A 72089-nucleotide genomic window follows, 5' to 3' on the forward strand; every position below is an offset into this window, starting at 1 on the left:
ACTCTCAGGTATTTCTTTATAGTAGTGCCAGAAAGGACTAATACAGCAAGGGCACGAGGTCAAGGCCTGGTAAAAGGAGGGAAAATTGCTGCCACTACTGTGAAGACAAGATGAAGGAAAGATAGTCATGTTAAGTTTAATGGTTACAATAAAAGTTACATGACTTTTTAAGTTACAGAGGCATGTGTAAGACAATGTTATTATGTTGGTAGCCCTTTAAAATAGCTATTTAAAATTTTTTTTTTCTTAATTTGTTTTCAAAAACGTGAGACAACATATTATAATGTGTCTCAGTATAGACCTCTTTATGTCCAAGCTAACTGGGAACCTTTGGGCTTCTTAAATTTGGATGTCTGTTTTCTTCCCAAGGTTTAGGAGGTTTTCTGTCATTATTTCTTTATTTTTGCATTTTTTTCCTTTTTTATTTCAATAGGCTTTTTAAGAACAGGTGGTGTTTGTTACATGAATAAGTTATTTAGTGGTGATTTCTGAGATATCAGTGTATCTATCACCCAAGCAGTGTACACTATACTCAATATGCCATCTTTAAATAAGCATTCTTTACCTTTCACTCTCTTTCTCCTTCTTCTGTAAGTCCTCCAATGTGTAGATCAGTTTGATTAATGGTGTCCTATAAACCTCGTGGGTATTCTTTCCTTTTTTATTTATTTTTTATTTTTTATCCTCTAGATAATTTCAAATAATTTGTCTTCAGGTTCACTGATTTCATCTTGATCAGGTATGATGTAACTCTACTGCATTTTTTATTTTAGTCATTGTATTCTTTAGGTTCAGAAATTTTTATGATGTCTATTTCTTTGTTGAACTTCTCTTGTTCATTTATTATTTTCCTGATTTCATTGATTTGTCTATTTGTGTTTTGTTGTATCTTATGAACATTTAAAAAATAATTCTATTGAGTTATTTATTAGACAATTTATATATTCTATTTATTTGAGGTCAGTTACTGGAAGTTTATTTTGGCCATTTGATTGCACCATGTTTTCCTGTTGTTTTGTGTTTCTTGTAACCTTGTATTACTCTCTACACATTTGAAGAAGCGATCACCTTTCCAAACTTTAGTCTGGCTTTGGTAGGAAAAGACCCTTATTGATGGGCATGTGTGAGGGCAAAGACTGTCTGGTGTGTATAGTGGAACTGAGTCTGCTAACGTGCAGGGATGCTGGTTCCAGGATGCATGATGGTGCCTGATCCAGATGGCCTAAGTGTGAAAAATTGCTTGTCCAAGGAGGTATGTTCATATTGAATCTGGTGGATGCATGGTAGCTCTGGCTCCAAGGAGGTGCTGCAGCATGGGCTCTGAGCAACTCCAGCAGCTGGAGTTTGTTTTGGCAAAGACTGGAGACATCCTTGGTGGCAAAGCTTGTGTGGGTTTGTGGTGGCAGCAAAGGCTGATGTAGTTCCTGGTAGCAAATGCTGCTGCTGTCTTCCTACTCTCCTTTTGCCCCCACAGGATATTTGTGGCTTAAGGGATTCTTTCTGGCACTGAGGTTTGCCAGCTTGGGGAATGCAGCCATGCAGATAAAATGCTTCTCACCCTTTTCCACACAGCCATTTTTGTTTTATTGTGCTTCACTGAGCTGCTACACCATCTTAATTGTAGTTTGGAGCTCCCTCAGAGGTATATTTTATCCATGGATAATTGCTAAATATTTTTGTCTGTGTGCATGGGAGGAATTTGGGACCTGCTATTTTGCCATGTTGCTGATATCACTCCCTAAACTCTCGAACTTAATGTTTTTCTTCCCACTTGATCCCGCAATCTCAAGATACAATCTCAAAACTACTTCCCCTGCCACTGCCAATACTTATTAGAGATGTCCTGAAGCTTCTGCATAATATAGGCCCCTTCGTCTTTGGCAAACCTAGAACATCCATTCCATGGTCTGACTTCACACTAGTCATTATTCTGCATGTTGGATGGAAATGTATAGACCTCAGGGGCTTGTGAGTTGTAACAAGGCAGAGTCCATCTACTTCTAAGTCAAGGAAACTGCACTAGCCATTGACAGGGAGGAGCAGATGGATCCCTCAAGCCCAGAGAGTTCAGCAAAATCTGAAGATTCAGTATTTCTCAAGTGTGTCATTCCAGATATTCTATCACAAGTCTCAGTGTTCCACTGCCTCCCAGTCATGGTCCTGACAGTAGTATAGCAGACCATCTGGTTTTGAGAATGCTGATTTCTCTAGAGCATCACAAACATTAAATTACCTCCTGGATTTCTTCTTTATTTTCTTCTGAATGTTGCAGAAAGTTTTTTATATCCTCTTAAAAACTCACTGGCTTTCACATTTATTTTTTAGTTCATGATTAATCAGCCTCAACTTTTCACAGTTGTTTTTTCCTGTATTTCCATAGCCCCAAAGAAATACCAATTTAATAGTCCTTATAATCACTACAACCCAGAACCTTTGAAATGCATGAGTTATGAGTGCATTTCCCTCCATCTTCATTCCATGTGAATTCACCACAGTGAACTTCTGCAACATGCCAAGGGCTATCTGCTCCCACCAGTAATGGGGTTGTCACTGTGAATTATCTGGTTTGTGATACAGCTCCAAAATTCCATGTAAGTATTTGTTTCCTAAAACCACTTTTACTATAAAGTCGAATTGCCACAAACAGACACCAATAGAGAGATTTGAGTGCAGATGTTTGTTGAGAATTTTGAAAAACATGTCCAAAAGTAAGTAAAGAGAACTGACTTTGTTAGAAGTGGAAGTTGGGCTTTGATGTAGTTGCAACAGAAGCCTCAGTCAACTGCATGTAGGATTTTAAGAGTGTGATAACCCTTATTATTTGTCCTCTTGAGACAAGGGAACTGGAACCTTTTATTCCCACAGATATCAGTTATTAGAGTTCAGCTGCTTCCAGCAAGGGTGTCACAACTTTGGCTGAGGCAGCTATCTTTGACCAGATAAATTTTGGGGAAGGAACTCAGCTACAAGCCATTGGTAGCCAATACTCCCAGAAGAAATAAATATTTCAGTCCTGTTCTGATAATACAGCACAGTATCTGTTAATTAACTACCTGCACCCTAACAAATTCAAAGTGCATTCCTACTCCATGCTTTTCTTAAAATCATTATAAATCCATGCTACATGAAAGTTTGTATTTGTTTTGCCACCACAAAAAAAAATTTTACCTTTAACTCGTGACTGAATTTACAGAAACATTCAGTAAAATGTCAGATATTTTGTATTTTATAGAGTGAACTTCTATTCTACGAATTTGGTGAAAAATGGAACCCATTACTATTGGAATTCACTTTACCGATTTTCTATTTGAAACATCAATTGGAACTAGTGTAAAACAGGTAGCATTGATTGTTTTTGGAGTTTTTATTTGCGAATAGTGCCTTTGCATTAAAATACTCACCTGTATTTTAGTTAAACATTAAAATGAGTAAAATTATTTTGGGAAAATATTTGATCTCAAGAAAATGTCATTCTTCATAGTGCTGTGTAAAACCCCTCTCTGCGAATGCTGAGCTTCATTCATTATCATTACATCCAAAATAATTTCTGATATTCAGTAGATGCTAATGATTCTTATACAGATTTCTTTTTTAACTGATTGTATGTATCAACAATCTTTGTGCAAATACTACTTTTATTGGAAAATTTCTGTAGAAAATTAAAATGTGGAACTCAACTTTTAATTAAATGTTAACTTTCTTTTTATTTGATTTATTGTCACTGAAATAGTTGATTGCAAAATAAAAGAACATTATCAAATAAGAAAATGAAAAGTTACAAATTTATACAATACAATAAATGGCAAAATCCCTGTAGCAAGAGCTTCCAGTCTACTCTATAGGTGTGATAGCCTCTATATCAAATATTTATACACACCTAACCTGTAATTCCCATAGATCCCCTGGTAGTTTCAGGCATCTTGCGAGCCTTGATAGGTCACATTGAAGCTGACTGGTGTTCCAAGTTTCCCCTAGGATAACAGCATCTTATACTACTGCCATGGCCACCCCTAACCATAAGAGTGAGCTATCCTCTCCCCTCACTGCTCATGCTGGGCCCACTTTTATTCATCATGTGTCTTGCTTGCTAATCATTAGTTATATAGCATTGGTAAAGATTGGCAAAGAAGTACAGGATATCACTGATTTCCTTTACAATTTGGACAGGTATCAATTGTGAGAACCCTGTTCAATACACTTGAGTCACACATGCCATTAGATGACACCGTGTTATAAGCTAAAAGTTCAAAATAGAGATCCAAAATCTAATCCAGTTATTTCAATGTAAATAACATTTCATTAAAAATTAAAATATCTGGAACACATCCCAAACGAGGTGGAAAGCTGGGAAACTAGGCATTTATTAGGATTGTTTTAAGAGTTGAATAAGTTTAAGAAGAATCAGGAAAAGCCCATATCTGCCATTCATTTGTGGAGAAACAGATAAGTAGACTAGTTGGACTTTCCTAACCAGATGTGGCCATCAAACAGATTATACGGAAAAAGCAGAGAATGAAAACAACCCAAGACTGACAAGGGTATGATGAGAACAGTGGAGAACTCCAGGGTCAAGAAAAGCAAAATTGGTAGAGACTCCATTGCTGACATAGCTCTTTCTGAAGTGCTCACAGAATGGGAATTTAAATGAAGTAGCCAAAAACCACTGGACTGAAAGAATTAGAATATCCTCCAAATATGTGCAAGAGCTGTCCTCCTCTGAAATAATTACAGAGGGTTTAAATGTTAAGTGAGACAAGGATCCATTTTTTTCTGAGACACCAGTCTGACTCAGTGAGATTCACACATATTGTGACCCAGGTCCTTACTGAATATTCCACGCGTGTATCTCACATAATCCTTAAAAAGCTTAGCCTATGATAATGCCTTTTCACTGATGTTGTATTTTGCTTCCTTGGTAACTTCGAAATGCTGCCACATTCCTGCTATTTTACCTTCTGCACACTATGGGTGATTTGATGAGAGCGCATAACCAATTGCATTGAAACTGGTAAAAGGGAAAGCCTGGAGTTGGAAGCTGTGACTTCCTCCTTGTCCATATTGAGCACATGAAGGCTCTGTCTGCAGTGAATCCTGTAGTCCAGTCGTGTCTAAAGAGCTTTCACTTTCCACACACAGGGCCACAGATATTTCGGGTCCTTCTCACTTTGGTAAGCCCTGCATTGTCATTCTAAATTTCAGAATGTCAGAAACGTGTGTCCAACCTGCACTCAGGTAGAGCCATTACAGACCAAATAGTTGAACCTCGTCTGTCTATACAGGTGATCTGGTCAGCATAACACGTCTAGATGCTGCTCCACAGTGAGCAAAAGTTAACTATAAAAGCAGAGGGTCTCTGGGTGTTTTGGATACCCCACTGTCTTTCACATTGAGAGAAAAAAATACTTTCACCATGTTTTCAAGTTATAAGTTAAGTTAGGGTCTTATTTTCAGTAGTACTTTACTGTGGGCTACAGGGTAAATCCAGAGAGTTAAACATATTTTCCCAGTGTTGTAAACCATCTGTTCTGATTCTTATCCTTCCAATCTGCAAAGATATGTATTAAGTCTAAATATTTGGGACAGAGAGTTAGAGCTGGGAAAATTTGTAACTAATGACTTATTTCTGCTCTGTTTATGATACCATTTGCTGCCTTTGACTATTGGTTAAATAGTTTTAGTTCTCTTTGTATTTTACTGTGTAGAATTATATATCATTATTTGTTTACATTCATGATACCTTCTTGTTCAAAGGCAACTCCTATGTTGGTAAATTTGGAATAAACTGGCAACTTTAGTTTGTAATAGGGCCTGATACTTAGGTAACATAAGTAAAGTAGATAAACGTTTAGATGATTTTGTTGAGGCAAGTAATGTCTCTAGCAATGAAAGAAGTGAGTATATTTACAGCTGTATCTATCTGTCTATCTATCTATGTAATTTGTAATCATCTATCAATTAGGAAGAAGGAGAAGCAAGAAGAGGAGGATGAAGAGAATGAGGAAGAAAAGGAGAAGGAGGAGGAGAAAAGGTTAAACAAGCAAATGCAAGAAATCCTCATAATATTTGAAGTAACAGAAAGTTGAGTATCAAAACAGTATGTTACAGAAACAACGGGACATGAAACAGTAATATTCTGAGTTAGGTGAAGAAGAATTAAATTAAAAAAAAAATAGGCCAGGCACAGTGGCTCACACCTGTAATCCCAGCACTTTGGGAGGCCAAGGCGGGTGGATTACCTGAGATCAGGAGTTCGAGACCAGCCTGGCTAACATGGTGAAATCCCGTCTCTACTAAAAATATAAAAAAATGAACTGGGTGTGGTGATACATGCCTGTAATCCCAGCTACTCAGGAGGCTGTTGTGGGAAGTCAGGAACCCCAAACAGAGGGACCAGCTGAAGTTGCGGCAGAAGAAAATAAATTGTGAAGATTTCATGGACATTTATTAGTTCCTCAAACTAATACTTTCATAATTTCTTACACTGGTCTTTATTGCAATCTCTAAACATAAATTGTGACGATTTCATGGACACTTATCACTTCCCCAATCGATACCCTTGTGATTTCCTATGGCTGTCTTTAATCTCTTAATCCCATCATCTTCATAAGCTGAGGAGGATGTATGTTGCCTCAGGACCCTATGATGATTGTGTTAACTGCACAAATTGTTTTGTAGAGCATGTGTGTTTGAACAATATGAAATGTGGGCACCTTGAAAAAAGAACAGGATAACAGCAATGTTCAGGGAACAAGGGAAATAGCCTTGAATTCTGACTGCTGGTGAGCCGGTGGAACAGAGCCATATTTTTCTTCTTTCATAAGCAAATAGGAGAAATATCGCTGAATTATTTTTTTCAGCCATGAACATCCCTGAGAAAGAGAATGCACCCCTGAGGGTAGGCCTATGAACAGCCCCCTTGGAGGCGGCCGTCTTTTATGGTCGAAGCTGAAGGGATGAAATAAGCCCCGGTCTCCTGTAGCTCTCCCAGGCTTTTAGGATGAGGAAATTCCCACCTAACAAATTTTGGTCAAACAGGTTGTCTGCTCTCAAACCCTGTCTCCTGATAAGATGTTATCAATGACAATGCATGCCTGAAGCTTCATTAGCAATTTTAATTTCACCCCATCCTGCAGTCCTGTGATCTTGCCCTGCCTCCATTTGCTTTGTGATATTTTATTACTTTATGAAGGATGTGATCTCTGTGACCCACACCCTATTCTTACACTCCCTCCCCTTTTGAAAACCACTAATATAATCTTGCTGATTTTACGGCTCAGGGAGCATCATGGAAACCGCCAACATGTGATGTGTCCCCTGAACACCTAGCTTTAAAATTTCTCTCTCGTACTCTTTCCCTTTTTTCATCAGACCAGCCAATGCTTCAGGAAATAGAAAGGAACCCATGTTAAATATCGGGGGTGAGGTTTCCCCTGATAGGAGGCTGAGGCGAGAGAATTGTTTGAGCCCGGGAGGTGGAGTTTGCAGTGAACTGAGATCCTGCCATTGCACTCCAGCCTGGCCAACAGAGCAAGACTCTGCCTCAAAAATAAATAAAATAAAATAAATAAATAAATACATAGAGTTTTGCCAGGAGTCAAGAGTTGATTTTCATCTTCACATATTAAATATAGTCACATGTTAAATATTGCAAGTACAAGGTATGCAATTTATGAAAGTAGCACTTGGCATGTAAAATTCACTAAAACCTAACATTAGTTTATTCATTTTTTCCTGTGTCTAATGGTCATCATTCATATTTCACTTATGGAATGACAGCATTAAAAATTTGCGGATTTTAATTTTCCAGTTTTTCCCCAACACTCCCTGTTAGTAGCCCTGACTACTATACTTCCTCAGAACTGTTATTAACATGCTTTCCACCAATGGTTCTCAAATGTCTTTTTCCACATGGATCAGTAAATTTATAACAAAAGAGGGTTTCTAATTTCTTATTGTATCAAGTAATAGTATTACAATAAAACATCACCATAATTTTCAAAAAGAATGTACTATTTTACCAAATTTAAAAAAGACATAAGCCTAGAATAACATTCTGAATAAATATAAAGAACAAATTTACAATATATATTAAAAGCAAGAAGGGAATATGTAAACTTGTTTGAAGTAGAAAAAGCAACATGTGCAATCTTAGTGTATATAAAACTTTTATGTCATATCTTAATTATACAGAGTATATTTAGTAAATGTTAACTTTCTTCCATAACTTTTATTTTTATAAAGTAATGTTAAAATGTTATAAAATGTTGCAATAGCATTGCTGTTAGTGAATCCTTTGTACCCTCACCAAACCCATTCCTCATTTTTGTAATCATTTTACTGAAATTGGGTAAAAATTCTCCCCTTTCATTTACACACACACATACACACACACATGCGTACACACAGAGCACATATTCATAAAAAATATTTAGTGATTTTCTTGAGTGCTAAAAATCTTCATATAAATGTAATATCTGGAAATCTGTCTGGGGGAAGGTTGCCCAATGTATTATTTTCTTCAGATTTATCATTATTGATAGATGGAAATCAGGTTCACATAATTTTCTTATAGCTTTACATTATGTACCTTTTGACAGTTTACACCTATATCCTCTTTTTAATAAGTATCTGGGGCTTTTACAATGTGCTTACAATGTGCTGTGTTTATACTGCACTGAAATCTTAGGTATATGTCCTCATCACAAGTATGAATGTTTGTATATAGAGGGGAAATTCCTGGACGGTTGACTATGTGCATTTTCAACCTCCTCGATAATGCAAAGTTTTCACCACAAGTAGATATGTCTTACATTCCCTAATACAGTGTATGGGAGTTTTCACTTGCCACTATCTTCATAAACTTCTATCATTGCCAGATTTTATATTATTTTTTGTTCATATGATTTTTTGGTTTAATTTACAATAATTAATTATGTTACTAAATTGATTATATTATGAAATTTAATAGTGATTATGAAATTTAATTAAGATATTAAAATTAATATTAAACTCTAAAAGGTCATTTAAAAGTAGAATTTGGAAATTTGTAAAGAATTATAAATATTTCTCAATGTCAAATTTGGCTGTAGTGCTATAATCCCTTTAATTATTGCTGGAAAATGATAGAAAAATACATGAGTTGCCAAGTTTCACAAAAGCAAAGTTTTAGTTTTTTCTCCAGAATTAGATTGCTTTTATAGAATGTTTTGTAGGAATCACCATTTTAATGTTCCCATAAATGAGTAAGGTATTTCAATTTGCTTTTTAAAAAATTCAATCCTGTATTTTTTAATATAATTCTAGATTTTAAAAATATTTTAACATTTTAATATTAAAATAAAATTTAAATATTCTATTATTAAATTTTAATATGAAAATAAAATTTTAATTTCTGAAATGTTTTTAATATTTTTAATATTTAATATTAATCTTATATTTTTTAACTCAATCTTTTAAAGTCTTATAACTGTTTTTCTATCTTCATGTACCTTTAAGTTTTATTCCCAGGCATCTTATATACCTTATTGATACATTAATGTAATTTATTTAAAAAGTATTTTAATTAATTGTTGCTAATCAGTTGAGCCAATTTTTTTTTTTTTTTTTTTTGTGGAACAAGTAGTCCTAAATTTATTTTATTAGTTTCAATTGTTATTTGTAGATCTTAAGGAAAGGGATATTTATAAAGCCTTCAAATGACAATTTGTTTCTTCCTTTCTGGTCTCATGCACAGTTTTGTGGTAGAACGGGGAAAATTTTGTGAATATTCTAACTTATTTACTTGGCATTGCTTCTGACAGCCTCCTTTTTCTTTCTTTAAGGAGATTTCTTCCTTTTAGATTATATATTTCACAGTTTTTTCAGGAACAGTTACTTGTCTATTGGAAGAAAAATGTCTGAGTAGTTGTTTACCTGAATATTATCTTTTATTTGTCCTACCTCATGAAAGAGAATTAGTGAGCAGATGATGGAGAATCCTCAGTAGTTAGTCACTCTTTCTAAAGGACTTGGTAGTATTCCTCTGGCATTTATTTGACTGTTTGCTGGTGAAATGTATGCTTAATCTGCTTTTAATGCTGCTGTTTGTTTAACTTTTGAAGCCCATCCACCTTGTCTTTTTGTTCACGTATAAGATTTTTTTTCTTCGTTTTCCTGTTCTTGAATCTTTTCTCTGAGAATTCCTTTTATTTATCCAGTTTAGGCATTTGGTGTATTTCCTCAACTTGATGATCATGCCATTCATCAAGTCTGAAAAAATGTACCCTGTTTTTATCTTTGAATTTCGTCTCTCTCTACTTAATTTCCAGACTTCCCATTAAACATATGTCAGAGCTTCTTATTCTGTTCCCCATTTCTCTTGTATTTCCTTCATTTTTTTCATATCTTTATTTCTTTGTGCTACCTTCTAACTTTTTTATTCTCATATTTATTGTTCACTTTACAGCCTCATTAACATTAACAGAATTATAACTTAACCTTATTGGTTTAGTTTATTTCCTTGTATTTCCATCTTGTATTAATAGCTTCAGGGACACAACATGGGAATAGTAAAAATTCCTTTTGCATACCACACTCTTGTTATTGAAATATGGTTGGTTTGCTTTTTTTTTTTTTTTTAATTTAAATTTTGATGTAGTGAACTCATACAAACCTAAAATCTAAACATGAAGTAGGTCCATGAAAATATTCTCTTTGAACGAACCACAGCATGCATACCAGCAACGTGATCTCTTGCTTATCACTCCTCTGGTGTCACCTTACTCTTATTTTCTCCTCATACCTCTTAATTCCTTTGTTTCACTGTCTCTGAGGTTCTTTCTTTTCTTTCTTTTTTTTTTTAATTTTAACCAACTTTGTGATTTTTATTGATGGGCGACAACTTTATACTCCTAGATATCACTAAACTGTGTGCAATTAGGGATACAGCATTAGAGAAGAGCAGACAGCAGAATTAAACAGAGCAGATTGAAGGAGAGATCTTCATTATTTGCCCATTTTTCGTTATGTATACACAGAAGCATGAGTGCGATTTGAAATCTTTTAATGACAATAAAGTTACAATCAACCATCTATGTAGACTAACATTTTAACTCCAAATATTTGATCTGCAATGTGTATGTAAGCAGTTTCCACACAATTATTAAAATTTTTCCTGTTAGGAACCAGCAACTTATTTTTTATGTTTATTTTTCTTTTGAAGTAAGAACTAGTTCTTCTTTGATAACTGGCTCATTTTTATCATTTAACAAAAACTAAAGGGTAGGGAAGAAAAGTGTGATGGATTAAAAAATTTCTTTTTTAAGGAAAGAGAAAATTCATTTTCACGAATTTGCAAGTGTTGTTGCTGGTGCAGGATTTATTCTACTAAGCAATGAGACTGGGGATCAAATCCACTTTCTTATCTAAGGAATCAGCATTATTTCAGAAATACGGGTTTTTATGGATTTTCTAAAATCAAGCGACAGTCTGTTTCAACCAAAAGATTTTGATTTGGAAGTTAGAGTCAACAGAAACTATGTTGTGCACGAACCTCAAGGCATCTCCTTTTCATTCTAGCCCATTCTTGCAAAGGGAGGAAGAGTTTCTCTCTAAAGAGCCACTGAAGAGAGGCGGGAAGTGAGTGTGAGGTGGTGTCCTACGAAGCGGGCACTGGGCGCACACACAGCGCACAGAGGGTTTACACCAGGTCCACTCGGCAGTAATACAGCAGGTAGGCTGTGCGTTCAGCAGTTGGTTTCACCACCTGGTACTGGTTGATCACCTTGACTGTCTGGTCATCAATGCGCAGCCAGCCATTCAGACCGATCTGGAAGGGGTCTGTAGTGGATTGGCCGCCCGTCGCACTGTTGCCATGATGGTAGACCACTGCAACGAGCCAATAGGTTCTGCGGCATTTAAAATTCTTATTTTTAACCCGTGGAGAAAGCAGTTCTTTACTAATTTCCAAGTCCACAGGATATTAAATGTTTTTGATAAGCTTCTGGCACCCACCAGTCTTCTCATAAACGAATCGTTTCAGGTGTAGCACAAGGAGAGGAGGGAGTTTTTCCAGAGTCACTCTTCGACTTATCTCAACCTCTTGTTTGGTTTTTGTGGTATAATCTTGGACAGATTCTCTTGCCACCAAGCTCTCCAGTGCATCCTGGGGTGTGCGTATCTTGTTACACTGGATATCCTACTGCAATGTGAAAAATGGCTGCAAAGTGGCAGATTCTTTTGAACTCTGCTGGTAAACCACAGACCAAAAATGCCGGTGATTGGAGTCTGAACAAACTCCGCCTGGCGGGTGACGGAAGTCTTGTTCCGGGGGTCCGCTTGCTCCCATTCATCCTCGCTTTCTTCACCTTGTTCTTCCTGCTCTTCTTCATTAATAGAGTGGTTTTGGGGGCCATTGGAAATCGTAAGTTTTTCATTATTTGGTAGGAGAAGCTTCTTTAGGTTCAACATTTCCTCATGAAGTCCATTTAGGATGAAGCCTAAGTATTCCTCAGCATCGTCTTGTCGACCCTTTTCAGGCAGGCTTGACTTGTTAACTGTCAGGAGTCTGTAAATATATGTGGGCTCAAAGGCAGCTCCAGGGTGAATGCCCCTTACGATTTTATCTCCAAGAGCTTGTCGGGGTTTTGGAGGTATGGCATATTAGTAAACTCATTCATTAGCCGAACAAAGCTGTCTATCATGGGTGTTGACGTACAAGGCCTTTGCACTTTGGAATACAGAGGAATGAACTTCACCAGGTGGTACATCGGTGGGCAAGCAACCAGTGCCTGCAGTGTAGCATTAATGTAGCACCAGTTCCCTTTACTGATCAGCTCGCGGGGTTGCAACGACACTGGTTTATGGATTAGGGTTGCATTCTCCAGTCACTTTGCAATCTTTATGGCTACAGGATCCTCTGAAACTGGAACAAGCCCTTCTTTGACTTCAACCTGCTTTACAGAAACCAGGAGAGATACGGCGGGAGGGGAATACTTAGTTTCCACATAGGCCACCGGCGAGGAGGAAGAGGGCTTAGAATCATGAAAGAGACTGGCCCAGGACTTGGGCTGGGTGACAGGAAGGGTGCCTGATGCAGAGCCCGTGCCGTCAGCCGGAGGTGATGCACTCTCGGGTTTGGTTGGGTCCAAGTCTATGCTTTCCGTGGTGTGCAACTCCACCCCGTTGGTAGCTGTGCCCTCACCCGAGGATTCAAGTATTTGCCCATTAGCAACTCCGAGGTTTTCAGTAGTATCGGTACCAACGCAGGGCTGAGCCCAAACTGTCCTTGACAGGGGGTCTCTGCCAGCCTCTGCAGAGAAGCAGGACTGGCCAAAATTAGCCCTGGGGACCCCCTCCGGCTACCCTGCAGTCCTGGTGTCACTGCCGAGTGCTCCGGGGAAAGGATTGTCAGGCACAGTGTCACTGACAGAATCCGTGGAGTTCTGGGGGCTGTTACAAGTCCTGGGAGTAACGGACGGGGGCATGTCACCCATAAATTCTGCATCCTCTGCACTGACACTGTTGGGGACTGCCAAACTGGCATGGCCATTGACCAGAGCTTTTGTGGAAATACTATCATCACCACCATCTTTCAAATAGCTGTAATATCCAAGTGGCCACCTTTTCTTCTTTTTACGCTCCCTTTGTCCGAGACCACCTGAGACACCATCATTTTCCAAAACTTCCGCCTCCACATTAGAACTTCCGTCCAAAGCGAGGGCAGAGCCTGGGTACTGGCAGTCGATGAAGTCATAGTTTGCTTCTTTAGTGATACCATCAGGGGTTGTTTTGGAAGTTGTACAATCGAGAATAAATTCAGGGGCCTGAGGGTTCAGTGTGCTGGAAATACTGTAGCTAGGGGTTCTCGGCAACGTGTCACTGGATTCAATGACTTCATTGACACCAAACTCAATTCTCTGATATTCTTGGCCATCAAGTAATTTATCCACAGCCTGTGTGCCACACAGAACTGTTCCACTGTACGGAGGAAGCTCAACTGAAGATCGAGGAGTCACAAAGAACTGACTGAATTCCTCGGGGCTAAAATCTCCACAAATATACTGCGGGCTGTGGAGGGCCGTGGCTGCGCGTTTCAATGGGACTCGTCGCTCCTCCGCCTGGTCCCGCTGCTTCCCCCGCCGCCGCCATCTTCTCGCCCGCACATGCACCGCCTCTGAGGTTTCTCCAGTGAACAAAGCTGTTTTTAATTGTGAGATAGCAAAATATATTGAGCTTTATTTTGGTTGCAAATAATTTTTGTATCACAGTTGTGAATTGTTTTTAATTTATTTGTTTTTCTGATTAAACTCTCATGCCCTGGGAGTTTAGGAGAGATTCAATGTAATATTTCTGTTTTTATTTTTGTTACTGTTTGAGACGAAGTCTGGCTCTGTCACCCAGGTTGGAGTACAGTGGCACGATCTCGGCTCACCGCAGCCTCCTCTTTTCGGGTTCAAGCAATTCTTCTGCTTCAGCCTCCGGAGTAGCTGGGATTACAGGTGCCCTCCACCACGCCGGAATAATTTTTTGTATTTTTTACTGGAGACAAGGTTTCACCATTTTGGCCAGGCTGGTCTCAAGCTCATGATCTCAGGTGTTCTGCCATCCTTGGCCTCCCAAAGTGCTGAGATTACAGGCATAAGCCACCGTGCCTGGCCTCAATGTAATATTTCTTTCCCCTTCTTACAATTAAATAGTTTATCCCTTTCCCAAAGCCAGATACACAGATACGCAAATACACATTCCCCATTTAAAAATGTACTTCTATGGGATTCACTTTCCTAAATTCTACTTTCCTTTTGCTACTCATCATTTAGACTTGTGAAAAGTCAACTACTTTTCTCTCTCGTTTTACCTTCACTGTGCCTTTAGGAAAAATATGAAAATATCCCATGAGGGGAACTAAAATCCTTACCTCAAGTTTCCTCATTTAACTTCAGGTTAAAATCTTTGCTCCTAGCAAGAGACATTGCAGTTTATACCAGGATTGAATACTTGCCAACTCAATCAAGTATCTATATTGTTCTACAATGTGGAGTTATACCCAAATAGATATAATGCTAAAATTTTTCTAAATCTTGAGTTTCTAAGGGCAGGTTTTATATAATTCATATTGAATATCCTTATGTCATAGATAAAGGTAAGTAGGTAGTGTCCTCTGTCAGATATCACAACATTTTTAATAAAATGAGATTTATAACAATGAGTATAAATATATATATATATATTTTTAAAGGTTTTAGAAGCATAAGAACTTTTATCTCTCAGAGAAACTCTAAAAATGAAATCGTGGTATTCCAAGAAAATAACCAACTGTACATTATCAGATTTTTTATTGTTAAACATAATTGGTTGTCTCATATTCTGATTTTAGAAAACATATATTTTTACTGACATTAAATATACTCTGGGGAAGGGTTAGAGTGCAAATCATCAAGATCTAGGACATTCAAAATTATAGAAATTTCTATTCTTATCTGGAAGCATGCCTTTAACTGAGTTGAATTTAAACGCACATACACACGCACACAATCTTAAATATATCAGTCTTATTTTTAGTCTGTGGGATAGATATGCAAGGAGGTCGTGTTTGGATTAGAATCCCAGAATTTGCATTGAAAAACAACATGTTTTGCACCTGCATGCTCCCCTAGAGTAATTTAATGTTACAATTTCTGACAAGATAATTCCATCTTCACTGTAGTTGACTTTGCAGTAAGCTGTAGAGAGAAAATAAACGTGAACATACATTGGGGTAGGAAAAAATATATTTAACAAAAAGGAACTTAGCACATAAGCTACAAGACTCAAAATCGGAGAAGAATGACAAAAGGAGATACAGAATCCAAATCATAATTTTGTCTTTCTCTCCCTTCGAAAGACCTGTGCTGTGTGTATGCAGCTGTGTGTGCACAGTATGTCTGCATCGTGCACCCATCACTTAGCACTCTGCACAAAAAGTAACTTTGTTGTTGGAGGAATATTCTGCCGCAGCACATCAGCATTTTAGGACAAAAACAAAGGATGCCACAATCTTTTCTGGGAGCATTTGGGAACAGTGAAAAAAAATATAACATTTCTTGCTTCAAGCAAGCTGAAAGATAAAGGTTAAACTTTAGCTGTTGAAGTCCTGGAAGTAGATTCACAGGGAGGCACGTGGACTCACACTTCTACCCATATTCCTGTTCACCATTTGGGATCCATTTTATTTTTCTCTTATTTTTTTTACGACAATTTCAATGGAATCCCTAGTCCATGTAGGAAAGTGTCCATCTGAAATCCTTCTCAAAATTGAACTCACATTTGGTTTCCCAACAGGAGATGAGGTTAGGTAACCTAGATGAGCAGTAGAATGATTTCTTTGTGGCTCTGGACTAACTCTTATTTTCCACTTTTAGAGAGAAAAGTATGACTTGTCACATCTTGCTACTCTGCTTTGTGATTTTTCTTTAATTAACCAATTTCTGAAGCAATGGTCATAAGTGGACAATTTGCAAGTAATTTTGAAATATTCTTTAAGTATGTTATACTATACTAAGCCTTACAGTTCTGAAAAGGAGACAAGTCAATTAAATAAGATTAGCTAGGTGAGAAAAATACTATGCTCAAATACTCAAACAATATTCCATCCTCAATATTATTTTTTCAAAGGTGTGCCAAAAAGCTGTGATTAAACTGGGTCAAATTCAGTGTCATTTGAAGACTCATGAGTGTACAGAATAGAAATTAATCTAATAACCTATGTTCAACCCCAGAGGAGAAAAGTTATCAAAGACTGAACAGTCTGAATACATTTTAGTCTCTCCCAAATTCAAAATTATATGACCCACCCTCCACCCTTCAAAGGACAATTTGTTGAGAAGTGGAAACATGCTATGGGTTTATATTTCAGTATATAACTCTTCTTAGAATCACGGAATCACAAGCTTTGATAAAATTCTTGTAATTATTTTATCCAACTCAATCAAAGTTTGAGTTTGAGTTACTTTTGCATCCGTATTCCTACAGTTCTAATTACAGGGCATTTCTAATTATTAGAATACTTATATTTTGAGAGCCAAGAGTCATGAGAAACAATAAATGGGTTTGACAGACTAAATTCTAACAACAAATAAAGAAAAAAAAATCAGAAATTTTTGCAAAAACAAAGGTGTGGTCAGTAGAATAATGCCCCCCTCCTCTGACAACCCCTGCCATGCCCTCAGATTTCTGTCCAGATCCCCATAACCTGTGAATACTTTATGCTACATAGCAAATGAGACTTGAGATTGCTAATCAGCTAACCTTACCAAGAAGAGTATCCTAGCTTAGATTTTCTGGGTGGACCCAATGTGAAACAAGGGCTTTAAAAGTGGGAGAGGAAGGCAAGCAAAACAGAATGGGAGATATGAGGACAGGAGCAATGCCAGAGAGATGAGGTGTGGGAGATACTGAACCAGTATTGCTGATTTTGTGGGTGGAAAAATGGGCCACCAGCCAGCCAGTGTGGCAGCTTGTGGAAGTTGGTAGATGCAAGAAAAAAAAAATTGTCCCTGAGAGCCTCCAGGAAGAAGCACAGCTCTACCAACACCTTGGTTTCAGCCCAGTGAGACCAATGTCTGCCATCTGACCCCCCAGAACTGTAAAATATTAAATTTGTCCTGCATTTTTATCAGTTTTGTAAGTTTATATGCAAATATAGCCTATTTTTTCAAGATGATGTACATCACTAGGTAAATTAAATTTGCTTGATGTATCCATATCTGTATCTATTATGTTAAACTGATGTCAAACTGAAGCAGCCTTCAGATTACAGGTCAAAGGGCCTGTGACTAGCAGGGCAAATGGTAAAAGGACACTAACTTACATGGGCTTCACATGGAGTTCATGTGTTTTTTCCTTTGAAGTACTTCATACTATGTTAGGGATAAGAGTAATGTTCTTCATTTTTCCTCCTGCATGAAACATCAATGCCTTTCAAGAACTGCTTTATTTTGATGGGATTAGAAAGGAACTATGCTGTGACTTTAATTTTCTCTAATTATTGACTACCTTAGTAGCTTTTAGCCAGGAAATTGTTATAGCAGCAAGAAACTAATACAAAAGAATTATAAAACACATCATGGTACAATATGATGCCTTGAACAATGATTAATAGAAATAAAGAGAGAAAATTTTATTTGTCTCCTGTGGCAGGATCCTTCCTCTCAGGATGGGTCAAGATCCATGATTCGGACTCATAGATATTAAAAGTAATCCCAGTACCCCACACGGTCCAGAATTGGACCTGGCCAACATGGTCTCTAAAATGTACATGAGTCCAGGCTTGGTTATAGTGCAAGGAAAAAAGGTATCGTCACAGCCTGGCAAGGGAAGTTAACGTGGGAGATGGAAGACATGGTGGGTACACCAGTAGCCCTCTGAAAGATGGGAATTCAGACACACATTGTGGAAAATGATGGCCTAGAAATAGAGGATCACATGCACTGCTTAAAGAAATCTCACAAAAGATGAAGTAACATAAATATTACTTCTTGTGGAAAGGGTTTGAATGAAGTAAATAGAGAGCTGTGGAAGCAACTATCAGAAGAATCAAAAAGGAGCTGAGGGACTTGCCGCTGTGTGATGGAACACAGAGGGAAGGAGACAGCTGACTGCTGCTTTTATGCACATGCTTTCCCATAGGATTTGATATAGAAAAAAGTTTATACATTCATTTTATTAAAAGTCAATTTTTTTATAAATAAAATTCTGATTTATGCTTTTTGACAGAATTTTTTCGAGCCCAAAAGTGAATAAGGATGAATTTGAGTCTCTCTGATAGCACTTACTATTAGTTTTAGCTTACATAAAGTATTATTTATTTTCCAAAAATAGGGACAAATAATAGGACTGACATAAATCACAGATATGTATATATCAAGCTATTATTTCCATATTGTGGCCAAACAATTGATGAAGGCAAAAGTCAAATCACAACACTTTTCTAATTCCATCAAAATAAAGCTGCATTTGAAAGGTATAGATATTTCATGTAATAGGAAAAATGAAGAACTTTACTGTGATCCATGATCTAGTATGAAGTACTCCAAAGGAAAGACCACATGAATGCCATGTGAAGCCCACGTACGTTAATGCCTTGTTACCATTTGCCTTGCTAGTGACAGGCCCTTTGGCGTATGATCAGTAATATGGAGGCTGCTCCAAGGGGTTTGTCATCCGTTTAACATGATACATATAGATACAGTTATAGATATATCATGCAAGTCTGATTTTCCTAGTAATGTAGATAATCCTGAAGAATAGGTTAAATTTGTACATAAACTTAGAGAACAGAAAAGAATAATATAACTTCAACTTTCCTTAGAGAGTAACAGGCCCTTGTAAATATTGATGACAAAGTATTGATGCTAATGAAGTCAACATACTATTCTATACTGTGGCAACATAAAAGTGAATTTTGAACAATCTTTCATTAGGATATGCAATCCATGTCCCATCTCCTTGACTCTGGGTAGGTGTGCGACTGCTTTGATTAATTGAGAGTGACAGAAGTGGTGCTCTGTGATTATGAGGATAACTGATAAAATATCCTATATCTTCTTCCTGCAACTCTGGGAATGTTTTCTCTGGAAGGATCCGGTTCACATGAAGCAAGTCCAGCAACTCTGACATTGCTGCTGTGGTTGCGAGTCCATAAGAAACCTCTTCTGTTTCACGCACACTCCTGGCTGAGCTCCAGCCTGCCAGGCAGCATCGTTTGGATACCAGATCAACAAGCCATTGTGGTTCAGCCCAGTTGAGCTTTCAGATTACTGTAGCCCCAGTCAATATCTGACTACAATTATGTGAGAGATCCTAAGCAAGAATTTTCCAGCTGAGCCTTTCATCACTGACAAAAATTTATCACTGAAAAAATTATGGACCAAGAAAAATGGCTATGTTGAGCTTGCTTTGTATAATTGGTGAAACAGTATTAATACCTAGAATATGAGTGTGCTTAGGAGTTTATTTATTTATACGTGTTGACATGGGTGAGAGAAGCAGAAGAACTCCAGGCAACCACACAACTTCACATTTTATTTCTTATTTATAGTATCACTTTTAAAAAAGTACCCTAGGTCTTCATTTTCCTCATTTCCCTATCTTCAAACAGGAGTTCATAATAATAAGCAACTCTCCAGATTTTTACAGTAATGAAATAGGATAGAACAAAATAAATCTCTTGGCCTTAGTGAAAGTCTAACACAGCCAGCCTCTATGGGAAGTTAATCAGGGCTCCTGAAACTTGCAGTTCTGGACCATGTGCTCACCAGATGCACAGAAGCTTCAGTGCTCTGCATTCAGAGAGGTGGAGAGAGGGAAGGCATTTTCCTTGGTATACCTTCTCATTCTGAGGGCTTGTGATTATACATTTTATTATGGTTATATGTCTTTGATTCTGCACTTGAAATCCTTGAAATAAGAAAGATATGAAAAATTTAAGGTTACCTATTATTATTTTTTCCTTTCATTAATACAGTAATTGAAAACGATTATACATTAAGAACAACTTTCTTCTTTACCAAGTAAGACAAAGTATCTCATTTAATAGATATGGGCAGTGCTTTATATAAACATTTACTGTGAGATTTTCCAACATAGATGAACAGTTAATGGTACTCTCTCCTGTGCAATCAAGAGTAATTATTCATTGCAACATGGCCTTCTGACATTTTCATTCAGAAAAAAATAGATAGGAAATTAGAATAGAAAAACTAAACTATAGTTATGAAATTACCCAGTAACAAAAACAAAGGGAAAATTCCAAGGAAAAGATAATCGTCATTTATTGAAAGAAATATTTTAATTTTAATGACTTTTTTTCATTGATACTTAAGAAAGCATCCATCTCAATTTGTTCTAAGATAGCTTTCGTGTGTGTGTGCTTTTTAGTTACTAGAAAATAGGTCAACTGTCAGTTCTTCTACGACTGTGTTTATAACGACACACAGGAACAGATTTTTTCTTTGCTTCCTCTATGATAAGATATAAAGTAAACCATGCATAGAAAGCACAGAAGTTACCCTCTAAAGAGCTTAAAGTATTAGCAAAACAGATTGTTTTTCCCAATGGCATGTTTCAACAAGCCAGGTACTTGCAAAATGTTGGTGTAAAGAACAGAAATTCACGTATATGTGCATTTGTGATGCTAAATACAAGCTTTTAAAATGTCTTGTAGATGACTCTTTATTAGCCAGAAGCACTCACTGGGACAGTAACGCAATGCACCCTCTCTCAGAGCCAGATGGTTTAAGCTCCTCTTGGAAAATGAAAGGGAGTGAAGGGAAAGTCACAGTGGGCAGAGCTTGATAAAACATAAACAACCTCATAAAGAAGCATAAACTTCTTCACAAAAGGTAATTGGGGCAATGCAGCGAAGGAAATGTCAACGTGGTGTGATTTTTATGATGCCAAAAATAGGATATTATAACATGCAATCAACTGACAATGACCTGATATTTTGGAAGGTTAAGCATCCATTTGGACAACAATTCACTCATCTGGTTTAAAATTTGATGATCTGTTTTGTTAAGAATTACATAAATTGCTAAATTGATATAGGCCTAGTCAGAAACTTATCTAAATTAGGTTAGCACCTGGTGTATTCAAAGTGGTTAAACCATCGGACCAAGTCCCTAGAGAAAGCGGACTCATCTTTCCAAATCCAATTCAGATGCCAGCTCCTCTGGGAAGCTTTCCTCCCCTCTACAAACAAAACACTTTTAGCAATTCCTTTGTGGCAATTAAATGCATGATACCTCTTATTTAATAATTATAACTTGTTTCCTCTATCTCAGAAGTACTTTCTTGTATAATCTCACTAACCATGCAGAATTCTATTTCTCAGAGTTTTTATTTTCTAATAGATTTCCCAGTCTCTCTGTAGCATGACCTCTATCACACAGCTTATTTTTTCTACTTTGAATATTCTCCAGCTAATATTATGTTGAACTTATTTTGCCAGTAGTTCATAACATGAAAGATTCAATGTATTTAAATGACTGATAAAAGTACATACACTCTTTCTTCCTTACATATTGTGACTGCAGCAAGAGAGAGCAGGGGAGAGCAGCTGAAGGAGTCAGATGGGTAGACAGCACACACAGCATGGTGGCTGCAGTGTGGAGGGACTGGGCAACCAGAGGACCACAGGAAAAGGGAGGTAGAGGACAGGCAGGTAGGTAGATCAACAGATAGACAGAAAATAGATAATTCACAATTCATTCATAATTCATAACTAAATCATGGATCAGCTTACACATAGTCTGGAAGAAATATTCTTAATACAGACCATGGCCAAAGAGAGTAAATTATGTTTTCTAAAAGATAATTGTTAACTTTGCTAACTATAACTCCCAGATCATTAATGTAAAAATGAAAACATGAGGAAATTTTCAAACAATGAAATAAAAACTGCATAATATAAGATCGGAAAAGTAACACCAAACATATTGCTCATGACAACAAGTGTCAGAGGGCTAATCTGAGAATAGGTCAAATTAGTTACTTACTCTTAAAGCAGATTCAAATAGTAAAAACAAAATAACAGTGTCAGGTAAAAAATGAAACATTGATGAAAGATATAACAGACGATTACAAAGAATATTACCATAGATATGAACATATTTTAAGCACAAATATACAGAGGCTTTAACCAGATAAAACAAGAAATGAGACAAAATAGTTATGAAAATATATAAACAGAGTGATCTATTTAAATGGATGGAGAGAAAGAGACAGAGGACAGTGAGGAAATTTAACATTTTTTTATATGGTTTCTTGCTTTGTTCAAATTCCAGTTCTTTAATCCCTGTATGACTGAGACAAGTTATTAAAATTCCTTTTGTCTTTTTTTTGCTTCTATCAAGTAGAGTTGAAAATAACTTCTACTTTATAATTATAAATATTTTAAGGAATAAATGTGATAACTCATAAATTCTGGGTTAATATAAATCATAGCTCATATTGTTTAATAAATAATAGCTAGTCATGACTATATTTATACATATATAGAGAGAGAGAAAGAGAGAGCCATAAATGTGTTTGTGTGTGTGTGTATATAGGCACTGTTAATGCCCAAGTCATTCACAGTGTTTCTCTCTTGATACTGGGATTTGGATAATGTTTTTAAAATTATTTGTGTAAATCTTGAGAAAAAGTTTAAAAAACAAAGACGTATTCATTTATTTCCAATTTTTGCCATACAGGGATTATGGGGGAAACAATTAAAAATGACATACGTATAGAAAATTATTGAGAAAGTCAATTAATTTTGTTCCATGGTTAAAAAAAAAATGATAAGATTAGGTGGACTTCTATAGAACTTTGTACCTATATGAATTGCTATACTTTAAGCCCCAGTAAAATTTTCCACAGAACAGAAATCTTTTTTTTTTTTTTTTTTTTGGCTCACACTTGATAGGAGTTCATAACAGATGTGTCTGGGACTTCACTACTGTTCCCTGTTACATTTCAGAACTAATCATCCTTTGCATATATCTTAAGTTGAAAAGTCTGTAAAGGAAGTACACATTTTTTTCCATTAAGTTTTTCCTTAGAGTTTCTGAAGCTCTATATGTGTTCAGCCTACTTGCCTCTGCTTTCAGTATTTCAGGCCAGCTGCCACTAGGACAAATGAAGTGCATTCTTTGGAAGCAGTAGAGACCAAATGTACCTTTCACTGCCAGTACAGTAGAGCATTTTATATGGCGCTTGGAGTGAAAATGCTCTTGTAACTGCATACATTGTAATTCTATCAATCAGCTGAAGTAGATATGTGGTGTTTTAAGTATGATTTCAAGAGAAAATTGCAGCAATAATTAATGATGCTACTTTTAGCTCTAAATTTTGCATACAAAACAGTCATCATGAATTTGTATGTAGGTTAAAATACAGAAATAGGTTGTTTTATACATAGGGTGGTATGTATAAGGAATTGTCAAAAATATTTGTGAAGATTTAAGTAATAATATAAGCAATAATAATAGATATTATACTGTTAAAAGAGCCAGATGGTAGATTTATACACAACTACATTACTAATTTCATTAAACACAAATAAATCTGGGAGTTAAAGACCAAGATTGTCATACTAGAATTTTACAAATTTATAACTGTCAATTTGCATATAAAACCCACTCCAAATACAAGGAATCAGTCATATATGTTGAAAAGGAAGAGAAGGTAAAGACATATGCCATAAACATTCTCTCCCAAAGTAGACTTTAGGGCGACTCATTACCATAATTGAAGAGAGATATTTCACAATGATTAATTGTCAATTTAATAAGAGAAAGATGTGCTAATCCTAAACTTTCGTATGTCTAAAACCATAACATAATTTGAACATACAAATCAAATATCACATACTCAAAGAAGAAATAAACACATTTGCTACCATAACAACTGACAAAATGAGAAGAAAAAAAATTGTAAGAATGTAGCACATTTGAATGATTTTGAGCAACATGCCTTAACGTGCTTTAACAACTTGACTTTATTGCTAAAAAAATAAATAGGAAAAATAGTACTTCCAGAATAAATACACACTTTTTTCAGAGCACATGAAAAATTTAATGATGTTATGTTCTGGGCAGGAAAGCAAGCTTTAGTTAATTTAAAACCTTGAAAATCATGAAGTGTATATTTCTGACCTCTTTGGAAATTAATGTCCAAAAATAGAAATCAAAATTTTCTAACCCTATGCAAAATTATATATATACTCCTTGGCTGGATGCAGTGGCTCATGCCTGTAATCTCAGAACTTTGGGAGGCCAAAACAAGATGATTTCTTGCATCCAGGAGTTCAAGACCAGCTTGTGCAACATAGTGAGATCTTATCTCTACAAATAATTAAAAATTAACCAGGCTTGTTGGTGGATGCCTGTAGTCCCAGCTACCCAGGAGACTGAGGCAGGAGGATTGTGTGAACCTGGGAGGTTGAGACTGCAGTGAGCTGTGATCACACCACTACACTCCAGCCTGTGTAACAGAGTGGGACGTTGTCTCAGAAAACACAAAATGATAATAATACCTACACTTCTCAATAACCCTTATGTCAGTTAGAGTGTCACAGTTGATAGATGATATCTCAGCTGAATAAAAATGAAAATAAGACATATCAAAATTCATGAAATTCATTTAGGCAGCCTTAAAGAAATAAATAATTGTTTTAAGGGCATGTGTTAAATGAAAGAAGATAAAAGTCAATAATTTAGATTCCATCTAAAGAAGTTAATAAAGGAACAGCAAATTGAACTCTAAGAACATAGAAACAAATAAAAATAGGAACTCGAGTAATAAATCAAAAACAACAAAATAAAATAAATAGAAAAGAGATAATGGACAATAGTTTAACAATAAAATAGGTTTTTTCTTTGAAAGCTGAATCAAATTGAAAATCCCCTAGCAACTCCAAAGGGAATAAGAGAAAACATTCAAATTAGCAGTATCAGTAAGGATTAGGAAATCACTGCAAATACTAAAGATGTTAAAAAGACAATAAGATACAACTGTATGCAAATTTCAGATAAACCTAAAAAATTTCTTGAAAAACACAATTTTCTAAAATTGATATGTGATGAATTAGAAAATTTTAAAGAAATTGAATCAGTAATAGAAAAATATTCTCAGAAAAAAAAATCCAGTCCTAGTGGCTTCTTTGGTGAATTTTCACAAACATATAAGAAAAAAATAAGGAAAATCTTATGTAAATTCTGCCATAGAATAGAAATACTAAAGCAAGCCCAGAAATATGCACAAATATTATGTGTCAATTAAAAATAAAAGTAATAATAATAAAGAAATGATTTAAAAAATTCCCAGTTCATTTATAAGGACATATTAATTATAAAACCTGACAAGAACATCATAATACAGGAAAGTTATGGACTAGTATCTCTTATAATTTAGATGGAAAAAAATCTAAAAAGCTATATATTGAATCAAGAAATATACAAAAAGTAAAATGTATTATGATAGTTTAGGGTTTTACCCCAGAAATGCAAGATTACAAAATTGTTGCAATATATATAAAAACTATGACCAAAAGAAAAACAGGCCGGGCAAGGTGGCTCACATCTGTAATTCCAGCACTTTGGGAGGGAGAGGCAGGCGGATCACAAGGTTAGGAGATCGAGTACATCCTGGCTAAGACGGTGAAACCCTGTCTCTATTAAAAATACAAAAAATTAACCAGGCGTGATGGCAGGCACTCGTAGTCCCAGCTTCTCGGGTGGCTGAGGCAGGAGAATCACTTGAACCTGGGAGGCAGAGGTTGCAGTGAACCAAGATCGTGCTATTGCACTCCAGCCTGGGCCACAGAGCGAGACTCTATCTCAAAAAAAAAAAGGAAAAAGAAAAACAAATATATTTGACTCAATATGTGCAGAACAATATGATACAATAACATTTCTCAAGTAAACAGTTTTAAAACTCTCCACAAGCTATGAATACAAGAACACTTTCTAAATATGATAAATGTCATTTACACAAAAGTTTCTAGAGATAAAATTATACCAAATAGCAAAGTAGTGGATATGTTCCCCCTGAATAAGAAAAGATGTCCACTATCATCTATGTCTATACATTGTCTTGGAGGTTCTAGCCGATTCAGTAAGGAGAGAAAACAGTATAAAATTGGAGTGTAAATAATGCAGATATTTTTCACAGATGATAATACTGTGTATGTAGAAAATCAAAAACAATGCACCAAACTACAAACTAGTACCCATAGTAAGCAATTTTGCAAGTTTGCTGAATTCAGATTCAATGTACTAAAATAAATTGTATTCCTATATGTTAGCAGCAAACAACTGAAAATATTATATTTTAAAACACTATTTACTGTAGTATAAAAATGCAGCTACTTAGGAATAAATCTAATTGAGAATTTATAATACCTCTACACTGAAAACTATAAAACTATAAAAATCTCAGTTAGAGAAATAAAAAACCTAAATAAATGAAGGAATGCATGTATGTTCACAGAACAAAAACTCAGTACTAAACTGCAATTTATACTCAAACTGATCTATTGATTCAGTACAACTCCCAGAAAATCTCAGCAGGTATATTTTTGTAAACTGATGACCTGATTCTCAAATATATATGAAAATGCAATGACCTACAGTAGGTAAAGCAATACCAAAGAAGAAAAAAAGCCTAAATACCTTATCTCCCATATATCACCACTTACTGTAAAGCTTAAGTAGTTTTTTGATATTGATGCAAAAAAAAAAGAAAGAAAGAAAAAAAAAAAAAGAAGAGGTCAAAGGAATAGAATAAGTAATTCAGAAATAAACTTACAAATGTTTGATGACCTGATTTAAGACAACGACCTTGCTGCATTTCAGTGAGAGAAGGATAGCCTTTTCAATAAATAGTGCTGGGTCAATTGAATACCTATATGAGAGGAAAACAACTACCTTAATTTTAAGCATGCAAATAAATAATTTGATATCAATCACATACCCGAAACAATCAAGCTTGAAAAAAAAATAGGAAAATGCTTCCAAGAATTCGGAGAGGCTATGATTTTTAACAGAATACAAAATTGTAAAAGCTATGAATTGCACTGAATTAAAAATCAGACTTTTGTTCATGAAATGAGAAAGAACACAAGCAAATCTATAAGCCATAGACTGAAAGAAGATATTCATAATGCATACCTGACAAAATAACTCACAGCTAGGCTACACAAAGAAATCTTACAAGTGGTTTTTTAGATACACATAACCAAATTAAAAAAAAAACAAAAACAGGAAACAACTTCAAATAGACACTTCACAAAGTGAATTTCAAAATGTTAAATAAACGCAAATAGGCTCACTGTCACTAGTTCTTAGAGAAATGCAAATTAAACACCATTAAATACCACGACCCACCAACTAGAATAACTAAAAGTAAAAACACTTACCATAGCAAGTGCCGGTGTGGATATAGAGCTACTTGTACTCTCTTACACTGTTGATGGAAGATTACTGTTGGAAACTATCTTGCAGTACCCAGTATAGCTAAACATAAGTATACCCTATCACCTTGCAACTCAACTTCTTGGTATGTAATGAGGTTTCTGTCCACCAAAAGACATGTTCATAGAATCTTTATTTTTTATAGCCCTGAACTGGAAACAGTTCAAACATCCATCAATTGTCGAATGGGTATATAAATTATAGTATGTTCATTCAGTGAAATTCAATAAACAAATTTTAAAAAGTTGAAACCTGTATCAGCTCTCTGCTTAAGTGCTACAGATTGGGTATCCTTTATCTGAAATGCTTAGCACCAGAGTGTTTCAAAATTTTTATTTTTATTTTTCAGATTTTGGAATATTTACATTATACTTACTGGTTGAGCATCCCAAATCTGAACATCTAAAACCTGAAATGCAACAAAGAGCATTTCCTTGAACAAGTATGAGGAAATCCTCATGACAGCATTTCAGAATTTTGATTTTTAGGTTTGTGATGCTCAACCTGTATATCAATATACCTGTATCTCGATCTATCCATTTATCTCTCTACTATATTTACGTATATGTGTATACCGATGTTCCTCAACTTATAACAAATTTATGTCCTGATCAACTCCATTGTAAGTTGAAAATATCCTAAGTCAAAAATGCATATAATACTCCTAACCTACCAAGCATCATAGCTTAGCCTAGCCTACCTTAAAGTTGCTCAGAACACTTACATTAGCCTATAGTTGACAAAACCATCTAACAGAATGCCTATTTTATAATCAAGTGTTGAATTGATTGTGTAAATTCACTGGCCAAGGAAAAGATCAAAATTTAGAATTTGAAGTACAGCAAAATCACAATGGTTGCACCATCATAAAGAGGAAAAGGTATAAGATGAACCATTATAAATAAGGCCCCTTCTGTATATATGTGTACAGATGTGTGTGTATATAAATGTCTGCTTATCTATATGTATTTATTTATTTGAGATTATTATTTTTTAAATTAGCTTCTAAAGCTATTAAGGAGAGAATCTCCCTTTAGGTAATATACTAGTCTTATGACATGAAAGAGTACTTGGATTCAGAATTTTGAACTATTACAAACTATTTGTGGTTAATTTGGAAATTCACTACCCAATCACCAACAGTTACTTCGAAAAAAATTAACTGACATTTGACAGAAACCTGATGCTGAGAACAAGAAAATGAAGACTTGTAGAATTATGCATTTGTTTTCTTCACCCTATCTTCATTATTGATATTAATGAATCAAACTCTTGTCAGAAAATAAAATTAATTATTAGCTCTAAATAATATCTTTTCCTACCAAGAGTAACAGTTTTAGAGAAGAGATTTAGTACAAATACAAACTTTTTACAGTAGTTCTCCCAGTGAAAATGTTCCAAAGCTACTAGTATTAAAGCATATGCCATAGGAAAAGTGAAGGTGAAAATCTAATTAAAATATTTGTGCCAAACATAACTATCTCTGGTAGAGCATTTCTGTACAATGCAGATATTTCCTTGACATGCTTTCTTTATGATGAAGAGGATGTGCAATTAAAGTGAAAAATCACTGTGGTTTTCCTCACTAATTTTAATGATTGTTCCCAAGTGAGCAGGCTAAATGAGTGATACTATTTGTAGACAGGCTAAATAGATTATGGATATGCAATCATATAACTGGCAGTCTATTTGGGAGGTGTAGCCAAATCTTCATTTATTTGTAATAAGTCAGAGAATACTAAGATTATTTGATAAAATTATCTTAATTCTTGTCTCCTAACCTCTCATTTGAAAAACAAGGAAATGAATCCAGAAATGTGAAACGTATTTTATAAGGTATTTCATCCCGTATGGTGGATTATAGAGACCCAAAATTGTGTTTTGAAATAGTAATGGTAGATAACACAAGACCCACCTCTCTCTCTCTCACAAGCACACACCAGAACCAGTCAGCTATCCCTTCTGAAGGAATTCTAAAAAGCCATTAGCTAAAAATACAAAGAGTTTTAGTAAGGGGAAAAAGATATGTAAAAATTTTATTACACTATTGGTCTTGCGGGCTATGTTGCTAATCCAGGTAGCTATATGTCTTCAGGTTGAAATTTTAAACAAGTTTGTAGAGCAACTGTTTTCTGAATTGCAACTCACGGGCAATTTCTCCATTCTACAAATGTAGCAATTGTGCCACTGCCTTGGTTAGAATAGGATGCACAAAGAGAAGAGCCCTGTGAAAACAAGAACTCTATGAGCAACTTTGCAGCAATAGAGATGCAGAATTACCTAATCCATGCTTGTGTCTAACCACGGGTACTTACCTATGGGGCCTGTCTTACATGAAAAGACCATGGGAATTTCTACCCACCAATTAAGTAAATGATAAAGTTAGAGGTGCGATACTGTTATGAAAATACACTTTGTTATACTTACATTTATTTTTATCATCTATTGAATGATTGATTATATAACATCATGAATATGTATATTTGTTTTGCCTTAAACATTGAAATCATTTGTAGAGGTCACAAAAAATCATAAAAGGAGATGATCAATGTGTTCACTTTGCAGATTTCACTGGAATCAACTTTAAAAGTTCTTTCACATTATTTATGAAATGAAAATACTTGAGTTTTCTTGCAGTTCAGTAATTTTCATTAAGGAATGTAAATATCTGTATGCCATCACATTATCTTTCTGCAGGCGAATGCATACAAGAAGCCTAATTAAACTTTAAAAACTTGCTTGGTACCTTTTTGTTGTGTGAGAAAGTGACACCCACTTATGAAACTCTTTTTCTGTATATCCTGGAATTAGCTAGGCCTTAAGTAAGTTCTCTCCTTAAATATTAAAAACAACCCCATGAGGACACTATTACTACAGTTATTATCCCAAGTTATAACTTATGAGGACTCTATGACTTCTGTTATTATCCCCAGTCTGCAAATGAGGAATAGGTATGCTAAGTACTCAAGGGCCAGGCAACTAGTGGGAGTCTGAACTGAAATTCCCATCCACCATATCTCATTGCAAGGCCCAAGGTGTTCATCACTATTTGACACTGTGACACCACAGAAAACTTAAAAGCAAAACAAATGCAGATTTTACCAAATACTGCTGTGTTATGCATCAGCTGAGCTAGGATTGCAATGCTTGAGCTCCACCATTCAATATTATGTTGTCCCTACCAGAACATGAATTCCAATGACCACATTCATCTCAGTGACTGCACTTGCTGTTCCCTTAGGATGCACCAAGTCCCTTCTGATGAATATATCTTCCTTCCTATTTATTAATACAGTCATTCTTGTGTTGCTAAGCTGTAGGGCTAGCCTGTCTGTTTAAGTTAATCACGAATCTCTCTCTCCTTTAATCCATGTGGTTTGTTTTTTGTTTTAGATATCCAAGTTCAAGCTTTTTTCTAAATTCTCACTGGCTCTTTGATGTAGCTACTGCATACCTGCTAGAAGATTTACTGTGCTTCAGAGAACATGATAGCAGAGGTAGAAACCCCATGCAGGGGAATCCAATGCTCTCCATCATTTTATTGTACTGGGCTTCCTTCCAATTCATTGACTAATTGATAACGCTGCTAAGTTTTATTTTCAGATTTATCTTGAACATTATGAGTTTATGAACATGGTCTATATTATGTAAAAGTTAATATTTGTACCGTCCTACTTCTATCATAAGGCACCCTCACATGTACGTTCTCATTTATTCTCTCAACAATTTTTTGCGAGAGGTACCACCATTTCAGTTTTACAGGTGACGAATGCAGCCTCAGACAATATCTGAGAGATGATGTGCTGCCTTCTTTAAGACCTGTCTCTTCCCCAGCCTTCCCAACTTCATTCCCCTCTTCTACGCAGTGGGAATAACATTGTCAGGTGGAGTTGTTGGCAGCCCTTAGTAAAATATGTCTATAGCGTGCCCAACACATTGCATTCAAACAGAACCTGGCACATAGTATAGGCAAATAGATATTAACTGTTATCATTGTGATCAAATTAATATATTATCGTAATAAACAGCAAGGAAAGATTAAAACTCAGGTTTTTCGGCTCCAAACCTAAAATACACTGTGCTAAGCTCGTGAAGCCCTTTAAAAATGAAACGTTCTGCTATTTCAAACATATAAATTTTAGAGACAATATGCAATGGTAATTTGAAAGTTACATATTTTTAGTTTCTGATATAATTAACAAGTCTTGTGATGCATCGTTCGATCTGAATTATTCCACAGTGAGAACATCCGGAGTCCCTGTGACTGTTTTCATTAACTTTGTTAATGACCCTGCCCCTAAATTTCTACAGAGAATGTGGTCTTGATGAGCAGTGATTTCATCATGGCCTAATAAAAATAATAGTAGAGGAAGTTGACAGATGTTAAAGTTACACAATGATTCTCTATATTATCTACCTTTTGTTTTCTTAACTACAACTATTTTTGGGAATATATCATTCTCAGCAACATGATCTATTAGTATCTGTCTGGGCTTCCTTGAAATTACAAAGAGTCCAATGTGATGGATCCTTTGTATAATGTGATTTTAAGCTGGTTGATGTAAATTCATGTATAGCTGCTATCTTTATGAATATCTAGTGAAAAATATTTACTTTCCATAATGTCTACACGTGGAATGGTATTTACTGTTCTTTCCTTTGATGTTTCCCTGAGCATTATTTGGAAAATACTAAGATTTCATTAGCTTGAAAAATGATCTTTGCTTACAGCGATTTGTAGAGAAAAAAGTTTCTTCTTTTCTGCAAATGCTTTGGATAATATATTTGATACTGTTTAAGAACAAAGCGTTCAAAATACGGCATACGAAATAAGGGCTGGTAAGCAGTTGAAAGATATTTTTAAAAACTCATTTGAAGTCTACAGCATTCAAAATCAGACTTAATTAGATTGGATTTATCATTCAGAAAATGGAAGTAATTCCAGCATATTGCATTATCCAATACATTATACCCAGTACTGTTATTATTGAACATATCAACTGCCATGAAATTCACTCTTTCTCTCTCTCTCTCTCTCTCTCTCTCTCTATATATATATATATATATATATGTGAACATTTTTAAAATAACCATTTATCAACGATTTTAACCAGGCTAGGAATATAATACATTTGGGAATATTTCTCCTATAGCTCACAAGATTTTCATTTTCATTGTAGAGATTTTTTTAGGAGGAACTATTGAAAATTTAATGTAGCAAGTATGACTAATCAAACAGATAGCGTTTTTCCTTGGAAGAAATGTGTTATTCATATTTCAGAAATGGGAAGCTAGCTATTGCATTTCCAAGGATGCTCTTTTCCTAAATCCAGGGTCTGAAGGTGTCCCTGAAGCTGAACTGACAAGAAATTCCCCACAGTCAATTCATCTGTGAAATAAAATTCAGGAAGGCAGGGATGAGCAGACAGGGAAGGCTGTGGGAGCAGCAGTGGGCTAGGACAATGCTGTTGTCCCAGGGACAGAGACACAGGCACTGTTGGCCCCACAAGAGCAGGGTCAATCACGGGATGCCCATGGGGCTGCCTGGGGAAAATGGCATTACACTGCCCTCCCCAGCTCTTCCCAACCTAATCTCCACAATCCCAAGGCTGAGCAAGAGAATTCCATCTTGCCTTCACAGCATAAAAGAGGTAAAGAGTTCCAAAACTGGCAGCAACACCATTCAACATCAAGGGAAAGGCTGAGAAACATCCACACAATGAGGCGAGGTCATTTCTTTTAGAACTTTGGAGCAGGAGGGCTCGCCACCTGACCCTCATCGTCACCATCTTCACGCCCTCTGAAAGAAGACAAATGAGGCTTTTCACTTAAAGCCACGCTTACTTTGATTTCAAAAAAAAAGGACATTTCTTATAAACGGCATTGAGCAATGTATGTGGCTTACATATCATAAGGAATTCTGAGAATGGAAAAGGGAACCCTGGAGATCCCCTTGGCCCTCATGTCCTCATATGCACTTCATGTTTTCACTGGGGCCTGAGCACACGGACACATCCACTGAAAAAAAGAAAAGAGGAAACGACTAAAAAACAGAAACAATTTTCAGTTGACAGTGCTGTATTTTCAAGGAATTGCGAAGTACTCTAAGTTACTGAAAGAGCAGTGTTACTATCTAATGTCCCTAAAAGATTTTAAAATAAAGGTCAATATAACTTTCATTTACAGAATTCACCTTTATTTGTTGTTTGTTGTTGTTTCATAGTTTCATGTTTTCTATGAGGTGTTTAGGCAAAGGTGTATGAAAATATCTTTCAGATTGTTCCGATCGTAATGCTCCACCATTTACTGGTACTGAGAACTTTCTTGGTCTTTGTTTAAATGTGCAGCTGGCTCCCGGAGGTAGCTCTGATTATTTGTCTCTGATCCCTCCTTGCAGGTTCTCCTGGGAAGCCCCACTCGGGCCCCAGGCTTTGAGGTTTCCCTGTGCTTTCTCACAGCTGCAGGCTGACCAGTTCCTACTGATGCTGAGGTTGCTCTGGTATAAAAACCTTCTGTTTAGTGCACGCACCTACAGATAGTACTGGATTCTGATTCTCTCCTGCTAGGAATTCTGCTTTCATCTCGGACTATGGACAACAGCTCACTTCTTGCCACAAGATCAGTGAGCTGAATTTTTCTGATTCCTTTTCATCCAAGATAAAACACCAGCTTCCTTATTCCAAGATCTAGGGCAGGATCACAATTTCTAGTGCCCAGGAAGGGACCTATATCCCCATCTGTCCTACTAATTACATAATGTGTGTGTGTCTGTGTAGATGTATGTACACACGTAGCATGCGTGTGTGTGTGCATGTGTAGAGGATCTTCAACCAATTAGAGCAATTTGGCTTCAGCTACACAACTGCTATGCATACCCCATATTTTTCAATCATGTGGAAATTCCCCTTCTTGCTTTCAACTTTAGTTATGACCTATTTGTCTAAATGTTAAGGAATAGGATGTATATGCTCTGATGGGTTACATGCCTCTGTCTTTTCAGCATAAATGACCAGAACCCTATTGAGCATGTTTACATCTATTTAATGTGAGAATAATTCAGAATTGTCTACTTAGGACCTGTCCTCTGCTTTTCAGTTAGGGCCATGGTAGCTACACACATGAATTACGAAGCCTAAGGTGCTATCTTTTTCTTGTTGTTCATTTTATGACAAACTATAGCTAAAAATGATTTATTTCTTGAAAATGTGCTTGGAAAATTACGAGCTTGACACAATTTTCTAGGAAAAATATATTTGGCTAACGTCTCTATTTTTCTCTAATTAATAGTCTATTCAAATTGTCTCTTTGGAGTCAAGTTATACAATGATTCATTTTGCTCAGATTTCTAAAACTTTTGGCAGAATAGTGTACATATTTCATTGCTATTTTTCAAATATCCCCTGTAATTGCTGTTATTTTCTCATTTCTAATTTTTCCATAAATAATTTATTTTTCTCTCTGTGCAACAACTCATTTTTACTTTAAAGTATATATATTTTTCTTTTGATTATGCTTTTCTTTAAAATTTGATATGCAATTTTAATGTAAGTATTAAAAGTAAAAACTAAATAACTTCAAATGGAAGTATGTGCATAATAAGGTAAATGCCTTACCTGTAATACAACAAGCCTATACTTTTATGGTATTACATGCATACTTTTAATTAAAACGTATAAAAAATAAAAAGCTTTTCATATAAATGTACCAAATATAAAGAAACATAAAAGCCAAATACTCTAGGAGTATATATATATACATACACACACACACACCACACACACACACATATATATAGCTTAATGTGTCTATTCTTGAAAATATGCAATAAAGCTACTCTTATGGCCAAATTATCAATTTCTCAATTCATTTCTTGTTGTTTCCATGTATGACTTGAAGCTCTGATTTGAAGTCATTAAAGATCCTGAATATTATGTCATCTTGAGAAATCAAATAGTTTTTCAATATGAATATATTACTTGTTGGCTTTTCACTTTAAGCTTGGATTGTGTTTTCTCTACATTAATTTAGCTACATTTACTCCTGCTGTTAGCAATTGATGTGTTATATATCTCTTCCATTCCTCTACTTTCAAACTATATGTGTGGTTTATAGTATGTCTCTAAAACACAGAAAACAGCTAGATATTTATTTTTTTTCAAAATCAGTGATTATCTTGGCTGGGCACGGTGGCTCACGCCTGTAATCCCAGCACTTTGGGAGCCTGAGGTGGATGGATCACGAGGTCAGGAGATTGAGACCATCCTGGCCAACATGGTGAAATCCTATCTCTACTAAAAATACAAAAATCAGCTGGGTGTGGTGGCAGGAACCTATAGTCCCAGCTACTCAGGAGGCTGAGACAGGAGAATTGCTTGAACCTGGGAGGCAGAGGTTACAGGGAGCCAAGATCATGCCACTGCACTCTAGCCTGGGAAAGAAGAGTGAGACTCCGTCTCAAAACAACAACAACAACAACAACAAAAAACAATGACAAAGAAATCAGTGATTTTCTTTTAAAAGGAAGGGTAAATCTATCACATATTTGTGTTAGCTTATCTTTCTTGATATTTTACTTTACGTGTTATGTTTTGTATGTTTTATTTAATATCCATTTCCTCCTTTTTTCCTGCCTTATTGAGTGTCTTGACTATTAACCTTTCTCCCCCAATTTTTTCTAAAAGTATGCAGATTTTTCAGGTTAGTGTTTATTCTTAAATATTAACACATATCTTTACATATACTTCATATTTCTAGATGGAATTAGTGTTTGCATTTTTTAAATAGATAGCCCTATGAGGTTGTATTCCCTGTCACCATTCTCCACCATACTTGCGCACCAGCTCCATCACACATATTTGTATTCCAAATTCCTATCTGCCATTCATATATTAGCATGTACCAGTCAAACACAAGTTCTACACAGCAGCAGAGATACATGTGTATATTTAGTGCACATTTTTACTCTAAATTTCACATCTTCAAGTTTTAAATGTTCCTCCCTTCCTTTGTGTCTTTTGCCCATTTTCTGCGTTTCTTCCTTCTGTATTCCTAACAAATGTTGTACTTTCTGATATACTACCTGTGTCATATATATTCTAAGACACACTACACCTTTGCTCTGTATTAAATAATCAGCTTAATCACCACAATTCCTTGTTGTCTTTGCTCCTGCATCTATTAAGCTAATCAGCTCATCTACTGAGGTTTTTAAAATCAAATGATTAAATTTACGTGCAAATTTTGTTTTTGATTTATGCTCAATTTATTTAAATATATAACATGAATTTCTTAAAAGCGTAAATTTTAATATCAGTCTTCTGATTCCTTCATTAAATCTGTTTCTTCAGGTGTTAGTTCTCTTTACTGACTTGTTTTCATTTCTCATGGTATACACTTTCCTCAAATATTGAGTGATCTATATGGTTGTCTGCTCAACTTTGTATTTAAAGATCACCATTCCACTTCCTGCTATGTTTGTGTATCCTCTTTCCAGTATTTGCAATTAGGAAGTGAAGAGAGTTAAGCTGACTTCTTCTCTGGCATGACAGGTTTTCTGCTCCCTGTAAGGTGTGAGTCCCTCCCAGCCTTTGTTGTCCCTGTACATGTTGTTCTATTTGCACACAAAAGCCACTCTTTAGCATCAGTGGCTGATGAGGCTAATAGGCCTCTGTACTGGAAATTGATTTTCTTTCCTCAAAAAATATCTCAAAGCTCCCTTCAGTATCTTTTAACTCTGAGCTTGTGGCTCCCTGGCATCACTCCTGTAGTTGGGGTGGGATTATTTTTTCTACATCTATTTTTGTTTATAAATACGTTTTTGTTGTTGCCGTTTTCTCCTTAAGTCTGATACCCTCTCCTTTCTGCCTTAGGATACTGAGGCAGGAGAATAAGGTCTGGAGGCAGGGAACCTAAGGCTGATTCACGCTGAGTTTCTAGAGCTAAATCAAAAGGAAAACTCCAACTTTCCACATCTAAGTAACAAAAGGACCAGAGACTACTCCCTTTGCAGACACCTTCCCCATCTGGAAAACTGAAAGTACCTCTGATTAGTTTCAGAAAGCAGAACGTACCTCTGATTGGTTGCTTTTTGCATAAAAGTGTAACTTTGTAACTTCTCTTCAGCCTCTGATTGGTTGCTTTCCACAACCAGACTAATTGCGAGACCACAACTTCATTTGCATGGGGTGTACACCAAGTGGCCAATGGGAAACCCCTAGAGGGTATTTAAGCCCCAGAAAATTCTGTAACTGAGGCTTTGAGCCTTGCTCAGCTGGTTCCCACCCTGTGGAGTGTACTTTCATTTTCAATAAATCTCTGCTTTTGTTGCTTCTTGTCTCCTTGCTTTGGTTGTGCATTTTGTCCAGTTATTTGTTCAAAATGCCAAGAACCTGGACATCCTTCACTGGTAACAATACCACCCAACTTTTAAAGTATTTCAAAGTATTTGAGTTTTTTATTGATCCATAAGAATAAGACCTAATGTCAAATTTAAAAAGTCACAATATAATACTAAGAAATAAACTCTTCTTCATACTTGGCTTAAAGGTATGTACTAGTATATTGTTCTCTGTAAATACTATGATCAGGTGTACTTATTTTGGAAATAACAGTTAGTACCTTTAAAAATGAGCTCAAATACTTCCATTGAGCAGAGTAAATATAATGTTACCTGCCTTTTTGAGAATTATAAGAGATGAAATAATGAAGGATTCCTTTTAAATAAACATATTTGAGGTCATTAAAAAATATTGATGAAATCATGGCAGAGCCTTTCTTAAGAGGCCAACGTTATCTTAACAATGATTACTTCATGTCACAAAATTGTGATTGCTGGGTCTTGAGTGTTTTTGCAACTTACTGTTAGGAGCAATTAGCCTGTCAGAAAAAATGGAATTATTTTTGGATTAACAGTAATGATGCTCGGCCATCTAGGTGGACCTTGGTTGATGGCAGATATACCTGCAGTATTGGTCTCCACAATGATTGTCAGGGCTGATTTAACTGATGATAGGTTCTGATAGACCAGTGTTACTTTCCTCACTCAGAATTTTGACTATGAAAAAAGAGGTGAACTCTTTTAAAAGAAAACCTATTTTAAAAGAAGGTGGATTTCAGATATAAGAGGGAGCCTGAGAGTATGGGGTAGTCATTGTGCTCCATATATATCACCTGACAGGGCATGGCTGACTCCTCATTAATTCAGCCATTCAGTCACAGAGGCAGTCAGCAAATATGTATTGTGAACTTAACAACGATATAGACACTTACTATATTGGGCTCTGGAGATTTTCTTTTAAGTTGAATAAGCCACAGATTTCTGACCGTTAGAGTGGACAAAGGACATATCATTAAATGTATGTGATAAATGTTAGTGGGACTACAAAACAATGGCCTTTTGGGAGATAATGGATTGAGGCAAAGAACAGTCTCTTGAAAAACTCCTGATCTGGACACTTAATAAAGTGTCCCAAGCCCAGGTCACAGAAGTAATTTTTTATAAATATTTTTGAAATACAAAGTACTTTCTATGTGAATTAATTACCAGTGCTCTCTTACTGAGTCTCCAACACGTAAAAGCAACCATTATAAAACAATGCATTTCCAAGATATGCAGAAATAACTGCCATCAAGAGTTTGAGAAAAATAAACTTCAGTGTTTCTTCTGTGGGTCTCTCTCTTCTGGACACCAGGCCTGAGACTTCAGCAAAGAAAAATCCCTGTTTAAATTAGGAACTCAGGAACATTTTGACTATGATATGCTTTATTTAGTCTTACTTAGTTCCATATGTTTTCCAGTAGAGAGTAAATAAAAGGGACATCATGATTACATAAATCAAGGATAACAACATGAGGAATATAAAAATATTTACCTCCAGCCATTTAACTATACCTCAGTTATCCACACAACAATAACATCAGCAAAATACTACTAACCTATGGTTTTACTGAAGTAATAACCAAGTACTTATTATAAAATTTCCTAATAGGAATTCATCAATGTATATATTTCAGAGAAGAGAGCGCAATACATGCATATCTATAAAGATGCCATCCATATATACAAAATACACATTGCCTGTGGCAATGAAAGAAAATCTTTAGTGTTAATTAATGAGGAAAAGCCAAAATGAATCAACATTTTTAAAACTACACAAAAAACCAAAGCTCTCCAAAAATTCTCAACCTAGAATTCCAGATATAGCTAAAGTATCTCCTAAAATACTAATTTAAATGTTATGCAAGTAATTTTAAAAATGGATTAAAGAACAGTTTTTTTCTGAAAAGGTAAACAAAACAGAAAAAGTAATAGTGAGCAAAGCAATTGTTACTGAAGTGGTAAATCTAAGAAAATATTGATTATATCTGGCAATTATAAATAATTTAGAAGTTTAAAAACATATAGTACATGAATATTACTCAAAAGTAATATGAGAGATGAGAAAGAATATATTAAAACTTTCTAAGAGGCTCATCTTGTTCAGAAATAGAAATATTGATTAACTTTAGACTGTGTTAAATAAGATGAATTTTATATGGCAAATCTAAGAAGAACCAATTAATAGAACATTATTTGTTGAAGAGCCAGGCATAAGATAACTAGTACAAAATATAAACATATAAAATAAAAAACAATAGTATCTAGAATATTTTTAAATTTTTACAAAGCAATAAAATAAGCAACCAAACTGATAGGAAGATAGGCAAAACATATTAAAAGGATATTAACAGAAAAATAAAGTAAAATGTGACTAAATCTGCAAAGAAATCTTCTCATTAATAATCATTAAAACGGGATTAAATGAAATACTATTTGTGCCTGTTATAACGGAAAAATTATTACAGCTAAACAAGTGTGGCATATATGTGAAAGAACAGGAATGTTTGCATAAGACTAGCAAGGGTTTAAATTGGATTAATCCCTTTTGGAAGCAAACAATTTATATTCCTATTTATTGAAGACGATGGGCTGCCCATTCTTAGAGTGAGCAGCAGCCACACGGAAGCATTGCAATAGAGGCTCTCTTACCAAGATGCAAATTGAGATAGAAGTATATGTATTGTATTTGCTATTCTGACAAATCAAAGATGAACTAATCAGTATGAAAAGGAAGTAAATAAAATAAGTTATTCTTGGCAAATTCTTACAATTAAACTCTACCCATACTAACAATAATAGTGTATATTTTCTTGATACACCAGTTAGCACAGTAAGTATTTATATCTACAAAAATATGAAGCAAACGTGTGAGCAACAATTGATCATCTGTGTGACTGCAGGCTTTTTGTGTTAATCATTGAAGTTTTCTACATTTCCAAGTATTTCCAAATTTATTTCAATAAAAAGACTTTTCTACTATCTTATTGACTCTTCACACTTTCCCTCTTTCTGTGTAATTACTCTAAGTATCTTAAACTCATACTACATACAGAAATATAAATTTAGAATAAGAACTATTGTCTTGGGTATATATAAAACAAAAACAAGTTACTTTGTACTTTTTAATTTTTTCACCATAAACACAATAAAACCCCTACTTTCGAAAAAAAAAAGATACACGTTTACTATTTTTTTTTTTTGTATTTTTAAGGAAAAAAAGGTATTCAAAGGAAATATTTCTGAATCTTAAGTTATATATTGATTACTGCAAAAAATTATTAAATACATTTTTCTCTCAGTTAGGCATAACTTACAGTGTCATAAAATATATTCAAATGTAACATTTTTTTTCTCTCCTATAGTATAAAATCAGAACTTGGTTTAGAGAAGTATTTGCTGTGCTCTGATTTACTTTGAGAGCCTATTTTGGTTCTTCCATACTTTACTGACCATAAAAGCTCCAGAGCTGGTGGTACCTTTTCTAACCACTTCTTTTCTTGCTCTTGGTTGCTCAACAGCAGGTGATGGATTGTGTTAGTTGCTAGGGTCAAGCTGTTGTCTATAGGAAAAATAAATCATAACATTTGCAGCAATTATCCCAAGTACAATATCACCATTTAAATTACTGTTTAACACCCCCAGCTCAGATTTGTATACATGAGTGGCACCTCTGGATATAGGACTCACAGTGAAATAAATGCCCAGAGCACCAGCAAATGAAGAAATAGAAAGACAGAAAGACTGTAGTAAAAGGGATCAGGGGAAGATGCAAATTCTGAAATTAAAAGAAAACCCTCACTTTATAGATGTTAGATTTCCTACAATACAGCATATATTACCTATGCCACAATATTTTTTAATGAATTTTTTTTTCCATTAGCCATAGTGATACAGGAGTTAAAAAGAAATTAGTTAGGCAGATAGTGAGGGTAAGAAAGTCCTTGGTAAGATTTTCCTTTTAATGAAAAACAGTCCCCAAATCATTTTCTTTTCTAACAAAGAGCAGCCTGTAAAATTGAGCTGCAGACATAGACAAGCAAGCTGGAAGCTTGCAAAGGTGAATGCCGGTAGTTGTGCCAATAGAAAAAGGCTACTTGGGATTAGGCATGTTCAAAATGACAGCTCCATGTTCCCGTCTCTTTGACAGCCACGTGTACAGTAAGGAGCAGGCAATGTGGCACCAATCAGGCAACAACCTCATTTGCATAATGATTCGGGTGGGGCAGCCAGCTTCCCCCAGCATTATGTAAACATCACAGTTGGTCCAACCAATCTTTGGGCCCTATGTAAATCAGACACTGCCTTCTCAAACCTGTCTATAAAATCTATTGCCTTCCAACACAGGCCGGAAGTCCCATTCAGGCATCCCTCTCCCAGGAGAGAGGTATTCTCCTTTCTCTTTCTTTTGCCTATTAAACCTCCAGTCTTAAACTCACTCTTTGTGTGTGCTGGAGTCCTTAAGTTTTTTGCCATGAGGTAATGAACCTCAGCTATCACCCCAGACAGCAATGTAGCTCAATAACAGATTTGTAGTTAGCTCTGATGATGGTGGTAAGTGGCAGAATAAAAGCAATGACAGAACTGGAGAGCATTACCTGAATGTAGATCACAGCTCCCCTGACCATCACGTGTGTGACCTTGGACAAACATTAGCATCTCAGGTCTCGCTTCCCCCCATCAACTTGAAATTGTGGATGTTAGATTCATAATTGCTATTGTTCTCCTCAGATATATTTGCATATGATTCTCTCACACTAATTTTTTATGTAAGGAATGTAAATAAGAAGTAGATAGTAATAATCTACTGATAAACATTTAATCTCTCTAAGTTGTTAGTTTTTAAACTTTTGCTCATATGAACAATAAGAAGTACATCTGACAAAGGGCTAATATCCAGAATCTACAAAGAACTCAAACAAATTTACAAGAAAAAAAAAAACAACCCCATCAAAAAGTGGGCAAAGGATATGAACAGACACTTCTTAAAAGAAGACATTTATGCAGCCAACAGACACATGAAAAAATGCTCATCATAACTAGCCATCAGAGAAATGCAAATCAAAACCACAATGAGCTACCATCTCACACCAGTTAGTATGGTGATCATTAAAAAGTCAGGAAACAACAGGTGCTGGAGAGGATGTGGAGAAATAGGAACACCTTTACACCATTGGTGGGACTGTAAACTAGTTCAACCATTGTGGAAGACAATGTGATGATTCTTCAAGGATCTAGAACCAGAAACACCATTTGACCCAGCCATCCCATTACTGGGTCTATACCCAAAGGATTACAAATCATGCTGCTATAAAGACACATGCACATGTATGTTTATTGCAGCACTATTCACAATAGCAAAGACTTGGAACCAACCCAAATGTCCATCAATGATAGACTGGATTAAGAAAATGTGACACATATACACCATGGAATACTATGCAGCAATAAAAAAGGATGAGTTAATGTGCTTTGTAGGGACATGGATGAAGCTGGAAACCATCATTCTCAGAAAACTATCACAAGGCCAGAAAGCCAAACACTGCATGTTCTCACTCATAGGTGGGAATTGAACAATGAGAACACCTGGACTCAGGAAGGGAAACATCACACACCGGGGCCTGTTGTGGGGTTGGGGGAGCGGGGAGGGATAGCATTAGGAGATATACCTAATGTAAATGACAAGTTAATGGGTCCAGCACATCAACATGGCACATGTATACATATGTAACAAACCTGCACGTTGTGCACATGTACCCTAGAACTTAAAGTATAATAAAAAATAAAAATAAAAAAGAAGTACATTTTATGCTTAGTATAAACACACATAATCTATCTAATCTGTCATCTATTATAAAACAAAGGTTTCACAAACCAACTTCCATTCTTAACTGTTTGTGACAAACCCTGATTGTTCTATTACAATTTATTTAAAGCCCATTTGCATGGATATAAGTTCTTTCATATAATGACTCTTCCTAACTTTTCATTCTTATCTGCAGAATCTCTTTCATACTATCTCAGTCTCCAGCGCTGTTCAACAAACATACATGCTTGTGCAAACATGCAGAAATACACATGTATGCACATACACAATGCTATTTCTCTGATTTTTCATATAGATGAGATTTCTTATCTTCTGCAACAAATTTTGATAACTGCACATTTCTTAAAGTTTTATTGTTCAGTACATAAAAGTAAAGAAGTTGGGATTAAGCAAAGAGAGCTGGGTTATAAGCTGTTGAGGGAAATTTAAGATTTTTTTTATCCTTTGGGGGAAAAATGGTATTAAGGTACTGCTAAGGTAGTGAATATATCTGGCTCAAAATTATTAACCCTAATAAGATGTTGTCAATTGGACTTTTTCGTAAGAGTATTTCCATTCATTAAATTATCTAACTAGGTAAGGTAATGTCTTGAACCATCCTCCTTAAAAAAAAAAAAAGAAAAAAAAAAAAACTTAGAGAAAAATGAGCCACTGAATAATCTTCACCCCCACCCCCTGTGAGACACTACAGGTCTGAGGGGATGAGAATATGAAAACACAGTTCTGTTTCGGTGAACAGAAAATGAAGAGCACTTATGAATATCTAGGGTATGGGAGATAGACTGACAGCTGCCATTAGCATTACAACTATCTCCATGTAAGGATATCCAAAGAGCCACCTCTAATCCATGCTCCAGTAGAAGTGTCCATTGTAAACTCATAGGCGTCTCAAGCATGGAAGAAGGCAGCTTTTAGGCATGGAGAATTGTAAGATTAGGTGACCATTGCCACTGATACCAGTTCTGTTTGTCCTTTGCTTAATGTAGATGCTATTAAAGAGTATTTAATTCAGTCAATGAAAGAATTGAAATAGACTAAATGTTTAAAGTCAGCCAATAAAGTTAATTACATAAGACTTATTTAAAGTGCCTAATTCAGATAACACCATCTCTGAAAAATGTTCTATCTTGAAATGTCCTATAGAGTTTCCTGTTTTAGTGAAATTCCTATAGATAAAAGTATTCAGTGCTTTTCCTCAGCTATTTCTGATCCTTACACACATGTTCCCAATGCTACGTTCATATTGAATTGTAATTTACAGAGTAATTTGCATGTGGCAATCAGGATTACTAACTCCTATTAGACTCCCTTGTATTACCCAAAATATATTGTAATAATAATAGTACTTACTTGTGCATGCAATTTTACAATTGAATGGCATATGAGAAGGAGTTTACCTATCACTTCTCATATTTCTATCCTGTAAAAGACTAAGGACATGGAATTTGCGCTTGTGGTCTTTCATTGGGAACTTTTAGAAGGAATGTTTTGTTTTGTTTTTGCCATAGAGATGAAGAGCAGATCAGAGCTTCCATGGGGCTCAGGACTTTGTGCCTCAATAACAAAAGTTGAGCACATCCACCCTCCTTCATGCCTCATGTCCAGAACAGCAGTGCACCACTGGCATTATCACCTAAGTGTACAACAAGGCAAGATCACCTTTGACAAGCTCTCCCTTTCTTCTGCCTCCCTTTGAGATTGTGGGAGAGGCCTGTCTTCACTCTGTTCTTTGTGTCTACAATAAGAGTGGCTGATCTACTATCTTTCTCTTCTTATGTAGCTGTTTTATATTTTCGTTGCACTTACTACTCTGCTTCTCTTTGTCGGCACACCTGTTTATGTGACCCAAGACCTCTGCTTTAGCCCCAGGCCTGGATAAATTTGCTATTTAAGTTGCTTACTGCAGTTATCATGTGCTTGCACAGACAACCCAAATTGTCATCTGTTTTCTATTAGGCTACCAAATACTTAGCCATGCTCATCAGTCAGACCTTTGACGAGGAAGTGGAAGAAGTGAAAAGCCAGAACCCTATCAATTGCCAGCATTTATTTATGTATCTCTGTTCCTTACAGCAGTGAGCCCTGTTCTAGCCTATCATAGGCACTGCACATAGAATTCTATTAATATCTGTTGTACTGAGTTAAACAGAATGCACAGAGAAAATGATACATAACATCTCATCCATAATGCAAATGCTACACTACCAGTGTTTTTCAATTGCTGCTTATCTCTAATGACCTTCTTAGCTCTGCTACACACTGAGAAGACACAAATCACAAGAAAGGAGGACAAAATCTTACCATGTAGAGGTAGATTAGGGCAGATTCTCCATTATGTCTGTCCTTGAGAAAACTGTTAGGATCACCATAAAAAGTACATTGTAGAGACTCCAATACACTGTGAATAAAGGAGTTAGAGGAGGTGAATGAGCAGAATCATTGGTGGAGAAATAATTATTTGGCTGATGCAGTGAAATATCTGAGTCCCTCTTTACTGACCAACAATCGACCTCAGAAAAGTATAGCGTCCCTTCACCTAAGTGTGTGTAGGATGGATTAGAGTGAGGTGGTCCTCAGCTTAAATTTAGCTTACATGTTAATGGTTAGTGATGCCAAAATAAAAATTTAAGTGGGAAAAAATGAAGCTCATGGGGTTATGCTTGGTGCAATTGTTGTAAAGAATGTTTCTAGGGATAATTTTTGCTGACGAAATAAATCACTCTCAGTAATTCATTGTCAATTAAGGATGTGACTGAGAACAACATAGTTTATTGTAATTTTCAATAATAAATAACGACTTTGATTACTGGAATAATTTTAACTATCTACATTCATAAATGTTACTGATGAATTTCTTTTAAAAATATCCCTATGTTGGCCAGGTGTGGTGGCTCACGCCTGTAATGCCAGTGCTTTGGGAGGCCCAGGTGGGTGGATCACAAGGTCAGGAGATCGAGACCATCCTGGCTAACATGGTGAAGCCCCGTCTCTACTAAAAATACAAAAAATTAGCCGGACGTGGTGGTGGGTGCCTGTAGTCCCAGCTACTCAAGAGGCTGAGGCAGGAGAATGGGGTGAACCCGGGAGGTGGAGCCTGAAGTGAGCCGAGATCGTGCCACTGCACTCCAGCCTGGGCGACAGAGCCAGACTCTGTCTAAAAAAACAGACAAAAAATCCCTATGTTACTTCAGTAGGTCCAGATTAAACTAACAACATACCGTTTTAAGGTTCTGTGCCTGATGTATTTGTATGTGTGAATGTTGGCTGGTGTTGTTGAAAATGTGTTCCATGGACCAGTAGTGCCTCCAAATATATTAGTATGTATCTGCCGTACTGAAAAAAGTGAAACCATTTTGTTTACTTTAGGATGTTTTATTTCTCCAAATGTGAATCTCACTGAGGGCAATAGAGCATGGAGTGAATCCAAAATTCATTTGTCCAGAGCACATTTTAACACAGTACATCCAGTAGCATATGGAATGGGATAAATGGTATCCCCTACCCGCAAAACATATGCCTGTGTCCTAATCCTTGGAACCGGTGAATGTTACCTTATCTGGAATAAAGGTTTTCATAGCCATACTTAAGGTTCTGGAAAATGGGAGTTGATCCTAGGTTAACCAATAGCTAACCAATGGTTAACTAATCCCATGACAAATATCTTTATAAGACAGATACTGGCCGGGCGCGGTGGCTCACGCCTGTAATCCCAGCACTTTGGGAGGCCGAGGCAGGCGGATCACAAGGTCAGGAGATCGAGACCACGGTGAAACCCCGTCTCTACTAAAAATACAAAAAATTAGCCGGGCGCGGTGGCGGGCGCCTGTAGTCCCAGCTACTCAGGAGGCTGAGGAAGGAGAATGGCGTGAACCCGGGAGGTAGAGCTTGCAGTGAGCCGAGATCACGCCACTGCACTCCAGCCTGGGCGACAGAGGGAGACTCCGTCTCAAAAAAAAAAAAAAAAAAAAAAAAAAGACAGATACATAGTGGAGACACACCCAGGAAAGTCCATGAAGCAGAGAGATGCACAAGTCAAAGAACGTGAATAGCTGCAAGGAGGGAGAGGAGGGATTGGTCCCCAGTACAGCCGCAGGACATGCGTCTCCATCCTTAATTAGACTCTGTACTGCTAATGGCAACAACTGGGAGAGAATATACTTCTTTGTTTTAAGCCACACAGTTTGAGGCAATTTGTTACAACAGTCCTAGAAACTACTATAGCATCTTTGGCAAATATTGCCATAGGCATCTTTAAACATAGATACCTATTATAAAATATGTTCAATATTTAATTTATCTTTAAATAGTTAAATATATTATTTTTCTTTATATATATCAATATATAGATACATATATAATTGATATAAATATATTATTATTATTGAAAATAATTCTGCCAGAAATCTTTTCCAGAATGTATTCCATATTTCCTATGGAATATGCTGATTCCTATGTCGATTTCTATACTAATAAAGGTAATTACAGAACTACATAAAATTTCTATCCTTAACTCTTCTAATAAATGTTTATCTGCATAATATGCCATTCCATAATAATTATTTATTCTATTTTCTAGAAAAATACAGCAGATACAAAGGACCTTAAAGTTCTGGTAATCAGAATATATTTCAGAATGTAATAGTAGGTTAAGGAGAATTGTAATTATCTTTAGCAGAAGGACAACAGTTTAAAAAATATCTGCAAACCTTTAAAAAGCTGTCTTTCATAAGTCATGGGGATCGTTTTTACTCTTTTGCCTGTTTGGAAAGGGAGCATCCTTGCGTAAAGCACAAATGGAAGTTTTTCATCCTGTGATAAAAACAGTAGCAGCAATGAAAACAATTGCTATCATTTATTGAGTGTCTGTCGTGTGACTGGTACTATGTTAGTATTTTACATGTATAAAACACAAAAACATCTGCAAAATGTTACTATCTTCATTTTCTGATCAGAAGTCAGAACTTCCAAGAAATTAAATCATTTTCCTAAGTTTAAACATCTAGTATATACCCAAGCAGAGACCCAAGATTTTATATAGAATGTTTCCAAATCTGAATTTTTATTCCCTTTCTTATTTGGAAAAGACCTGTATTCTCACACTGAAATTACAGATAGGTTTTAATGATGACTATTTGCACACAAAATAACAGAAGAAACCAACATACATGGTTTACTCACAGAAAAGAGGATGTTCATAAAATCAAATGTAGGCAGTTGGTAGGCAGTGTGTCACTTCCATGCCTGGGATGTTCTCTGGGAGGACAGAATCTTTATAGGTAGCTGCTCCCACACGCTCTGACTATATTTGTTCATTGTTGCTTGGACTTGATATGGGCTTTCTCTATACTAGGGGTGTAATGCACAATAGATGCATTTAACAAAAAGTGATATGCTTCCATCTTTTCTTTAAAAACAAGCAATACATAGATTATCAACTTTTTCTGTTTAGCATAATATTTAAATAGGAGTCAAAAAGAGCTTATCTTTCTCATTTGCAAGCAACTTTTTAGGTAATAAGTGATTTCCTGTGGAGACATAAAGGGCAATGATCCACTTCTGCCATCAGTTTCCTCTGCTGATTTGAGGCTCCCTCTCATTTGGAATTATCCCATTTTAATAGCTAGTGAGGATAAGTTCGAATTCCCCAGCACCCATTTTTCCAATAAACTGAAAGAAGGAAATAGTCTCATTTTCTTTCCACTTAGACAGAGTTTTCATGGCATTCATGAGACTTTGACCAGGCTGTGCAATAAGTCAGTGTTGGCTTCTTAGGTGTTGTTTCCAATGGGCAAAACAGAACAGATAATCCCCAGATCATATGACTGTTTTGAGGGGTAAATAAAGATAACACATGATGAATGTACTAATACAATAACACATGATGAATGTACTAATACCACATTGATAGCTCATAGTGGTGCAATTACTCTTATAGTCTTTCCAGAATCTGCAGAATCTTGGGTACCCCCTATATTATGACAACACTACCCACTTCATTCTGCAAGAATGACTGAATATTTTTTCTTCACTGGCTTTTTTTCACATTGACCTATTCCATATTATCTGAAATACTCTTATGACTTGAACTCTGTGACACCACACTACTATGTTTCATTTGCTTCTCTACTTATTATTTCTTATTCTGTTTTACAGATCTATCCTCCTTCATCCAGCGTTGTAATGGTGAAGTGCCCAAGCACACTCGCCTACATTCTCTCCTTAGGTTATTGTAGCCACATGCCAATGGCCGTCTGTTCAGTGTTGCCTATCATAATGATCTAGCCTGACATCTTCATCAGAGAAGATGAAGCAATGGTTATTGTACGTGTACTGTTGCCATTTTCACAGTCACTTCAAAGTTAACACTTGAACCGCGTTGATTACCATCCACCACCGTATCATTCTTCCTCACTAACCAACACCTCCTCCAACAGTTCTGTCTTAGTAAATAACACCAATACCTGTCATACTTAAAGAAATTGGGTGCCAGTGGTAACTCTTTCTCCATCACCCTGTCTCCCTTCTAACTGTTTAAAAGTATGGTATCACTTCCATTCACCCTCAAAATATCTTGCTAATCTCTTCAGGTCTCTCTATATTCATTGCTGTCACCTAGGGCAAACCATCACATTTTCTTACAATCTTTCTGAACAAGCTTTTTAAAAGAAGTCTGTCTGTCCCTTCATTCACCATTTTTTTCTCCATAATGCATTAGGAGTGAACTTTAAAAAAATGTAAATTTGATTGAGCATTTTTACATTTTATTTAAATTCTTCAATATATGCCCCAAAGTCTTTATGTTGCCTTGTAACCAGCATGGTTTGGCCCCTCTTGACATCCAGTCTACATACATTTCCCTTTCACTTACAATGTAGTCTTTGCTTGTGGTGTTACAAATGCCATTCCTTTCACGAATATAACGCTTCTCATAATCACATCTGAACTCAATCTCACCGTATAAAAGATGCCTTGCTAGAGTTTCAGGGTAAGTCAGTTTCCCTGTCACTAATCTTATGGTAGCCTGTGCTTCAACTCTATGGTTCTTAAAATTGTTAGTCATTGTATTTTCATGCTTACTTAAGTATTTATCACACAGTCTATCCAAGTTCCATGAATACAGGTAAAATACTTATTTTTGATCAGCATTGTTTTCCCACTGTCTGGGGCAATTTAAATACATATTCAATAACTGTTGAATGAATGAATGAATAAATGAATTCCATCAACAAAAACGGCACTTCTTCCAAGTGAGCTGTTACTCTGGGCACACCCTTCATTGCTCAACTCCAACACCAGCCTCTTCAAATGCTGCAGGAGTATCGTGACAGTGAATAAGTCTCATGAGATTTGATGGTTTTATAAAAGGGAGTTCCCCTACACAAGCTCTCTTGCCTGCCACCATGTAAGACATAACTTTGCTCCTCCTTTGTCTTCCACCACGTGAAACTGTTAAATCTCTTTCTTTTGTAAATTACCCAGGCTCAGATATATCTTTATTAACTGTGAGAACAGTCTCTCTCCTTTGTTCATTACTGGCAGAATTAATTGCTCTCTCCTACAAGTTCCTAATAGGGTTTACTGATGCCACTCAAGCTTTTTGTAGAAGATAACCGGGCTATTTATTGGTTTTGTCAAGAGGCTGGTGAAGAAGAGAGAGACAGTGTTTACTTTCTCAAAGCCAAAATTAAGGAAATGCCTTTACTGCCGATGTCATGGTGTTTATATTGTTAACTTCCTCCTCACTTTCTCTATCACTATCTCTCCCCATCTCTGTCTCTGTTACTCCATCTCTATCCCCCTGCCTCTCTCTCTCTCCCCCTCTGAAGACTCCACATTTAGACAGACAAGTGTCAAGTGGAAGAGAGGGGACATTGAGGACAGATATCCTGAGGAGGCAGAGGTATAAGCCTCAACGGGTAACAAAATCATTTATTTGAAATGGAAGCAGAGCAAAGCAAATAGAAGGAAGCAGAAGGCGTTTTTCAACACACTGCTTCACCATATTGTTCTTTATATCACTCAGGTATCAGCTTCCATACTCACTGATTCTGGGCTATTTCTCAGGTATATGATTCTTTTCTATATTTTGACGTTTGTTCTTGTCACTGGTGGAAAAAGATAGAGTCTTTGGAAAAACCCGAACATCCCTGTAAATTTTAGTTGGCATGAATTTATTTGTGTATTTGGTGCTACTGCTGATCTTCCGTCATGATTTTCAGAGCCTTATAATTTCTCCCCTTGATTCAGAGATGGAAATCTTGGAGGATGAGATATTCTCAACCAGTAATGCCCTTCTACCATCACTCCTGGCAGCCCTCCGCATTTAAGTGAGCAAAGCAAGCAAGACTTCTAGTATTACCATTTGTGTGGTATCTCTATTTCAAAAGGAGACAGGAATAAACAGACTGAATATGCTGTTATATAAGACTGGCTACCCAGTATCAAAAACAACAAGGAAAAACAGGACAAAACAAAACTTTCCCTATGACACGGACTATAATAGAATGTTTGATAAGTTAAAGGACTCCTGTAAGCAAACAAGACTGGTTATGCTTTGATTTAAGAAGTAGTCTGGGGAGACTTCATGAAATATTTATATTTGGACTAAGAATATATTCTCTTAACCCTTTGATAGTATTAGCATATTATCCCAAAACACGCATTTACCTTTCCCTTACAGGTGTCACTCCTAATCTAGTTGCATTCCTCACAAGATGTTATCTCTCAAATATCAACACGTATCTGGCCAAGAAAGTTTCAACTTAATATGGAATAAATAATTCTGCAACTTATTTGTTATTATTATTTTGGGGAAAGAAAAGAACAAATTCACATGTTCATGCAAACGTAAGATTGAAACAGGAAAAATGTACAGAGATACATTCTCTCAGACTTCTGCTTCTTTTCAGGATGAAGTACCAGAACAAGACTCTCCCTCCTGCAACAAACAAATATGTAACTGGACAAAACATATGAAGCAAGTGTTTTCATGCACTAAAAAATGATCATTGCAAGATGACAGCCCTCGAAGAGAAAGAAACTCACATGATGAGTCCCATGACCACCAGCTTTCTGTTGGGGGAAAATTTACTGACTCTGTGGCAAAAAGCAAATCACAGAGATCCTGTGAAACTGAAAATGCAGAGATCAGACTATATTGCAGCTGAAGCAGTTGGAATTTTTGTGGAGCGGCCTGGAGGAGGGATCAAAGAAAAGAGCTTTGTAGAAAGCCCCAGAAGCCCATGTGTAGATCCCCTGCAAGTTCATGTTAAAGAGGTATGCACACATGCATACACGCTGTACAAGCCACCCAAGGTATTCCAGATAGCAGGTGCCACCGATCTGAGAAACAGTAAACTTAGGGTAATGCTGGGCTCATTGTAGATCTCATTAACACCCATGACAACCATTAGTGATTAGAAAGGTAGCATGGACCATGCCCTAGAGCAAAATCTACTCTACACCCACTGTAACAAACCTAAAATAAAGTTTAAAGAGATCTCAGAGATCTCTTTAACATTTGGAGCTTAAGTCTCTTAAAGTTAGAAAGGCTTATAAAACACTTGAAGTTTCTACGGATTTTCATATTTTCACAAACCAAGCATAAAAGTTTACTCAGTTCAAGGTGATTGAATAGTAATTGACTAACTGATCTGATTGCTAAAACAAGAATCAACATTTTTTGAGGATGGGTAGAAGGGTTCTAATTCTTTACACTTGATTGTGTTACCCAAAATGTTTCACATTTTTTTAATCACCAGAATTACAAAGAAAAAAGAAAATGTAACTTACGGTCAAGAAAAAAATAATATAAAGCAAACTTTAAACTCTTTATAGATAAACACAAAGTGGTTGCTATAAAAGTTTTAAAGAACTATAAGAAAATAGTTTTAATATGTGAAGACAAAGTCTTATCAGATATACAGAAACTATAAAAAGAATGACACGGCAACTTTTAGAATAGAAAATTACCGTAACCGAAATGAAACAGTTTCTGGATGTTCCCAGCAAGAGTTTTGGGATAGAATAAAAATTTCCATAAGAAAGAAGTCAGTGCACAGTTTGGTTTCCCTGGGAAGCAGACTCTGCTGTGGAGATTAGCTAGCAGGGTCTTTTTAGGGAGTGCTCTTAGGATTAATACCCTAAAGAAAGAAGAGAAGGAATCAAGACTGGAAAGAGGGAAAAGTTGAACTGCTATGTAGTCCTATGAAGTCCTCAGCCAATCGCATAGGGAACTCTGGAGCTGGGGATGAAATTTCAGAATTCCTCAAATTGAGGTGATAGGACAGGGCATTCACGTCCCTGTGATAATCAGTCATTAACTCCTGGCTGTCTTTGGAAGAAGAAATGAGCTTGAGTGAGGCTGTTATCTTCACTAGAGTCCATTTCTTTCTGTGGAGGGCTTACAGCTGAGGGATGCCTTTTGCTAGCACTCCCTGAACATGAATGAGGAAGCCCTGCAGAGGGATCTGTCTGATGGACCGTAGTCCCCATCACAGTGGACAATGTGCACCTTCTTATTAACTTCTTTGTGTAAGATCTGGGAGCACACCCCCAGGAATTCTGTGAGCCTTTCTTTCTCTCGGTCATTTATCAGAGGAAGGTCATTGGAAAGACTTCCAGGACCTGCCTCTGTATTTGGTGTCAAGGCTGCACTGGATCCTCAGGGTCTTCCTCCTCTAATATCCAATCTAGACTCCCTTCATCTTCAGCCAGCATCTCTGTTTGTCTTGGTGGCTCATCTGGTGATGTGAGCTGGATTTTAACCCCTATTCCCCTAGGCATCCAAGCCCCTGGTCACCACGTATTCTTCAGTTAGATAAGGACTTGCCGAGAGAAGCCGAAGTAAACCACGTAGGTGTCAGGTGTACTCCTACCTGCCCCCCAGTAGCTGTCTCTTCCTGAGAGTCAAGATCAATTACACCTGTCACATTACTGACTCTTTTTGCCTACTGGTTCTCCGGCATGTAAACTCTGAAAGGCTTAGACAGTGACTTTAGCTTTTAGGTCAAGGGGAATCTTAATGTCTCCCTCGTAGAGGCAAACCTGCTTTGGTAACAACAAGCTTTAAGCTTACGATACACAGAACTGCAAAGATAAAATACATGAGTCCCCAAATAAATCACTTGAAGCGATGGTGAGTAGGGAGACTTTTATTTTGATCTCTTGCTTGTTGGATCCATGCATTCTACTTGTTCAGGGAGCAGTGCCATATAGCTGCCACTGATTTAAAGGACATACTACATTCTCAATGATAGCACCCCATTCTGGTAAAGCACTGTCTCCTGGCTGGAGCATGAACTGTGCCTTTAAAGAGACCGTTCGATCATGTTACCAGATGACAGCTGCTGTTATATGATACAAACAGCTTGATTTTGTTATAAATTAACCCTCCTGACTGCCAGGAGAAAAAAGTAGGGAACTGTGATATGCTCATGGTGTCTTTCAAAACAGACATCTCTATCAAGCAATGGGAAACTCCTGGCCCCACTAGGAAGCACTCTTTTCATAAGAAGGAGCATGCCACTTTTGCAGAGTCAGAGGGTTCAGGGAAACCTGGGGATTCAAAATATTTAGAGCATCAACCCAGATATGCTCATTCTACATGTCAGGGTCATTGTTTCCCAACAAGCCTCCTGCTTGCATGGCACAGCTGCCACGGTGAGGATTTTTCTTCTTTGAAGCTCAGCTACTTTTCCCACTAAGCTCTAGGTCTGGTCCTCAGCTTTCTCTGCCTTCCAGTTTTAAGAGAGTGGAGTCTCTTTATATGCAATCAATGAGGCCTTCTGGTCTCCACATTTACTTTTTAATCATCAATCAAACACTCTCAAGCTTAGCAGTAGGCACTCAATCCCACTGCCCTATGGTAACTATTTTCAACATCTCTCTTCAACACCAGGTTGTACCAGATAGTGCAGTTTTTGCCAGTGGTATAACATTGGTCCACGGCCAGTGAATGTTTTAGTAATTGTGCTGTTAGCTTGTGCCAGGGCCTCTCTGTGCTCCACCTGCCACCAGTGAGGTTTTTATCGCCAGCTGGTTGGCAGCTGGTCGAACTCCAAAATTCCGTTTTAGCCTCTCCTTTATTTGGACCATTCTTGGCACCAAGTGTCATGGGTTAGGTCCTTCAGGTAGCAAAATCTGAGATTAAAATTAGTGCGCAGTATGCTTATGAGGAAGCATGATTGGAATCACTGCCTTATAAGAGACAGGAGGCTTTGGCATGGGGAGACGGTGCATTGTGGTGCAGTCCTGAAAATGACCCAGGACACACGCATGGGGAGTGCTGAGTGAGCCTCAGGCGAGTGGTTTGGAGTAGGTGAAGCATCTGGTTCTTGACCTTATGGGTTGATCAGACAATGAATGTAGGCTGCTTGTGAAAGAAATTGTGAGCTTGGAATTGTGCATTCCCCCCCTCCAAAAAAAAGACTGCACCTGAGGACAGTCATCTGGCAGCACACCCAGAACCTGAGGGGAGAACTGGGTGGCACATAACAGCTTTCATCATAAAGTCCTTAAATCTGCTTGAACCGTGTCTAAAAATAATCAGGCATCTCTTATGTGATAGACATATTGACACTAGCTATGAACACCATATATTATTTCAATTTTGCATGTCCTGAAGTATCAGGCAAGCAAGTAACGTTACTTCACTTTGGACTTGCCTTTTTTTTCTTATGAGAATTCCACTAATTTTAGAAGAGTTTATATAGCAAGATGGAGCCACAGACTGGAGGTTATCCAGTACCATCTGCATTTGCATGTTCCAAAATTCCTCTTCAACAGAGACGAGCGCTAGCAATTTCATCTTTACAATTTATATGCCATGATGTGGGAAAAGTATATCTAGTATATGAAAATTGTTAAGCCACAGTTCATTGTGCTATTAATTGGGAAATGTTACTGCCTTTTTAAATTTACTCATGGGTTAGCTAATCATCAGATACTCTTATTCAGTCTTAGACATCGTTAAAAATTACTGTAATAAAACCACCTCTCAATTTTGGCTTAAAATTAACAAGCATAAGTTATTACTAAGTTATGTTTGGTAAAACATTTATCTCCCAAATATTAACTTTTAAAATAAATATACTAAATTTGAACTTCGTATTTAAGATGATTTATTGGATTTTTATGAGTCAACTTTTTTACCTGTGAAATCTCCTGGGTTCAGTTTAACACTGTGACTGACTTACACGAGGCTTTGTTGCAGACTTCCTCCAAAGATCGGGGTGTACCAATCAAAGTGATGATTGCAGTCCCAGCTTCTAGGAGGCTGAGGCAGGAGGATCGTTTGAGCTCAGGAATTCGAGGCCAGCCTGAGTATCAAAGGGAGAGTCTGTCTCTAAAGGCAAACAAACAAACCAAACAATCACTACTAAAGGTAATACTTCTCAAGTGACAGTGTAACTCAGTGGGAAAAGAGCCTTTTATTTTCCTAATTGCATTTAGAAGGACTGAGTATGTACTTATTTCAAATTTAACAATGAAGTAAAAAAAAAAAAAAAAAAAAATTTCTAGTTTCTAATAAAATCATGACATTAAAATAAACTAAATATCTGAATTGCTGCTTACTGGATGTGTAGCAAAACAAAAACCAGAGTGTAAAATTCGATCTTGCATTCCAGGTTGCACTGATTTTCTTTCTTGCTTTCAGACTCCCTGCATGCTAAGTGTGCACAATGAAAACGTTCAGCAAAAATAGTCCAGATCATTACCAATCAAGCCATCCCTTCAGCAGCAGTGAAAAGTGTAGTTAGTTTTCTGGTACAAAACAGTAATATTAACCCAATTACAAACAGTTAGCACAATGTCAAAGGTTGCAAATAGCATTTCCTGCTCTTAAGAACTTCAATGACAAGTAGTACCTAATTTCTTTTGAAAATGACTTTCTGTGAATATAACCTTTGGAGAAGTAAGTGAATTTTGAGCTATCCTTAACATCGAAGAATGTCTTAAATATGAGAACTTCACTATTTGTCTTTGATTTCAAAAGTTCTATCCAAAGCCTGAAAGGTTTAGATAAACTTCCTTTTCCAAGCATTTGTTGAAGTCGGTCATTGTTACTTGAAGATCCAAAGCCTTGTATTAAGCTTTTGTTAAAACCTCTTTCAAGTGAACTTTAGAGATTTTCAGTTCCAAGGAAAATGCAAGGAAAGGAACACCTATGGGGACTCTCATTAACTGAAAACTCAAGTGTTCAGCATGCCTGGCTATCCTGTGGAAGAGACAATAGGCAAAGTTTTCTGAGAAGGACCTCACAATCTCTCTGTATTCTACATGCATCAACTAACTTCTGTGACACCCAATTGTTCTTACCTATAAACTCCCAACTTTCCTCTTCCTGATGCCAAAGAGCATGTATCATGTACTCATTACGTGGGTATTATTGTGTTAACTCAGTAAGTAATCCAGCCTCAAGGTTAAGCATACAAAGATTTTAGAACCTGAAATTTCAGTTTCAAACATCAGCTCTGCCACTTTTCTTGCCATATATCAGTTTTCCTCATCTGTCAAAGGGTAATACGAATGGCTCCTTCCTGGAAGGATGTTACATGATTAATATTTATAAAACACTAACAACAATGAAAACGATATCAACAATATTTATAAGACATTAACAACTACTATAATTGAGCGTAATTTCCAACATTTTTACTTTTGTAAAAATATTAAATTTATTTATTTAAATACTCATGTGATGATATAATTTTGAATAATATATTGATGTATATGTGGACACATTAAGCACTTTAAGATTTGAATAATGTCCTCTGCTGTACAAAGTTGGATTCAAACCTATTATCTCACTTTTATAAGTGAAGAAACTACAGATCTGCTGAGTAATTTTAGCCGCTAGCTAAAAATGAGGCAACTCTGTAAAGCAATTGGAAAACAGATGAAATAAGTGATTAATAATAGAAACCAGTGAAGCCTGAGCGAACAGAACTCGATGGATGGAAAATAGGCTTTGGAGTGCACCACAGCTGGTGAGATGCAGAAGGCCCAATTCAAGCCACTTCCAACAGTGACAATGACTCATCAGAAACTACCATGGTTAAGTACAGGAGAATATTGAGAGATGAAAACTGCATTTCTTTTACCATCTGTCTGGAGACCTGGAAAGAGCATTCTTATTCCACAGTACGTCTTTCAGTCACTCAGCCCTGAGTTACTACCCAGGTTAAAGTTGTAGGGAGGCATACATTGGCTAAATATAGGATGCTCTTAAGGCTACTCCACAATGGGATTTGCTGCCTCCTGAGTTATGGAGCACTCTGTCACTGCAGAAATACACTCAAGGGTTGCACAGACATTTTTCAGGAATGATTGAAATTTTCCATATTGGGTTCAACTGTATATTCCCATGGGTCCATGTGAGTGATAACGTTCTGTGATTTTAAATCTTGTCAAGGTCATGCAGTGATTAAAGATAGGTTATACTTGTAAAAGATGTAACTAGAAAAAAGAGCTATTCAAGAAAAGAAACGTGACTTTTGAAGCTTCCTCAAAGGGGAGGTTTTTCACGGTGCACCTCCTGATGTAAGACAAAAAGACAACTGTCAGCAGAGATGAAGGAAGTCAAATGGGTCCAAGGCACTGATGTGGGGCACTGAAGGCAAACAGCACGGGAAGAAGGGGGCGCACTGGGGTATGCGTCCTGACTTGTAATTAGGACACCTCTTCACATCCTTAAGAGGAAACACTGGCGGGGAAGAAGCGAATTTGAAACCAAGAGGGAATGCCTGAACAATACAAGGCTCTCTCTAGATACTAAATATCAACAAACTAAACATAAATAATTATGTATATAATTTATAATATGTATATACACAAAGGAAGGAAACCGTTAAACACAAAATACTTCAGTGAAAAATGCTTAAGTGTGCTATCTGAATTGTATATTCAGTAAAATAATTCATTTTAGCTAAAGAAATCACTGTGATTTTAGTTAGCTAGAAATATGCACTGATTACAAGGTGACGAGTTACAGTAATAATAATATTTCAACATATATTAATCACTTACTTTAGGTGGATCCAATGCTAGAAAGGTGCTTTAAAGGCGTTAATTAATCTTCCAATAACTCAATGAACTGACTGCTATCATTACCCCCATTTGCAGGTGAGGTGCAGAGCTATAGCTAAGTGATGTTCACAAAGGTTGGAAGTGGAGAAATGAAAAGCGAAGCTCCATTGGTCTGATTTGAAATCCCATGCTCTGGGTCATGTTTCAGCATTGTTTCTCCGCTAAGAGTGATCAGAGAAAAAATGAAATCAGATTTAAGGGGACTGATTCTCATTTAAGGTATTCTGCATGCTTCACCAATCCTGTTCTTCCCTTACCAGTGCCAGCGTCCTCTCACATGTCACGTGCCCATCTTCAAGCCTCAACAAAGTTCCCATTTATTTCACGTATCTCCCATACATTCCCTGCAAAAATGGCCTTTCCTTCTTCCATGAGAAATGGTAAACTATGCATGCAAGTTTGTCAGGAAATGGCAGACTTAGATTTTTGTCTATTATACATGACCTGTTTCTCTAAAAATAGTTTAAGCAATTTGGGAGTAGAATGTTGTTTTTAAATATGGTCAGATTACAATTGTCTGTATTACCAAATATGTAAACACTCTATTCTCCAGGAATAAAAAAAATCATAATTATAGTTCAGAGTTTCTGGAACCATTTGAAGACAACTAAAGAGACCCACCTGAAAATCTGATTCCTAGTGGTTAAGTTTGGATAAGGCTGCATGCTATACCTTTTCTTGAAAATTTACAACAGCATCACATTGTAAGTACAGAAATGTTCTACATAATAGAGCCAATTTCTTTTGTTTGTTTGTTTGTTTGTTTTTTGAGATGGAGTCTCGTTCTGTTGCCGTCCAGAGTGCTGTGGTGCAATCGCGGCTCACTGCAACCTCTGCCTCCCGGGTTCAAACAATTCTCTTGCCTCAACCTCCCGAGTCGCTGGGACTACAGCCCCGTACCACCATGCCCACCTAATTTTTGTATTTTTAGTAGAGACAGGGTTTCACCATGTTGGCCAGGATGGTCTCAATCTCTTGACCTCATGATCTGCCCGCCTCGGCCTCCCAAAGTGCTGGGATTACAGGCCTTAGCCACCCTGCCCAGCCTACCAATTTTAATATATTTAAATTGTACACATAGTTAAAATGTATTCTCAATGTAATATAATAATTTCCAGAAACATTTGACCTTGAAACCATTCAAAAAATGTTATCGGCTGTCAACATTTTCTAAAGTATGTTTGGATCTACACTGATAGTAAATATGCCCTTAAGTCTAAAAGCAAGTGATCTCAGATTGATATCAAACCACTAACTCTGTCACGATCAAATTATATGGGACCTGTGAGATTTTCTCAGGGTATAAATGCTATACCTCAGGGTATAAATCTTTTTCCATTGAACCTTTAATTATCTTCACACAATTTTAAGAACTCATTGATTATAATTTTTCCTATTAATTTCAGAAAAGTAATTGGAATTATTTCTTCTAACCTTAAATAATCTTTCTAAGTGTTGTTATCTCCTCTCACCTTTTTTCCTTGCTAAGATGAAATGTCACATAAAGTCTTCTTCTTTTTACTCTGGTCTCATTGCAATTTGAAAAATTATAGAATTGTAACGTCTACCTTTATTTTACCAGGTGTCTGGTTACCAATTATTGAATTGTAATGTCTATCTTTATTTTACCAGGCATTTCTAGTGTCATGATATATATGTATTTTTAAATTTCCTATTATAGCTTTGCCAGATATGAGTGTGTTTCTAAAATAATACTGATATGTTCTCATCATTAGACAAAAAGGTTAAAAAATGATAGAAAAATGAAATATCTAGGTGTTACTCCTTCCATGTGCCAGTGTGGGCTTTTCTGCCTCACATGCCAAAACCTTTGATATGGGCTGAACTGTGGCATTCCCTCCCCCAAAGCCCACCTCTGCCAAAATTCCTATGGTGAAGTCCTCACTCTCAGTGTGGCTGTATTTAGAGAATTGGGCTTTTGTGGTGGTAAGTAGCTTAAATAAAGTCGTAAGGATGAGGCTCTCATCTGATAGAACTGATGTCCTTGTAAGAAAAGGAAAAGGTGATTGCTCACTCTCCATGCACACATCAAGGAAAGGTCACATGGGACACAGAGAGGAGGCAGCCTCTGTGAGCCCAGAAGAGGGCCCTCCTCAGACCGCAACCACGCTGGCATCCGAATCCCAGATGTCCAGCTCCCTGAACTGTGAGGAAATGAATACCTGTGTTTAAACCACCCAATTTGTACTATTTTGTTATGGCAGCCCCTGCTGACAGAAACCCCCGTCAGAACCTCCGTGAATGAATCTGTTATCTTGTTTAGAGCTTTCCTGTTTCAGTATTTTCCAGCACTCTTTCACCCTACCCTCTTCCTTTTTCATCTTATCTCCTTGGAGTTCTCAGGATAAAAGACTCTTACATTATAGGATATTTACTACTAATCAGTATAGGAAAGAGAAAAAATAAAACAAAATAGATGCATTGGAGAAGTCATCGTCTTCCAGAATCTTTGCAGTTAGTTCTCTTTTCAATTGTAAAGAAACGGTCTCAATCTAGAATAGACAAAAATAGTTTTTTCTATCCTCATCACTTTATTGAAAAAGATTACACCACAATTTCTTCTAAGCATGTTATACTCATTATCCAAATTTAACCTTGTACTCAATGAAAATCAAATGTCTTCTCCCTCCTCATGTCTTTTTTTTTTTTTTTTTTTTTTTTTTTGAGACGGAGTCTTGCTCTGTCGCCCAGGCTGGGGTGCAGTGGCCGGATCTCAGCTCAATGGAGTTGAAATTAAGGGGAAACAATGGTTCCTTGTCATGTTGTTTTGCTTAGAAAGAAAATTTGCATTTTTGTTCCATCCAATCAGATTAAGAACTAGTTAACTAGGCTTGCTCTGCCATGAATGATCCCGTTTAATGATGGTACTATTTCGAAGAAGGCCAAGACTTCCCTCAGGAGACATTATATTAACTGGCGATGTGCTTAGAGAAAACACTTAAGGAGAAGCAGTCATCTTAGGGAAGGCCCAAGGGCGTCCATTCCCATAGGTACTGGGGATCGTCACAAGACTAGAACTTCTCAAGGATCATGTTTGAAGAACCCCTTTTACCGTCCTATAATTCCCAATTTGTTTGCACAACTTGTACTAGGATTTCACAGGATACATTTCATCCTGGCAGTTAGTTAAACTCATAAGGCAAAAGTGTAGCTCATAAAGTTTCCTGGTAAGCAAGTTAGAGCAGAGCAAGTTAGAAGAGCTTAAGTCTATTGAGTTCACTATCAGTTTATTTGGGGGCGTATCAATCCATTTGAGTTAATATACTGCATGTTTGCCTAAATTCCAAAACAAACACCATGAGATTAAGCTTAAAACCAATAGAAATAATGGCATATTGGAAGAGAAAATAGAAGAGTTTGGGTAGCAAGGACACAACTGGATGTAAGACTTCACTATATTTATATTTCTATAAGTATATGTAATCCCATAGGCTTAAAACTTTTATTCCTTTTTCACCGGACTGCAGGCCAGGTATATCTTGCGTACAGTGGGCCCTGAGGTTGAAGGGACAGCCAGTAAGAAAGGTATGATGTTCCCCTGATAGAGGAAAGCGCAAAAAGGCAGAGCCTCTTCTCTCAACAGTGGCTCATGTCACTTCCAGTGGCAGAGTGTATCACAGGGCCACGCCTAACCACAAAGATGTAGAATTACTGTGTTTCCACAGGGAGAAACTCTGCAAGTCACACAACAACTGGAGGAGGTATGTGATTATCTCACAATAATGGGGAGTGGAGAAGGACAATCACTGGGAACTGTAACAAGATCTGCTGCATAAATCAACCCAGCTATTTATGAAATTGTTTGCAAAACCACTCTAAGAAAAGATTAATTCATGGAACTTTCTAACAAAGTATTTTCACCATATACTCTTACTGTGATTCATTAAAGAATAAATCCAAATTTTAAATTTTATTTGTTACGCTTTTTTGTAGATGTATCAGCTATTATAGGTATTATGTAAATGGTGTTAGCAGTCAATGTTGTAAGAAAATCTGTTAAAATTAAAACATCATAGAAACAGATACTGTTATGTCTCACATTTAACTGATGGTAAATATCACTATGAACTCAAGATTTAAAAATAAATATAGAGATAGATATAGAGATAGATATACATTAGAGATGTTTCTAGCTCTTCTCTTTGAAATAGCCCGAAGGCTATATCATGTCAGCAATAATGAGCACACCAGCAATAAACGGTACCCACATTGAAGCCTGTAATACCTTTTCCCAATAAGTTTAATATAAGCTCCTTTGAGAAATGATTGATTTCCAGTTGGGGGAACAGAAGGTTCAATCAGACCCTGGTGTATCTTTTACCACAAAGTAAACGTGCTTTTAAGTAGTAATGGGATAACAGCAAAGAACCTAATACCCAGTTTGAAGGAACTCCCAACAGAAAATTTATGAAAATTTGAGCATTTACAAAATACAGTGGATCCAAACTCATTGAATAACTGAAAATCCATGAAAAATCATGATAAGAAACATTAATAACTCTGTAATTCAGAAATTCTATTCAATTAGTAAGACTGAAGGAGACCTTGGCCAATATAAATTAAAACTCATTCAGTTCCTCCCATTGTCCAAAAATGCCCTATCTTTGCTCCTAAATAATGTACAAGGTTGTGTCAGAAAAAAAATAGTGGAACAATAAAGATTTATTGTGCCACTTTTCCACTTCTTTGTTTTGTAGCCACTGTGGATTAATTAGAGGATATACAAAGTATATTTTGATTTTCCTCTTTCTACCAGAAGGGTCTGCCATAGGTTTAATTGTGATTCAATGATAATTAAACACAGATATTTTCCACAGAACTATGAGAACAATTGTTAGTAATAGATATTACTCTGTTTGCATCATTTATTTCTGAGAGCTTAAAGCTTCCACAACATTTAAACTTACTACTGGAATATTGAAATCTTATGAGGATTGTTTACATACATATTTAATGAATTACCATAAATAACACCTATAGGACATTTGAGTTAAATTATTCCTAGAAACCACCTCCTGATAGAGCTTCTCCAACACCTACGTATTTTAAGACAAAGGAAACAAAACCTACAACTCACTAAATTAAGATTGATAGCCAAGCTATTGCCAAAACTTACAATTTACCTTAATAATTAAATATTTGAAGATAGAAAAATTAAAGGAAAAGATGTGTATGATGTCCCTGTTAGCCTACATAAAGGAACAGCCCTAGCTGAACCCAATGCAGGAGACAGACAGATTTGACATCGTGTATTCTCTGAAATTGAATCAAAGATGCGGCAAAATACCACAGTAGAAAACTGTGTTTGGATTATGTCTTTTTGGATACAATTTCTTCTTCATTCTAAGGCTGCAAGCCAAACAAACAAACATACCAACGGAGAATTGTTTGTATGGAGGACACGGATGCGGCTGTCCTGGGAACACCGTGTGTTGGGAAATTGAGAGCTGACAGTGCACAGAAAATGCACATATTGAAAGTCAAGAGTCTTTGAAACAGTAAAGTGTGGACTGGAGAACCATGTAGACTGGCTCATTCAGCTCAATTTTGGACTTTTTTTTTCAAACAGTCTCCCTCTGTTGCCCAGCTGGAGTGCAGAGGCATGATCTTGACTCACTGCAACCTCTGCCTCCCGGTTTCAAGCGGTTCTCCTGCCTCAGCCTCCGAGTAGCTGAGATTACAGGCGCATGCCAGCACGCACAACTATTTCTATTTTTAGTAGAGATGAGGTTTCACCATGTTGGCCAGGATGGTCTCAATCTCCTGACCTTGCCATCCGCCCGCCTTGGCCTCCCAAAGTGCTGGGATTACACGTATAAATTTTTTTTTTTTTTTTTTTGAGAGTCTCGCTCTGACGCCCAGGCTGGAGCGCAGTGGCCGGATCTCAGTCGCTGGAAGCTCCGCCTCCCGGGTTTACTGCCATTCTTCTGCCTCAGCCTTCCGAGTAGCTGGGACTACAGACGCCCGCCACCTCGTCCGGCTAGTTTTTTGTATTTTTTAGTAGAGAGGGAGTTTCACTGTGTTAGCCAGGATGGTCTCTATCTCCTGACCTCCTCATCCGCCCCTCTCGGCCTCCCAAAGTGCTGGGATTACACGCTTGAGCCACCGCGCCCGGCCATTTTTTATTTTTTTTAGTGGAGTGTTCTTGCACAATAGAAGATAGAAAGATAAAACCTGCTTTTTCTATGGAGATCTCTTTGTAAGTTAAGATCAAGATGAAAACCCTATGTGTCAGCTACAAGCACTGGTAGGAGATACAGACAACAGACGGGAGGTTTTCTTCTAGCTGGTCTTTCTACCAGCAAGGATGACCACAAAGGTGCAACTGTCCAGCAGCAGCCCAGAATCATTCTAAGTAAGACTACTCTTGTTAAGGGGAGCTTCAGCAGGGAAGTGTCACTGCGCCAGGGCAGCGGATGGAGCACTCCATCCATGCCTTCCTGCCACTTGGTGTGATCCTGAGCACTGAGTGGCTGCCTGCCTCACACTCTTCTATTCCTTCCAGGTGTCTTCTACACACCTAAGTGTGTAAATTGAACCCACTTCCCTTTGTGTCCAGAATTGGTGGGTTCTTGGTCTGACTTCAAGAATGCAGCCACTGACCCTCACAGTGAGCGTTACAGTTCTTAAAGATGGCGTGTCCAGTTGTTCCTTCAGACATTCATATGTCTCTGCAGCTTCTTCGTTCTGGTGGGTTCATGGTCTGACAGTCAGGAGTTAAGCTGAAGACCTTGTAGTGAATGTACCTAAAGGCAGCTCCTCTGGAGTTGCCCATTCTTCCCAGTGGGTTCCTGGTCTCGCTAGCTTCAGGAGTGAAACTTCAGATCTTCACTGTCAGTGTTATAGCTCTCAGAGGGGACACAAAAAGTGAGCAGCCACAAGATTTATTGCAAAGAGCGAAACAACAACCTTGAACACCGTCAAAGCCAACTGGAGCAAGCTGCGGTTGGGTAGCTGACAGCCTGCTTTTATTCCCTTATCTGGCCCCACCCACATCCTGCTGATTGGTCCATTTAACAGAGAGCTGATTGGTCTATTTTATAGAGAGCTGATTGGTCCATTTTGACAGAGTGCTGATTGGTGCATTTAAGAGAGCTGATTGGTCTATTTTATAGAGAGCTGATTGGTCCATTTTGACAGAGTGCTGATTGGTGCATTTACAATCCTTGAGCTAGACAGAGTGACAGAGTGCTAGTTAGCTAGATACAGTGTTAGCTAGATACAGAATACTAATTGGTGTATTCACAAACCCTGAGCTAGACACAGAGTGCTGATTGGTGCACATACAATCCTCCCGCTAGATATAAATGTTCTCCAAGTCCCCATCCAGTTCAGGAGCCCTGCTGGCTTCACCCAGTGGATCCTGCACAGGGGCTGCAGGCGAAGCTGCCCGCCAGTCCCTAGCCGGGCCTGCATGCCACAGGGCGTGTGCTGTCCAGGGGACTGGGTGCCACAGAGCAGGGGGTGGCACCCATGGGGGAGGTTCAGGCCGTGAGGGCGCCCACTGGAGGAGGGGAACTCCCACATGGCAGACTGCAGGTCCTGAGCCCTGCCCTGAGGGGAGGCAGCTAAGGCCCGGCGAGAATTTGAGTGTGTCTCTGGCAGGTCAGCACTGCTAGGGGACCCGGCGCAACCTCCCCCACGGCTGCTGGCCGGGACGCTAATCCCTTCACTGCCCTGTGACGGCGGTGCCGGCGGCTGCTCAGTGTGCTCCCTATGCGGGGCCTGCCAAGCCCCCGCCTGCCGGAACTCACGCTGGCCTGCGAGCGCAGCCCCATTTCCCACCAGTGCCTCTCCCTCCACATCTCCCCACAAGCAGAGGGAGGCGGCTCTGGCCTCAGCCGGCCCAGAGAGGGGCTCCCACCGTGCCGTGCCATTGGCAGGCTGAAGGACTCCTCAAGCACCACCAGAGTGGGCGCAGAGGCCAAGGAGGCGCTGAGAGTGAGGGCTGCTAGCACATTGTCACCTCTCACCTTAAAATATATGGAGTTAATTTTGCTTTCTGCGGGAATAACTGACACGTTATATGTCAGCGTTTTTTGTCTTACATTGGTTTATGGGAAGATGACAAAAACATTGGTCCTGGAACTATCTTCAGCCTCTGGAAGTGTTTTGAGTTTCCTGTTAAATACATAAACAGCTTCAGATAGAACATGAGGTTTCCAGGGCTCCATCTTCTCAGAAACGACTGGCTCGTGGGTTGCATCCATGGCTGTCCCCGTTAGTCTCAGGAAGGATTCTGGGGTGGATGGACATCTCCTTTAGCCCAGCCAGAGCTGGTCGGAAACCTGATCACCACTGAAAATAAAATGTCAGACATTAGAGCTGTAAGACAGCCACAGACATTTTCTGTTGAGGTAAAACAAAGAAGAGATACATTGTCCTCATTGAGGAACGCATGATAATGGAAAATAACAACTTGAAACTATGAAAATTCACTTTAGAATTAGGTAAAGGGAACAACTTCTTCACAATCGCGTATATATTCCGTGTGTGTGTGTGACGTTTATGTGTGTGTAATTTATTTGATGATGATGATGATGATGATGATGAGATGGAGTCTCGCTCTGTTGCCCAGGCTGGAATGCAGTGATGCGATCTCTGCTCAGTGCAAGCTCTGCCTCCTGTGTTCACGGCATTCTCCTGCCTCAGCCACCCGAGTAGCTGGGAGTGCAGGCGCCCGCCACTATGCCCAGCTAATTTTCTTTCTTTCTTTTTTTTTTTTTTTTGGATTTTTAGTAGAGACGGTGTTTCACCGTGTTAGCCAGGACGGTCGCGATCTCCTGACCTCGTGATCCACCTGCCTCAGCCTCCCCCAAGTGCTGGGATTACAGGCGTGAGTCACTGCACCTGGCCATGCATGTGCAATTTTTTACATAGAGAGAGGTAAGGAAAATGAACAAACAAACAAAAAGCAGTAAGTCAGTTTGAAACCTGAAGCATAGAAACCATTTTCAAAAACTGGGATTAATAGTTGACTGAATAACCAGGGAACAGAAATCTTGGAGGAAGGAGTGCACCTTTAGGAATCCTTCCTACTAGAGACGTTACTGCAGGAGAACCATGCCCCAAGTCTTAGAAGACATGAACTTCTTTTCTGTTCATTTCCTGGGTTCTATCTTTAACTGATAAACAGATGAGGTACTTTCTGGTTTCCTAAGACCGGTAGTTTTTGTTCCATGCCTTCCACAAGTCCTTTTTATACATATTTGGGTAAATTATTTGTTATTACCACTTTCTTTCAAGCATCTTCATAAATAGGCTTAAAATCTTCCCTTGCAAGACCTGTTAGCCAATGGCATTACTCTAACTCTTCTGTTCTTCACTTAATGATTTCTGAAATGAGCATGAGTTGCTTTACACACATGAAATAAGAGTCGGTGTTTCTACCTAAATATGCAGTCAGAAACACCACTTGCCCATATTTAAATGAAGATATTAATGGTACGTTTATATTTGTGAATAATTAGCAGATAGCTCAACATAAAATTTATGTTTTATGAATATTATTTGTATAATAATTGTTGCTATTTTAATAACAATCATTATTTTGGGAGGACTCAAAATAATAGTAAGCTACTGAAGCAAAGAGTAGCAGATTTGGGGGTGTACCAATATTCAGAAAGAACATTTGTTTTGTTTTTGAGAATGATTCTTCCAAGACCTCATGTTTAACAACCAGCCATTGGATCTTGACTAAAGATAGAGATGTCTTTTCAAGCCGGATAATATTTCTTCAAAGACGGGTATGGCTCAGAGAATTCCATTACTCTCTGTCAAATGCTAAACTTTTAGTATTTTGTTGTTAATGTGGATATTGGTGTGGCACCAGATTAGTCACCTGATTGTAATCTTCTGCTTTCTCTTTAATATTATTTTCTAAAATTTACATTTTCTCATTAATCTATTTTCAATTGAGGATGAAAAAGTAGCATACCAAATATTGAAATGAGAAAGTAGTTGGCAACCATGATTTTTGTATAGTCATTGGAGTAAGCCAAGACTTGGTAATGCAATAGCTGAGGAAGAACATGATTTTGGCAAGAAACTAAGATCGGAGGGAGTCTAACAGCATGTACTTGGAAATGCCAGTGGCAAGATAGAACTAAAAGAAGTTTATTTGGGGCCAGGTGATGGTGGCTCACGCCTGTAATCCCATCTCTTTGGGAGGCCAAAGCGGGTGGGTCACCTGAAGTCAGCAGTTCAAGACCAGCCTGCCAAAATGGTAAAACCTCGTCTCTACTAAAAATACCAAAAAAATTTGCCAGGCGTTGTGTTGTGTACCTGTAATCTCAGCTACTTGGGAGACTGAGGCAGGAGAATCACTTAATCCCAGGAGGCGGAGGTTGCAGTGAGCCGAGATCGTGCCACTGCACTCCAGTCTGGGCGACAAGAGTGAGACTCCATCAAAATAAATAAAATAAAATAAAATAAAATAAAATAAAATAAAATAAAATAAATAAAATACTATGATACTCATTGGACTTCAAAAGAAGCAACAGAGCAATTCTGGGCAAAGAATGCTTCAGTTGATAGAATATTTGAATGTGAGCACATGGTAACACAAATAATTTTATGAATGTATGTTTCTGTTAATTCACTAGGTGTTGCTGGATTCTGGAGAATTGATGGGGACAAAACGGCATCTTGGTGTCTCTGAGCCCAGAACAATATCATTATCTCTTCCTTCATTACTCAGAAGTGGGCTGAAATTTGAATCCATCATAATTTCAGTCCATCCCACTAAGTTTGTGACATGGTTCTCTGCTCTGGCCCCGGCATTGTGAAACAGTGTGAACAAGGAGCCTCAACAGCATTACTGATACCTTCATACTAATGAAGATGAATGCTCCATTGACCCTCTGGGACTTTGGAGAAAGTGAAGAAGTAGGATACTTGTAGGGCAGAAACAGTGAATTTTGTACTACTCTTTTAATGGAAGAGTTGTTGCTAGGAAATGGTTGCCCACCCAAGGCCTACATGTCCTAGTCTGTGTTTCTTTGGTATGAGGCTGTTTGACGAATTGTCAAAATGAAACATGAATGATGCAAAATGAGTTGCTTCTGGGATGTGCCTTCACCCACTCTTTCCTGTTCTGCTCTATGGAAGCTCAGGAATTTATGGCACAAGAGGATGGTAGAACCTCAAATGCCTACTTGGAAAAGAAGTGTCTGTTGATCAGGAATATCATTGGCTCACAATAGTAACTTTATTAAGTCAGTAAAAATTTGGGTCTAACCTCACAAATATCCAGACTTTGAAAAATGCACGGTTAATTAAACTATGGAGGTTAAGATGGAACTATACAAATTCCTGCTCTAGAAACCACGCTCTTTGGATGTTAAAAAATATAAAGTATATAATTTTTATATGTCCTAAAGTTCCACATTGTCCAAATGTTTTAATCAGACAAACACTGTATCAAGAGAGAAAATGATTAGCACTAAAATAAACATGAACACTGAAGCTTCTCTGGATAACAGCTAATTATTTTAGGTATTACAAGTTTATTTTTGGATTACACATTATCAGAAACCAATAATTAATTGGGAGACTTATCTTTTTTTAACATGAACAATTTTCACTATACTTGTAAAGTCACTATGTAAATAATTTTCACTCTTTTAATGGCATCTTGGTGTCTCTGTTTGTTATATAAACAAAATAATTTATTATAAAGAACGCAACTTTTTAGGCTTACTCAAAAGATACAAAGTGAACTAAGTTAGTTGTAATTACTCAAATTTAACTTTTAACCTACAAAACCCCATTGCTCTGAAAAATGCCAGGTGTCACCAAACTGTCT

The 72089-nt window shown here is 37.1% G+C and overlaps 1 pseudogene; it reads right to left on the reverse strand.

Annotated features, from left to right (window-relative positions):
* Nucleotides 1–11677: 11677 nt before the first annotated feature.
* Nucleotides 11678–51233, reverse strand: LOC114676736 (ubiquitin carboxyl-terminal hydrolase 10 pseudogene; annotated as a pseudogene).
* Nucleotides 51234–72089: the final 20856 nt, after the last annotated feature.

The sequence above is a fragment of the Macaca mulatta genome, chromosome 3 (genome assembly GCF_049350105.2).
Source record: "Macaca mulatta isolate MMU2019108-1 chromosome 3, T2T-MMU8v2.0, whole genome shotgun sequence".
In the NCBI taxonomy this organism is placed as follows: Eukaryota; Metazoa; Chordata; class Mammalia; order Primates; family Cercopithecidae; genus Macaca; species Macaca mulatta.